This window comes from Phaseolus vulgaris, chromosome 9 (assembly GCF_000499845.2).
Source record: "Phaseolus vulgaris cultivar G19833 chromosome 9, P. vulgaris v2.0, whole genome shotgun sequence".
Taxonomy (NCBI): Eukaryota; Viridiplantae; Streptophyta; class Magnoliopsida; order Fabales; family Fabaceae; genus Phaseolus; species Phaseolus vulgaris.
This window is the reverse complement of record NC_023751.2, coordinates 9,501,763-9,573,123: the sequence shown is the minus strand read 5'-3', so window position 1 is coordinate 9,573,123 and position 71,361 is coordinate 9,501,763. Positions and strand designations below refer to the sequence as shown.

Here is a 71,361-nt window from a genome sequence, read left to right as displayed (position 1 = left end):
ATATCTTGATCTTGTTCTTCTCATTCTTTTAACTGTCGTTTTGTTGTGATTGGTTCCTGCAAATGAATTTCTAATTATGTCTGTCTTTTCTCAGTGAATGACTAGTGTACGGTTGGGTTGGGGAAGAGGAGAATGGATGATGTGTTTGTATTGGATCGTATTACCTAGGTTGTCTTATGCATAACTGTGAGTGTTTCTGCATTTGCCTGCATGTTACCCTTTGGCCTTTACGTTGCATCTTGACTTTTTTAGGTTGGGCTTCAGACGATTTTTGATGAGTGGAGTAATGTTATATTGAATAGCCATGCTCCAATTTTGAGCTTAAATATTAGCTCTGCTACTGCTATTGTATTGGTAGAGGGATGAAACTTGGTTGTTGATGATGTACATCATGAACTAATGTCCTGATATTATCATTTTACTTCTATAATGGATTTCTCGCTCTAGGAAATTGTATTCCTGAAAGAGATTTTTCAATGACTTAAGGATTATTCTATTATGATTTCCTAATTTTGACCAATTTATTTGTTTGATTAAGAAATTAGTTTAAACACTGAAATTTATCCAAATAATCGTAAAAATGAAGGACTACATCCATTACATGTCCTCTATGGATATATGGTTTTACTTCATGTTGGCAGTGAAAACCTTTTGACCGCAATTAACTATTATCTTTTATTTAAATTTTTAATTTCAGCCCTTTATTCTTTACAGGATGTTATAGCCTGCGATGTTATAAATCCTGACCACATTGATGTGGAGTTCAACTCTATTGGGGGACTGGAAACAATCAAGCAAGCTTTATTTGAGCTTGTTATTCTGCCTCTAAAAAGACCGGATTTGTTTTCACATGGTAAGCTTCTTGGACCACAAAAGGGGGTTCTGTTGTATGGACCACCTGGCACTGGAAAAACCATGCTTGCCAAAGCTATTGCTAAGGAGTCGGGAGCAGTTTTTATTAACGTGAGGATATCAAACCTTATGAGCAAGTGGTTTGGGGATGCCCAAAAGCTTGGTAAGTGCAATATATCTCTATGGCTAATTTTACAATATATTGCAAAGGTTTACTCTTCTCTCTACCTTAGACTTTAGTATCTTTAGTTTTGAATTTTTTTGAACATATATGGATTATATTATGTTGGTTCAATAAATTAAAATAACTTACTCTTATATTCTTACTTTTTCTTAAGGTCCATATGTATGCCCAAAGATCCAATGATTTGTCAATAATTTCTTAGCATCTACGTAAAAGCTTGACATAGTGTTGTTGAAAGGTGGCCGTGGTGGATTTTTTGCTTGCCACCAAATGGCAGTGGCAAATCTGGTTTTGCATGGTGCTCATAATAGCCTTAATAGGTCTCACAAAATGGTGGTTTGAGGCAGCCATGGAGGAAATCAAGATCCATGGGACACATGACGTCAATAGGAAGAAGTAGCCTCGAGTTAGCGTGACCCCCAAGGAGTGTAAAAACCCTAATTTCTCTTCTCTTTTTGTTTTCTATTTCCAGGTTATACACCTTACCTAGTCCAGTAGTTAGTCCACTAGTGTTTTTTTAAAGGGTTGGGTGATACTACCTGACCCAAACCCAAACAAAATATTACAAACATAACCTACATGGAACCCCACCGATCTATTAAACTGTGATTCTTGTGAACCTCCTCTCTCATCATATTTGTGAAGTACTCAATCTTTTGTTTCAATGTATAAGTATCTAGAAATTACTCTCTTTTATACAGCAAACCTTGTATTGAATAAAATTATCAGTCCTTATAAATTAAGTTTGAGTACTCACTTGTAAATGTGAGGACTTGTAGGATCTTGTTCTTTTTCTCATTAAGCTATATGCAATTTATCACGTACCAAGTATCTCATGTTTTAGGGGGTTTGTTCACCCAGAGGAAATTTTTGTTGTTCTCATTTCTTATTTTCACTTTGAATTACCAAAATGTCACCTTATTTTCATATTGTTTGTTTGTTTCCAAAGATTTGTATAGAAAATACTGAAAATAGCTCGTTATTTTTTCATGGTTTCTTATAGACATATTTTGAAAAAGTAAATAAGTGACATTTTTCTAATTAAAAATAAAAAGAAAATTTTCTTGAACCAAACTTTTCATCTTTTATTTCTTAAACAAAATTGGAGAATGTTTCACACGGAAGAAAAAAATAAGCATAGAGGCTACTTGTGTCAATTGAATCAAAATACCCTTTCTACAATTTCCCTCTCAATTTTGAAAGTCTCGTCTCTTAGTTTATTCCATATAATAAATTAGATTCCTCAACAATGAAGACATTTCATGCTATACTTATTTTCTTTTAGTACATGTGCTCTTATCGAAAATCAAATGTCTTTGAGTCAAGCTATGTATAAGGCAATGCCCTGACCTCAAGTCTGCTTCAGATAATATCATTAGGTTTAATCACCATATCAAATGTATTTTATATTTTGGTGCTAGATGGTTTCGTCACGATTTTGTTCTTAAAAGACATCTCAGTATGCTAAAAGAGGAGGGAGTTGTATCTTAAGTTTGCTTAAGATAATATCGTTAAGTTTTAAGTGCCATATCAAATGTATTGTCTACTTTGGTTCTAAACAGTTCCGTCATAGTTTTTTTCTTAGAAGACACTTCAGTGGGCTAAATGAGGAGGGAGTTGTTTATAAACTACCCTTAACCTCAATTCCTAAGCAATGTTGGACTTTTGAGTGTATAGGAAAAAGACCCCCAATTGAGGTCTAATGGGTAAGAGTAGTTTAAAACTGTCCTTTTTGTCCCTACAAACTATGTCAATGTTTTCATCTCAAGTCCTTTAAGATGGCATTGTTAGAGTCAATCACCTCATTCGAGGTATTTTTTGCTTTGGACTCAATGCTTTTATCATAGTTTTGCCCTTCAAAAAAGGCACTTCAGTGGGTTAAAAGAGGAGGGTGTTTATAAACTACTTGTTGTCTTGATTCTTAATTGATGTGAGACTTTTGAGCTATTGGAACAAACATGTTTTTCTGACATTTTAATTCTTATTTTATTTACAGTTCAAAATTTCACATGTACTCGTGCAATGTATGGAAAAATCTTTAATGTGATAGATTTTTATTGTCAAATTCAACATAGTGAGTCTTATTGACTTATTGATTTTATGCATGAAGCTTTATGAATATCTTGTAAGGTGATATTTTTTATGCAATCTGTTTTGTTTGAATTCGAATGCATGTGCATTGTTAATGTTTGCATATTATCCCTAAAATCATATACATTTTTATAATGTTCGTAACCAACATTAGTTGTTTTCCTTTCTAATTGAATGCTATTATTTGAATCTGATACTATTTCTCGAGACTTGTAAATTCTAATTTTAATTCTTTGACCATTATGTGTTGTATCTTTTCTTGTAACTATCAAAATTTGTTTTAATGTTGTATCTTGTGAATGAAATAATTACATTGTTCATCCATGCCATGAAAAGTCAACGAAGTTTTACATTGGCTATTGACTCCTAACATAACTGTGATAGTTTATGGGCTTGGGTTGGGACTAGCTAATTTAACACAAGCACATGGGCTTAATAATATACTTGTTATAGAAGGATTTAAGAGAGAGAGGCATTGGATGGCTTATAAAGTTGTCTCATGAAATGATGAGGTCCAAAATGAAGCTGGAGCTGGATTCAGACTAAATAAATGTTATGCTGAATGATATTGAGTGGAGAGCTACTTTTACCCCTATCTATTAGAGCAAGATGGAAAAGCTGCAAAAATAGGTGCTATGAAGAAGGGTATTTGGGTTCAGATTAAGTCAAGAGATTCAATTTACAGAAGACTAGCATCTTTTCTGTTATCTTCCTCAATCAATACCACACTAATATCTCCTCGTATACAATCCTTTTGTATCTTGTCCTTTCTTGTATGGCTAAATTAATTCACTAAACCATATGTGCCACAATACCTTAAGGTAAAATTTTATCACATAGTTTAGGACTTGTGCTGGGGTATTAGAATAAATGTCGGGATCTACAGTGCCAACAAAAAACAATTGAGCTAATAGTTAGAGCTAGAAGAAAGCATATGAAAATCTACAGGTCATTCGGAAAACCATTAAGATTTAGATTTAACTGATTTTTCAGTATACATGATTTAGAATAGGACCCTATGTTATCGTTTTGGTTTTCTGGTTTATGTGACTGATTAGGAATGTAACTTTCTTCTGAAAGAAGTTAATAAAGTAACTGATTTTTTAAATATAAAGGTTAAATCTTACAATCACTTCAAGTTTTGGAATGGGTGAAATGATTATATGATATAAATTTGCATTTAATTTGAATGTGCTTAATTATGCTTTATTTCTTCTTTTTCTTTATTTAAAGCTTGTCTCTTTTTTTTTCTCTACTGTTAATATTGTGCTGCTCTGCAGTGGCTGCGGTATTTAGCCTGGCTTATAAGCTTCAGCCTGCCATCATTTTCATTGATGAAGTAGACAGTTTTTTGGGTCAGCGCCGTACAACAGATCATGAGGCTTTGTTAAACATGAAAACTGAGTTCATGGCTCTATGGGATGGGTTTACTACGGATCGTAAGTTTAAACGATTATCATGTTATTTATTTTTGTTGCATAAATATTCACAATTTTCTTAGATTTAGTTTGTAAAAAATAGTGTTCTCAATTTATCTTTATTTGAGTAGTTTTGTTGATCAACTTGATTTTTTTGTGTAGAGAATGCTCGAGTTATGGTCCTTGCAGCAACAAACCGTCCTTCAGAACTTGATGAAGCAATACTACGGCGTCTTCCTCAAGCCTTTGAAATCGGAATTCCTGACCAAAGGGAGAGGACTGAAATATTGAAGGTTATCTTAAAGGGTGAGAGGGTTGAAGACAACATAGACTTTGGTCATATAGCTGGCTTGTGTGAGGGTTACACTGGTTCGGATCTATTTGATCTTTGCAAGAAAGCTGCCTATTTTCCTATTAGAGAACTACTGGATGAAGAGAAAAAAGGAAAACGAACTCCTGTTAGTATATTTAATTCATCTCTTTCACTTTCTTCTCTGTCTCAATTTTTTCATTTTTCACCTATCAACTTCGAGTATACCGATTTTATTCAAGCTTATGATGTTTTGTCCCACTATTTTGAATGTTAATATTTTATTTCACTCTTTTTTTTCAAAAAAGAGTTAATATAGTCTCTTCTATTAAATTGATGGTAACGATGTTACCACAATACAACATGGTGCTATGTTGGTGATGATCTGGCGCACCCTACTCTCTCCCAGACCCTTCTTCTGCATCTTCTGCAGTTACACATTCAAGAGTCACCACCGCCACTCTTCTTCAACTTCATTTTCCTAAACTTTGTGTTATGGTTTTCGTGTTGTAGCATTAAAATCTTAACACTCCCTCTTCCTTCATTCAGAGCCCTTTCCATGTCTTCAACACCCAAATTGTTGCCCACATCATTTCCAATGACAACCACGACGACGATTCTGCCTGCAAAATGATGTTTTTGAACTTGGAACCATAGTTGTGGTGACCACACCATGGGAAAGGGGAAACTTAGAAAGGTGTTGGTTGACAATGACAGAATAGAAGAAATTAAAAGACTTGGAGGAGGGTGGGTATAGTAATGGTCAAAAGAGACTAGGTGGTAGTGCCTTGTTGTCATTGTGGTAATGTCGTTACTATCAATTTGTCAAAAGAGACTACATTGACTTGTTTCTTAATATTATGAAACCAAATTGAAAATGTTCAAAATAGTAAATGAAATTGAAAAAAATATCATAATAATAAGAGAAAATAATATATCAAGCCTTTTATTTAAATCTATTGTATTCACGCAAGGTTATATTTGCATGCCTGAAAGTGACGTCTCTGGTCAATGAAAGCAATTGCTTAATGTGCAAGATCAATTTGTGGCTTTGTTGGACGTTATTTCATATTTTCTCTAAAGAAACTGATTAGTTCTCTTGGTGGCTTTGTCATACAGTAAGTGCTTCTTAACTGTATTGTTTATCTTTCTCATTTCAGGCACCTAGACCTTTGTCCCAGTTAGATTTGGAGAAGGCCCTTGCCACTTCACAGAAGACAAAGGTTGCTGCAAGTGAATACGCTGGATTCAGCCTTCAGTCACCTTCAAGATGGTCGGTGCCTGGTGAGTCAGGTGATTCTCAGATTCAAGCTGCAATCAATGAATTCTCTAAGCTTGTGGTTTCTCATATGATTAACCTCCAACCAGAATCCCAGGATCCTTAAAATATTCACTTTCGTTAGAGCATTCTTCTACTGTCATTTAGCCTAGTCAGATTGTACCAGTGATTACTTCCTTAGTTATACTAATCATAGGAACATATATTTGTTATACATTGATTATAAAAGTGCCATGGTTGGTATTGCATTTTCTTCTGTATTTGATGCGTCAATCCTTTTTGTGGCACTTCCTGATATTCCATTTATGCCAAATCTGATCTCTGATTACTATTTGGGTACACGCAGAGATAATTTTGCAATTTTGTTGTTCCGCTGTATTGTATAATATAACATGATGCGGTAAAATGACATAAAACGGTAGCTAATGTCTATTTCAGATGTCAGATCCGTCCACATCCTATGGCATTGTATAATAAACCAAACATACAAAATACCAAATCCGATCCGAGCAGTTAGGTGGACTCAAGGTTGAATTTTACGCTTTCTATTCTGTTTAGCATGTGGATAGGGAAATCACTCTTATTTCCAGTCCTATTTACACTACTAGCATAAGCAAAAGTTCACATCTACTGTTCTGTTATGTGATTAATCTATGATTAGTACAATTGGATCTAGCACTGACATGCCCAACAATTTGAACAGACTAAGCTTAAGACTGATGAAGACGGTGCAGTGTGTATCAAGTTGCCAACAGCCATCAATTATTGAGACCTCGGAGAAATAACTGGCATTGGAGTGGGTTCAGCAGGGTTATAATTTTAAGCAGTGGGTCAGTCATCATCGTTGTGTTTTTGTTGTCTTTCTGGTCCACCCGCATATGCTGATGATTAATTCAAACCCTTGAAAGTTGCGAGTTCTTGCCATCACATTCATTTATTGTGTAGTTAGGACCACAAATTTGTACTTTTTCCCTCTCAAACATGATTTGTACAGTGGGGACAGGACCACTGCGTGGGGGGCGTATCTTCCTCACTTTGTTCCGGCTGATGCCTGCCTCGTGCTTCCATCATTACCCAACCACTTTTTATGTTAGAGGGCAAAAACTAAAGTTAAACATCCAATAAATGTAAGGTAACAGAGTAATAAAATATAGTACACGATTGATCACAATCCCAGAAGGAACAACATCTCTTTCTTTTGGAGTTGTATGTGACTATTCTGTTCGAAATATCCCCGTCCTTGTCAAAGACCTGGGACTCTTGTGTAGAAAAACACCCTTGCGGATTATAGGACACAGACTTAAAGTGGCATGACAGCTCTCTATTTCTTCACTGTATGACAGTTTAATTTATGGGAATTTTCGATTTTTAATGGCCACATTCATTTTATAGCTTTTAATTTTTCAATTAATTTAGCTTGTGACGCATTGAGTCGTTACTGGTCTAAACAAGGAACTGTCCCTATTGTTGACGCCATATCCTCGTCTTACAATATAACAATAGTAAGCGTCTACCACAAAAATTAAGTAAATGGTTTTCAAGGGTTCATATCGTTGCTTCGACAGTCATTTGTCAAAACTTTTGGCCGATTCGCCTAGGTTGCATCGAACTTATGTATTTACCATTTTTTTTCGTATTGATTTTCGTTTTAAAGGACGTGGAACCATTATAACCACATCGTAATTAAATATTTTAGTATTTTTTATTTTTATTAGAATTTCTGTAGCATTCTACATTTATTCAGTGAAGAACCGAGCTTATCGGTATTGCAACATAGTAGGAGTGACTGTGAGGATGGTGGTTGGAGGATTACCAAGGGTTGTGGTTAACTGCAAATATTTTAAAGCTGAAGTTGTTTAAAGTATAGCAGTTTCAGTACTAGTACTAGAATGAGAGAATATATCTGAAGGGTTATTTAAAAATATAGTGTAAGTGAGAGGATTATGAGACTTGACAGCACATAGGTTGCAACTATGCAACTTCCTCAGCAGAGTAGTTGTCTATGCTTTTGCAATGTAACAAAAGTACTTTAGAGGCAGTGTAATTTGATTTAGTTAATGATGCATGCATGAGGTTATTTATTTATCATAGTAATTTAATAAAGATGGTGCTTGAATTAACAGTGTCGGTTAATGAGAAAGGAAAGTGGGGTATTAATAAGTTAAGGATGAATTAGTTATATGCCATCCGTATAAGTGTAGAATCGAGGAGAATAGTTGAAGAATAAGATTGCATTCAAAGGTACGTTTAATTGTCTCCTTTGATCTTGAAGGTTGGCAGGAAAACATTTGTTTCAACATTCAACCGCCAACAACTGTAATTGATTATGTTCCAGTTGAGACACTGATCAGCACTAAACCAAATTGAACAATTATATTTATATAGTCATAGCCGTAAAATTAGTTAACATAAACAAATGTACGTTCTAATTTGAATTTTCCATACCATACTAAAGTTACGTTAAATCTTGTGTTTCTATGTCATTTATAAACACTGCATTAATTATTCGTGACGTGTACGCAAATGTTGAATCGCACACACTTATGAAAACATTACTGCAAATGTGACTTCTTAACAGTAAAATTTCAGCTTCCGGTAATATGGATAATTAACCAAGTTATTCACAAACTTTATATGAATTATATACATTTATGAAAATTAAACCACTAAACATTTATTGAGTTTAATTAGCATGTATAGTTAGTGTAGAAATGTTTATACTGTCAACTAGTCAGTAAATATTATTGATAGAAGTTTTCAAAATGATTTTGTAAAAGTCAATTTACCCATCATACATTTGGTTTCTAATTCAATGATTGTGTAAAATGTAAGTTGTCAATGCACAAATATTTTTGGTGATAATTTTATCACTTGAATATAATTGGATCAAAATATAAAAGCTATATACACAATTATTTATAGATTTAAAAATATTTACCCAGTTCATAGTTTTAAACGTTTGTTCTGTAATCATTGAGTGTTAAATTTGTGGAAGGGATTAATATTTTATAATGCAATTAACTGAGATGAAAATTTGTATTAATAAAAATGTTGATATTTGGTATTCAATCTTGTTTCCAATAGAATTATACGTTGGAAAATAAATTAAGATATATAATTTGTAGTAAATTAGAAATTGTGCTGAAATAATGCACTGGTGACTAATTTCTCGAGATGATTATATACTAGCGAGAGAAAAGTTGGATCGTTTAAAATTTCAAATAATTATTTCATATAATAATTTAACATTATTTAATCACAAACACTATGTAGTTGGTTGATTTAGATAAAAGAAATTACGACCTTTATAAAAATTTCACTGATAGTATAAAAAATAAACTGTAAAATTATTGATTTTTGAAATAATTAATTTAAAATCATAATTAATTTTTATTAAAAGAACAAATCACATTCATATTATATAAAAATTAAACTATTTTTATCGAGATGAGGTCATGTCAAAATCTGAGGTGGTTCGTGTAGTTTTCTTTCAAGTTTTCATGAATTGACTCCAAAGAAATGAGGGCGTTTCACCTGCAGAAAATACATTGATGTTGAAGTCAGTAAGAACATTAAATTCTGTATATATTGCCAAAATTCGAGTTGAGATTACTCCTGCGAGTGGTCATCTATTTATAAGCTTTTATTGACTTGGATCTTTGATACTGATTTTTCCATATAGCATATCATAGTCTTTTTTAATAAATCTGAATATCAGGTATATAAATCGTAGTATCCGTAATACAATCAGAACATTTAATAAGTATCAATATTGTGCAAGAAAATCAGAGCACTCAAATAAATCAGAATATTGTACATTAAAATCACATTAATTGTACATTAATAAGATTGATTTTGATAATATATTTACCTAAATTAATATAATTCCACTAATATAATTTTTTTTCTCAGCATATACTAAGATAATAATTATATGAGGGTTTATAATAATAGTCAAAAAAAAAATATTGGTGAACTTCAGCATGGACCACAGCAAGTATATGACGAACCAAATTAGAGATTGTACATGAACCATAAAATATTTTTCATGTGTTGAAATAGAAACCTGTTAATAATAAATTTAAAACTGAATTCAAAGTTTGATTCTTAAGAAAATTAAAGCACTTGACTTCTAACCCAAAATTACACCCTTTTGAAATTAAATGACTTTTACGTTAAGTAACAGATGTTAAGATTAATTTGGAGACTAGTTTTTCTTCTTCCAAACAAATGGTTGACATAATCCACCAAACAAATAGTTGCTACAACGACATATATTTAGATAAATAGTAGCAGCAAGTGTGTCATTTTCTGTAAAATGCCACTTTATGAATCATGTGAGCAACCTATCATTAGAAGAAATCCGCATCATTGGCCAATATGCATTACCATATGCCAAGAAAATTTAAAAACCATTAAGATAGTTATAGTAAAAAATAATTAAGTTATAAAAATGTTTATGAGAGGATAATTGAGAAGTGTGTGCGCAGTGTTTGGCAGCAAGAGTCAAAAACCTTGAAAATCAAACACACCAAAGAAGAACACATGCTATTACTTATATGAATTGAAAATAATAAAATTGCCGGCAACTGACCTTTTCAAAGTTCCTTCTCATACAAAGTTCCATCGCTGTAGCCTTCACCACATTCGCATCCATTCATTCCTTTTTCTCTCAAAGTCCAAGACGCATGCATGATCTGCCAAATTAACATGCTTTCCATTTTCTTCTTTCTCTTTTCCTCTTTTCTCATCGTTTTCTTCTTCCGCAAAACCTCTGCACTTCACATCCTCAACCAATGGTTCCTCTCCTTCGAAAATCGCCTTCACATTCACCAATCCTTCAAAATTCCTCGCTACAACCTTCATGCCCAGGAGAATCAACTCTACCGCCAAATCCTCACCTACCTCGATTCTCTCCCCTCCGTTCAAGACTCCGATTACACCAACCTCTTCTCCGGTACCAATCCCTCCGACATCTTCCTCCACCTCGACCCTAACCACACCGTCCACGATACCTTCCTCGGCGCAAAGCTCTCCTGGACAAAGGACGCCGCAGTCTCCGGCGGCGACGCGTTCGTTCTCCGAATCAAGAAGAAAGACAAGCGCCGGGTCTTCCGGCAGTACTTCCAGCACATTCTCTCCGTGGCGGACGAGATCGAGCAGCACCGTAAAAAGGACATAAAGCTATACGTGAACTCCGGCGCCCGCGAGTGGCGCTCGGCGCCGTTCACGCATCCGGCTAGCTTCGACACGGTGGCGATGGAAGCGGAGCTGAAGAACAAGGTGAAGTCTGATCTAGACCAGTTTCTGAAGTCGAAGCAGTACTACCACCGGCTAGGCCGTGTTTGGAAGCGGAGCTACCTCCTCTACGGCTCGCCTGGCACCGGAAAATCCAGCTTCGTTGCCGCCATGGCGAAGTTCCTCTGCTACGACGTCTACGATGTGGACGTGTCGAAGTTCAGCGACGGCGGCGATTGGAAGTTGATGCTGATGCAAACGACGGCGAAGTCTCTGATCGTGATCGAGGACCTCGATCGCTTGCTCGCACAACAGTCAAACACAAGCACAGCGAGTTTATCGAGCGTGTTGAACTTCATGGACGGAATCGTATCGTGCTGCGGAGAAGAGCGCGTGATGGTGTTCACGATGAACGAAACTAAAGAGGATGTTGATCAAGCGGTTCTGAGGCCAGGGAGGGTTGACGTTCACATACACTTCCCCTTATGTGATTTTTCCACCTTTAAGATTCTCGCCAGTAGTTACTTAGGGTTGAAGGAGCACAAGCTTTTTCCTCAGGTAGAAGAGGTTTTCCAGACCGGGGCCCGGCTCAGCCCGGCCGAGGTTGGCGAGATTATGATATCCAACCGGAATTCCCCCTCCCGGGCCTTGAAAACCGTTATTTCGGCCCTGCAGGCCCACTCCAACGCCCCCAGAGAGGGACAGAGGTTGAGTCACAGCGGGTCGGGTCGGAACGGAGATGATAACGAACCGGGTGCGGTTATATGTAAGGAGAACCTTCACACCGTGAAGGAGTTCCGCAAACTGTATGGGCTTTTGCGCTTGGGAAGTAGGAGGAAGGAGGAGTCCTATTCGGGGCCCATGGACAAAGAGCCTCCACGTATCGATGGTCGGGTCGGATAAAATGGGTCCGTTTTTTAGTGTAAATTTCTTTCCCCATTTCCCACTGATTTTTTTATTATATTTTTTTCAGCTAGCAATTACATTGTATCTACACACACAATTAATAGTAGGACGGTAAGGCCAAAGAAACTGCAATTCGCATTCTTGTTTAGTCCGTTCATAAGAATACAAATACATGTTTCACTTAATTCTTTAAATTCCTTTCTACGGTCAACGTTTTTTTTTTCTACTTTCACGTTGGGTCAACATCTTTATATGTGCTTGATTTTTCTACCCTGTAAACAAATATCATTTTTTTATACAATTACGAATTTTGAGTGATTGAATAATATCGGCGACTGTTCCATTGAAGACCATGGAATTTGAAATGCGCGTTCCACTTTCTTAATTTGTGGTCTACGGTGATGACCAAGTTCATGCAGAGTCTTTGGATTGAGGGTTGTGTAGGTTTTGGGAATGAAAGGTGCTTGACCTGATTCCAACAAGGTCCAATGATGATACTAGAGGTAGATACAGGTCCTACTCAGAGATTGTATTGTATTAACTGTAACCATAGAGAAGAATTGTGGGAACTGCTATCTTCATTCCATTAGCTGGCTTTAGGTTGGAGCATCCAAAACATTAAAACAAATAATTAATCCAAACCGCTGAATGAAACTCATACCTCGTATTATTGGTATTAGTGTATTTCAAATACTTAACTAAATCTTTAACTCCTCATCTAGGTCTCAGCGCAAGTGGTCAAACCAAGTATATTTGTCAAACCTTTCATCATCGTTTTAGAAAAACACAGATCAAATATATAATCTTTTTGTGCCAGTAAAGTGAAATTCAGACTTGAGTGAGGGAATGCTAAAAACTAATATTCCTCTAGTCATACATAAAAACGCAAAGTCTTCATTATTTATATGATTGGACTTTGATTACTTTGAACAAGTATCGTGGCAGTGTTTACTTTAATTACTTCGATAAATTGCGTTTGACTCCAATTTTTTTATAATGATTTCGTGCATTGAAAATTATTAAATGCAATAAATCTCTCATAATAGTACCTAACTTAACACAAATAAGATGGATGCGCCCAGTAATGTCATCATGTATTTTTTCATCTTTTTTTCAAACATTTTGACCTCATTTAGTTAATAGGAATTCACTATGTAACGCGGAATAATTTCAATTAACATGATTCAACAAATCTTTATGAAATCAAAAATATTCATATAAAATTGATATTAATGGAATATTCATTTATGAATTTAGGATATTTACATTATATATATATATATAAAATAGATTCTAAATTTACATTATATAATAGAATCTAATATAATTCTTTAAAAATATTTTATTTAATGTTTAAACAAATAATGTATTTGAATGGATTATTTGAATCTCAAACTCCAATTTAGTTATTATACATCTCGCTATGGTGAAATTGATATACATGTTGTTCTTAGGAAGCATGCTAGAGCTTTTCAGTTCGAGTTCGAGTAGCGACATTACATCTTATCTTCTAAAAAATAGGTCTTATAGTGAATTCTTATTTCTATTCCTAGTATTTCTATTTTTTCATTCAATATGATTTTGATATTTTTCACTTTATAGCATATAACATGGAGTACTCACTTCATTCTCATACGGACTAATATAATTATAATTTCCTTTACCCTTTTTGACTTGAGAGTTAGAGAATCTTCTACATATGGATCTTCCTTCATCATCTTCAATAACCTTGACGATCATACCTTGGAGTCATAACTCGATTTGCAAAACAAACTACATTCCTCCACCTCGGAAGATAAATGCTCTTTTCATGTAAAACTCTTCATAGGGTCTGGGTAAAACTCTTCATATGTATTTACTAGAAGAAAAATTGTTGTCTCATCATCAATGATCTCCGAGATGACCAAGGTTCTTCAAAAAATATGAAGAAAATCTATAGAATGCAATAGCTAGGATAGAGAACAAGTTTGATAAAGGCTTGGAGTTTTTAAAGGAGCAACATCAGGCTAAACTGAGTCAACCTCAAAAGGAGTTACAAGTTATTTCATATGACCTACCAAACCATATTATTTATCAAACTGCATACAAAGTCATATGAACCTCTTCCGAATCTCACCACCTAAATATCTTTATCTATATGATTAATATACTTGTAGAGTTAATATATCTCCTTCTAAACAAATTCTTAATCAATGCACATCCTAGCAATCTCCACACGGTATTTTTTTTCTTGAAAATACTAACTATGTCTCGATCACATTCCACATGATTCATATTTAAACTCATTCATCAACATACATTTCAATCACATATAACTTTATACTTTAAAATAGTTCGAAAATATCAACAATAATCACCTAACAATAAAAAATTTATAATTCAATTGAATAAATTGTTTTAAACACTTATATTGCATAAGTTTAATCAAATATAGCCTTTGAAAGTTGTAATCACTTACAATTTACAAAATGATAAAATTTTAAAGGATTTAATTCAATTTCATAATCTATAGAAAAGAAAAAAGTAGATAAGCAAATATGAAAATTTTGCCTAGCACAGGGATTTGGGATCGATTGCACCCTACAGTACAAGAAAATTATTAAATATAACCAAATTCAGAGGTAAAAAATAATTAGTCACTATATTGACTAAATTAGGTACTAATTTAGAAACTAGAAAATTATTGATATCTAATGTAATTTCTATTATTAATAAAATATTATAAAATGGTTTCTAAATTGATATCTAAATTAGCTATCAATAATTTTTTAGTTTATAAAATGGTCTCTAATTTAGTTAATATAGTAACTAATTATTTTGGTATCTAAAATTAGTTTCTATTTAATGATTTTCTTATAGTGTTAAATCACTACAAGAAAATCATGAAATAGAAACCAATTTTTAGAGACCAAAATAATTAGTTACAATAGAAACTAAAATAGAGACCATTTTAGAAACTAAAAAAAAAATTGGTTTCTAAATTAGTTTCTATTATTTTCTATTATTGTTAAATAATTTCTAAATTAATTAGATACCAATTTAGAAATTATTTAACAATAATAGAAAATAATAGAAACTAATTTAGAAACCAATTTTTTTTTTTAGTTTCTAAAATGGTATCTAATTTAGTTACTATTGCAACTAATTATTTTGGTCTCTAAAAATTGGTTTCTATTTCATGATTTTTTTTGTAGTGAGCTCAGTATTGCTTAGGCCAGGAAGATTCTGCTGAGCAAAATTGAGATCAAGAGAATATATACCTCATTTCAAAATTTAATTTGTCAAGTTAAACACATGTTTAAAATTCATAATACATATCACAAACAATTTAAATCATCAACCAATCATTAAATGGTTTAAAACTTTCAATTATTTTCATTAATTAACATTTATTTCAACAAAAAAAACACACTCTATAATAAACTTTTGAAACTTCTGACCCCTTCACGTCCAGATCTTCTAACTTAAAGTTCTATTGAAAGATAATACTAATCTCCCTTAATCGAAGAACTTATCTCCAAAACAATATTTCAAAATTTAAGTCATGAATGTTATACAAAAACCTAACAACATGGAACAAATTATCCAAAAATCACAAAATTTTAATATAAATTAATCAAGTTATTGACCCACCAAATTGATGATAAAATCGTGGGGAATAATGGATATTTAAAGTAAAAAAATAACTCACTGAGGTGAAATTAAATTATGAAATAAAGGAAAAGTTAGAATGTGAAAAAAATAGAGGGGAAGAGGGAGAATGAAAAATTAAGAGGTGTAGTATGAAGTTATAGTTAATATCTAATATGTAAAGGATACATTGTTTTACTTTAAAATTAAAGAAGTTGATTGAATTCTTTTATCAATAAAGAAATCAAATTGAACAAAATAAATAAATAATAAGAAAAGAAATTTAAGTCTTTAATCTTTTAATTTGTTGTTTACATTTAATCATTACAGTTTTATAGTTATTACAATTATTTTCTTACATCAAATTTCTTGTAACAATTATTTTAATTAAATATTTTTTGTATATATCTAATTATCAATTTATATAAATATAGGTTGTGTGAATGATCTTGAGACAGCATTTCCTTCACACCGATACTTGAGGCAGAGAAACAGTAGAGACAGTTCCAAAAATGGTTAAACTCAGTGTGTCGGGTTTAGTGTGGGACAAGACCTTCGCATTCCCCAAACCACGTTTCGTAATAGCGTCGTGCTTCTCAACGCGCGTCGGCACACACAACGGAACCTTCCACTGCGATGAAGCACTCGCGTGCTTCATGCTTCGCCTCTCCAAACGCTTCTCCGGCGCTCAAATTGTTCGAACCAGAGACCCCAACCTTCTGGAAACACTCGACGCAGTCGTCGACGTGGGAGGCGTTTATGAACCGCGACGACACCGTTTCGATCATCACCAAAAGGGCTTCCACCAAGTATTCGGTCACGGTTTCCATACTAAACTCAGTAGCGCAGGCCTTGTCTACAAGGTGTTTGTATTTTGTTCATCACTCTTTTTTCCTTTCACTGTTTTTGTCGTAAGTCAACCTAACTCATTACTCATTCCTATTCCTTTAGCATATTGGCTTGGAGATAATTTCAAATGTGCTGAAGCTTCATGAAGACCATCCTCATGTGCACCAGATATATCCTACTATATACAGAAACTTTGTGGAGGCAATTGATGCTATCGATAACGGAGTGAATCAATATGACCTAAATGAGTCTCCGAAATATGAAACTAATACCTGTCTGTCCTCTAGAATTAAACGCTTGAATTTGAACTGGATGGATCCTGACCAGTCTTCTGATAGAGAAAATGAGGTCTTTCATCAAGCAATGGCACTGGCTGGTGCTGAATTTTTGGACAATGTCAATTATTATGCAAAATCATGGTTACCGGCGCGGTCGATTGTGATGGAGAGTCTTGCGGCGAGGGAAAGTGTTGATTCGAGTGGAGAAATCATTAAGCTTAGCCGATCTTGTCCCGTAAGACACAACCCACAGTGCATTAAATTAATCTTACGAGATTTTAGTGGCTATTGTTAGAGTTTGCTCTTCATGGCAGTAGGAAGGGTAAATTACAATCTTTGCACGTTTTGGATATCGTTGTGACTATTATCTAACTGAAACCTTTTCTCACATGCTACACAGTGGAAACTTCACATACATGAGCTTGAGGAGGAAATGAAAATCAATCCTTCTATCAAATATGTTCTCTACCCGGTATGTATGTTTAAGCGAATTAGTCAAATGAATCTTCAAGATTTAGTGTAAGCATAAGTCATTGTTGCCCCCAAAATTATATACAGTTTTTTTTTTCTGATCATCATCATATCCTGGTTACGTGTAAATTTTAGGTTTCATTCTTTGTTTTCCCATTTGATCGACAATTTGTCTAATAAATGATTATTTTTTGTAGGATGATAGAAGTGAGAAGTGGCGACTGCAGGCAGTGGCAATTTCACCTGCCAGATTTGAGAGCAGAAAACCGTTACCGTGTTTATGGAGGGGTTTGGAAAATGACAAGTTGTCTGAGGTTGCTGGAATCCCAGGTTGTACTTTTGTACACATGAGTGGTTTTATTGGAGGAAATCAAAGTTACGATGGAGCTCTAGCCATGACAAGAGCTTCTTTAAAAGCTTAGGCAATGGTAGGTTTAACCCAATACCTTTTTCCCAAACGTTATTTTTTGGCCTCGGGCAATAGTTGAACATCTTAAGGAATCGAAAGCAACTGAACCAGAAATGCTTTAATGCGAAATTTGGTTTATTCATTGAAGCACTATGCATCAGTTGTTCAGAAACATGGTTACGCATGGCGCTAAATCACTCACTGCTGATAAATTATTGAACCCTTAACAGTTTATGCTAGGGATGCAATCTTTACAGAATGTAACCTGATATTTTTGTTATTAATTCTTGCATACTAGTTTTCCACACTAATAATGATATTACAATTCGTTGGTTCTATTCTTTATACGCATTTATCATCATGATCAAAACTAGGTCTAGGCTCCACTAATACACATTCTTGGCACTACATTTACTCCTCTGAAACACTTGGTAGATCCTCTTTAAACCACGAGTAAAGACCACCTTCGAGATGGAAGACATTGGTAAACCCATTAAGGACCAGCAAGTAAGCTGCTATTAGAGACCTGTGAAAGTATCAAGACGTGACAATCAGAGCAACATATCAATCATTTTAAGAGTCAATATCATTTCTTTTCATAATCACACAAGAAAATATGCAATTACAGAGTATAGCTGTGAGAGGATTACATATTGCATTGCAGACAACCGTATAACTTTCCTGATCATTCATCCATGCAATCCAAGTTATTAGCTGTACTTTTTTTTGTTTTAGACGATGAATAACTTATTTAGCGAGAGGTAATTGGTAATTGTGGTTGGATTTGACTTAATTCTTGTCAACCGTTCGTCCTGTTATTATTCCTTTAATTAATAGCTTGGTAGGATGGTTTACGATAATATATAGATCTATTCACCTGTCTACTTTTAATGTAGCCGAATCCGTGATTCGATGCAAAGTCCAGACACATCTAAATGATCGCTTCAGAATTGTATTACAAAAAGGATGCATTTCACAAAATGTCTACAACCAGTTTGGACTATTTTTTATTCTTAAATAGCATGTATGAATTTCTACTTGCAGAATTAAAAATCCAGAAGTAGAAGAAAATAGACAATTGGCCACAAGAAATTGGACATAGTTAATACCTTGATTGTTGACCTTCGGGCAGATTTTGTGATGGTTTCATTGTACCTCCAGCTGAGCAAGCTACTATTATCTTTGCATTTTTATCCAATTTGGCTTCAACAGCTGTCAGCATAACATAAACCAAATGTTTTATTTCAGAAAACAAGAAATGCAGGAATTCAAGCAGTGAGATGTTGAGGTAAATTAATCGTACACTGGATGAACTCGGGGTTCTCTTCAGTCCCGGCAAAAATACCAAAAAAAGCAAATGCAGCACGTCTTGCAATGTCCCATGCTGTCCACTCCTTTATAAGCCTATATATTTGCACATTGATAGCATCTGGAGGATGGGCCTGCACCAATTGTCAAACTCGTCAGTTTATCCTTTGTACCACCATACACACACACACTTATTATAACATTAATGTTGTAATGATTTATGGAAATCAGAAGGACCACAGAGACCAAAAATGCAACATGAATGGGCAGGCACGTTGGATTTTAATACAAAGCTTCTAAAATTTGTCCACTAACCTCTTTGAACTCTGCTTCTGGCCTTACGTCGAGAATCACAAAATTATTTTCTTTTTGAAGGCGCAGAGCTTCCTTTGCATCCACACTTCTTACCTGCAATGACAAACATATCTTACACCTTTAAATGTCTACTCTGCATATAATACAAACAATATATCTCATTTCCTTAATGCAACATTTGAAGTACGATTTATGATTAGTTATTCTATGATCTTTGGTCATTTCCTATACCCTCATGAGATTCTTCTTGTTTGTGTACTCGAGATATATATTGTGATACAAAAGCATTACAATCTTACATTTACCTTGATGTTCTTCACAATATGCATTTATTTCCATTTTGTCTGTACTCACTTTATCATGAAATGCTATGGATGCAAATGACAATATACTTGTTTGTGACACAGAGGTGGAGCTTTACCCTTTTTTGCTGCAGAACTTCTCGCTTAATCTTCCAGTCCTCTTCAGCTAATAACTCCAAGAAAAAATATAAAAAAGAAAAAAGAGCTATTATGGTTCTGTGATATCTTCCAAGTGCCATGTGAATTTAACTCAGTAAGAGTGTAAGAGTAATTTAGAACAAGTACCTGGCGACTTTGCTGGTTTTGTTGCTGTACTCTGGATTGTCAAACCTCTTTTGATATTCTGGTGAAGTGATCTTTTTCCTGTGGATTTGTATGATCTCACTTTCCCCCACCGTGAATTATGATCACGTGTAGCTTCTAAAGAAGGTACCAAAGAATGTAAAGATGATGTAAATGAGTACTGTAGAGCAATTGGTGCAAAAACTGGCATGCTTGGTAGCTCAGTTTCACTTGAAGATTAAGATCTGAGACTTCAAATGTTGTAGTTAAAAATGGTTAATATTCAATGATTGAACTAGAGTGAAAGGATCGGGGCTCGTGCTTGTGTTATACAGAGTACTGCGGGTAGTTTGTATGAGAAGAATATCTGCTTACTCAGGATATTTAGGGTCAGAATCTGAGATTGTGGTTGAGGTTTTACGAGCCCTTTACCATTTGGATATCTTGCCATCTCATCATTATCTCTCTCTTGTCTCATGCAAAGCTTGATTTTTACCAAATTTTATAACCTGTTTAATATTGTGAGAAAAAAATACATTTGGTTTTATATAACGTTCATTCTCTTAGAAGAATAATGCATTATGGTTAGTTTAGAGGCCTGTAACACAAGAACTTTGTTCATCCTTAAATACATAATCCTTAGTTAAATGTTATTATTTTTTTAGCAAATTAAAAAACTTACATAGAGTACAAATTATTGGAATAAATTAATAGATACAAATGTCTTAAATATTTACTATAAATGTACACAAAAACAAGCGAGTTCGCAAAAAAATAGTATTAAAGGACATTTTTAGGTAGTTTGCCTAGCACACACTTTTTTGCTATTTTCTATAATTCATACTTGATAGATACTAGATGAAAACACTTTGAAGTACTTCAATTTAATCTGAATGTAGTCACAATAAATGTGAAATAAATTATCTATGTATCATACTGAAAATTCAAATTGTAGAAACATTTATTTATTATCCAATTCTTTTTTTAAGTATTAAATATGTATAAAACATCGAGGTCGAGTGAATCACGTCATCAGTATCGGAAGTCGATCAACTGGATAGAGTTAATACATTTAGATAAGATAAAAAGATACGCGATAAATCTGATAATGTTGTTTTAACAAAGATATGTACTAAGTACGACCCATAAATGAAATAGTCCACTATAAGCACTATATATAAATATGATTATACAATAATAAGGTATGCTTTTATCAATATATTATTCACTCTAATACATAATATTTATTTGATCACAACCTTGAGCCTCAGTGACTAGGAGAGATTACTAAGAACATCTCGATCATTCATATTACAATCAAAGAAAGAGGAAAAAATTCTTTCAAAAAAAGCATAGACTCTCAAGGCCAAGCCTATCGAGTTTGGGGACTAGTGAATTACACATGGTCGAGTTTGGGGGACTAGTGAACTACACATGGTCGGGAAGGTCATGTATAAACTAAGACCACTTCAAGAACCTAAAACAATAAACAACTCAATAATGACTAAAAACTAATTAATAAACTCTAATCAATACATATTGTAGACTAAAAAACGAAATTAACCTAAAATATTGTGATAATCTAAGTTAAACATGAACAATGTTCTCACTCATCTCTATAATTAGGTGAATACCCCCACATAGTAAAATATACATCTTTATAACATTTAATATTTTAGTTACCGAATACTGACTTGAATGCAAAGAATATTTTACATGTATTCACAATTCTGATTAAGACTAAAGAATAGCTTTTATATAAAGTTTCATTTCAACGAGATAGAAAAAAAAATACATCTTTTTTGTTCCATATAAACACAGTTATCCATTTTTTATTTATTTTTAAAACGATATTATATGATTATTTAACATATGAGAATACGAATTAAAATAATAAACAATAATGAGTAGGTTTAGTATTTAACTAATATATGGGCCGAAGGTAACTATGATCCATCATTGGCTTCTTCTTCATGCACCCCACGTTTTTCTTCCTACACCCCCAATATTTTAAATATTCCAAAAGTAACTTTCACCTATAATTTGAAAAGGGACTCTCTGCTGGACTTTCATTGTAGCAGTTCATCTCATCATTGAAATATCAACTACTGTGGAGAGTCTTTGCAATTATTCGGAGCAAGGTGGAGCAATACGCAACACTGTCGAAGTATTGTTTGGGTTGTAGAGGCAAGAGTTAAGTTTTTTTTTAAAGGCATGACGGTTATGGAGATTTAGGGGTTACCGGATATCGGAATCCGGTAATATATTCCAGAGTCAAGAATCCAGAATTAATTACATTGTGTTTTCCGGATGAGGGGGTGTTCCAGAAGTTAAATTATCATAAATTGTTGTTTTCTGGATTGTTGAATCTGGAAGCCTGAATTGTATTACGGATTGGTGGATCGGGAAGCCTAAATTGCATTATGGATTTCTGAATCCGGAATTGTTTTTTTGTGTTATGGATTCCTGAATCCGGAATAGTTTTTTTAAATTATGGATTGTTGAATCTGGAATGATTTTTTTGACTTATGGATTCATGGATCCGGAATGCAATGATTTAGTAATCAAGAAATTGAACAAGAATTATATGATGGGGTTGATGTGTGGGATGATGATGAATGTATAAATGCGTTTATCACTTTTCTTCTGCTGGAATTTCCCTGTCGTAGTTCTATCTAAAAGAGTTATATGCCCAAACCAAATTGATGGATTACCAACCGAATGATAATATATGTTTTTCATTTTTTTATTGCTGATAAAAAAAAATATTCTAGCTATCAAGTAAAGATGTAACTTTGCTTACTTGAGCCAATAATATGTGAAAATTCAAAGGAGGAAACATCTTCAGTTGGTCTTATAATTCATATAGTAAAGATCTCCCATGTTGGATTCCAAGTCCACACTTTGCATGCTATATACTTAACTTTTGGTTTAATCATCTATTTAATCACTTTAGTTCACCTATTTAATCATCATGATAATTGTTGTAAAGGCTCAAACATCATAGTTATTGTGTTGTGTTGTTAATTTGGTTTTTGTCAGAGACTAGTGAAGTTGTTGTAGAGATTGTCACTAATCAAAACATGGGAAGAAAGTGAAAAGTCAAAAACAGAGAACAAGTAAGTGGCAAAGAAGTTTTGCATAAAATATTGTTACATTCCCTTTTCAGCTTAAAAAGAAACTGATTTGATCTTTGGTTGTTTTTGGTACTGTACTTAGTATTGGAAAACATTATGATAATTGTGAAGTTTGAAAAATATTTATAAATAAGGAGTTCTAATCATTTGTTTTGCTAGTTAACATCAAATGTTCATATTATTTCAACTAATTTATATGGATTTGATGAACAGGGAATTCAAAAATTCAGAACTTTCCCAGATCCATAAATTCAAAACCTTTCCGTATTCACAAATTCGGAACTTTCCTGAAACTACAAATCTGAAATTTTACCACAAACATAAACTCAGGATTCTACCAGATTCTATAATCTAAAATGAAGAAAACACTTACGAAAAAAAAAATTCATAAAAAAAAAAATGTGCCTCCATCATTTCCCGCTGAACTTCACTGGAAGGCCACGCTTTCATTTGTCGCAAATTATAATTTAGTTTAGTAATACAACTTAGAATCCATCTGTTTCTCTTCTTTCTAATCATATGGTATAATTAAATTACTACGCTTTAAAAAGAATTGTGTTATCCTTTTTCCACAAAAATAAAATTAAAAATTAAAAAAACATAAATATTTCATGTAAAATATATTTCTAAAGTTTAAACAAACAAAAGAATTTTTTTTAATACCAGACTGTTTTGCAATCAGGTTTTCTTTCATCATCTTCGTACTTTCTTCCTGCCTCTCCATAAATATAAAGAAAATTCTAAATTATTCTTAAGTTGAAACATTTTAAATACATAATTCAAAAATCTATTATAAATTATACAAACTAAAACTCAAAAATATATTATAAATTGTACTGTATAGAATACATCTTTTTATTTAATTATATAATTAAAATTTAAAAGAATATTTTAAATTGTGTGATCTAAAATATATTTCCAAATTTTATGATTAAAAAATAAGTATTTTAGATATGTCCAACATCCATAAAGGTGTAAAAAGAAATAATGGAAGTGCAAAAAAGTAATTGTTGTTGTAAACACAGGAATATAGTATAACTTTGCCCCCTTGCATTATGGGTGTTTATTCTTATACTCGAACAAATTTCTTCCTTCATTCCATTATTTTTGAAAGACTGTTTTAGTCCTTTTAAAAATGTCTTATAGATTATTCTTTTCGAAATGTTTTCAAACATACTTTTTAAACACATTTTATGAATTCTAGATTTAATATTTTGGAAGTCAAAAAATAGGTTATGGAGAGAATATTCTTTTTTGTCTTCCAGATTTCCTATTCAGGAAATATATTTTATTTACGAAAGATCTCTTACTCTGGAATCACCCAAAAATGTCAAAAATAATTTGAGTATTATGAAAAATATAGAAGTGCAAGAAGAAAAAATGTAAAGTTGCAGGAAGAAGCACCCTTGCATTATATAGATCACACTAAGCCCAAATACTTTTTAAAACTAGAAGGGGCCCAAATTTTAGTATGAAAAGTTTTACTATACTCAAAGAGACTACACATTTAGATTTTATTTGAGAGAACTTAAAAGTACCTTTTATTATTCAAGGCAAATTCTTCCTCCACTTCCATATTTTTCCTATGCATCTCCATGTTAATTATGAAATTTTGATTTTAACATTTTTAGAAATTTTAAATAACTCTAAATGAAGCATAATTTCATATTTTTTAATAATCTTAATTACACTCTTATACCTCTATACTCTCTTCAACATTTTTATTCTTCTCAAACCACAACATTTGAAAGAACAGTTCTATTATTTGACATATTTTAATTTACTTCATAGAGAAATCTATACTTACGAGAAGATTTGGATATCTTATAGTTAGAAGTTTTTCTTTAGACAACATCATAGAAATTCTATCAAGAAAATAATTATTGTTACACTTGTAATGATTTCATGAAGTGAACTATTATTGTAATGTAACCTGATGCAAATTGCAAACCCTCAAAACTAAAAATTTATTCTACATTGCGAAGATAATTTTTTCTTTTGAGTTTTATACTCCATTTTTGTACATCGCTGATTTTTTTTTAAGTTTTGTGATTTTTGGGTTGTACACCACCAGTAAAAACACCATAAAATTTACCTCAATCATCAACGTTCACCACCATCCACTACGAACAACTACCATGACTTGAAAATAAATAAGTATTACACTCTCCGCATTATTGAAATTTTAGAAAAATATATAAACACATAAGAAGGTACGGAGGGAGGGGTAGGGAGAAATTGCCTTCTTCAAATACTCATTTCTTCTTTCTTTATTTTTTTTTATATTAAAACTTGAAAATTGGACATTGAAATTAAAAATAAAAACGCTTTCTCAACTTTGATTGGGACATAGTTATAATTATTTTCGCCATGGTTTCCCAGGTCTAAAAAAGTAGCTGTGCTAAGACTGATAGTTTTAGGAAAAGCAAGCATCTGCGATGTGTAAAGCAGTGATGACATTTTTTACAAGTGACCAATTTTAGAGAAGAAAGAGAAATAGGTGTAATATGAAAAGAAAGTTGGAACATGAAGTTGATTTTTGGAATAACATAAATTAAGAAAAAAGTGTAGCATTAGTCAACGTAACGTCGTGCATAAACGTTTGTATTGAGATAAAATTGCTGCATTACCGACATTCCATATTCTAATAATTTTATTAATTTTTGTATGAATATCTCTACCTTCCACCAACCCCCACCCACATGCTTAAGACTAGGATCATTAATGAGGACAACTTTGCTCCTATAAACACCACTCTAAATGCATACAAATATATTAATTAATGCTATTCAAACATCCATTATCAACTCCATTCTCCTTCATAAATATATCCTTCAATAAATACTAATTCTGCAATCTACATTTAAGCAATGAAGATTGCACTGATTTCTACAAAATTATAATCCTTTTAATACTCACCAAACCTTTTTTTATTGTATTTTGTTCACATTTTGGGAGTTGGAATTAAAGCTATAAATGATTAACATCAAAACGCTAGTTGGTTGGTTTTCCTGCAACTTACCAAAAATCTTGTTTCACTTCCACTGGTTGCACCTTATTCAACCAATGAAAAAGATTTCATCCGATCTCAAAAGCTAGAGTTGAAGATTGTGGTTTCGTTAAGCGAGCATATGTGATTGACTTATTTATTTGTTTGTGGATGGAATATTTGCTAATAGTAGGCAGTTTTCCATTATTGTAGGAATAAACACTATTTAAATTAAGGTAACCATGCATTATAAATAGGTTTGTACATTTTAACTATTTACAAGTTCTATATATTTTTATATAAAGATTAAAGTTTTTTAAAAATATATTTGTATTTATAAGGATATCTAGAACAAAAATGAACTTATTTTATTTAAAAATTCGATCGGATAGAGATATTCCTTAACTCCTCAGCTACAAATTGGTATAATCAAATTATAAAATAGATAAAGATTGTGAGAGAAAATTAAGAGATAAAAGAATACGGAGAAAAAAAAAAAACATGGTAACATTTTATTTTTTAATTACGCTAGTACATGGTTAAAATATATTTAATCCTTATACTTATGTATCAAAATTTGATACTGTTATTATTTGTATTTATTTAAATATTTTATAAATAAATTTAAAGAAAAAAAGTAATTTATATATTTAAAGTTTTTTTTTTTTTGTTCCGATTCAAAGTTGGAGTAACTTAAAACTAGAACTAGAGTATTTGATCAATTGCTTTCTCATTTATAAGGAGATTTCTCTTGAAATGTGAAACCCTATACATAAAGGGCTTGTTTGCTTCCAGGGGTGGTACTGTTGTCGACGACGGAAGTCACAACACCACCCCATTTGGATCCATGTATTGTTGCGGGTGAGGGTGGAAGGAAAGAGAAATGGGAGTGAATTTCGGTTCTCCCCAAAGATGAAGAGAAAGTTGAGCTGAGGAGAGCGAGTGCCACGTCATTCATAGTAAGTTACTTTGGTGCCCTGCTTTTGTGCTGAACAGTGCCCCTGCATGCATGTCACGTGAAAGCATCAGATTCCTGACTTGGCTCAGGAATCGTTTGACCGTGTGAAAGTGTGAAAGGTGAGTGAATGCAGTGGGTGAGGTAGGTGGGTGTGGAATGAAGCTGGCTATATAAAACGAAGCATGAAGGTGGTTCCTCCATTCACAGAAAAGCAAAGAAAGCGAAGCCATTAGTGTGTGTAGTGTAGTGTGGTTGGAGAGATTCGTAAGCCATCATAGTTTGTGGTAGGGGCTTGAGTTACGTATAGCTTGTTCATCTCACGTCCTGGGTTCATCTCTGTGGTTCATCTGGGTTCATCGGTGGGTTCCTCTGAGGTGAGACCATGTCTTTGAATGGTGCTTAATCGATTATGGTTGAATTAGAACTGGTCACATAATCGATTATGGTAAAGATAATCGATTAAGTAAAGTTAGTAATCGATTATCTGTAAAAATTTCAACCCATAATTGATTATCTGAAGTGTGAAAAAAGGGTCATAATCGATTATGCTTGTTTTTTGCCTACTAACATAATCGATTATCCATGGATAATCGATTATCCTATGTATATAACTGAAGGGATAATCGATTATGTTCTAAATTTTGTGAAATTCAGTGTTTCTTAATTTGTTTTATGTGGTTTTCAGGCACTCGTGGTGGTGTGTTCTTCATCCTATCAATGATCCTATTGTGTTGTTCTTGCTTATCTTCATGTTTTTAAATTTTTTATGTAAAGTTATTTTTTTTATTTCTGTTTTATATTTATGTTTGGATGATTATGGTTTTGTAATATAATTTGTTTAGAATTTAGTTTAGTTAATTATGTTAAGGAGTTAGAAAATTAATGTTGGTTGTAATATAATTTGTTTAGACTTTAGTTTAGTTAATTATGTTAAGGAGTTAGTAAATTAATTCCTTTATTTGATTTATTGTTTTAATTTTTGTAGATAGTTATAATTTTTATAAGATTTAAGAAAAATATTTATTTGTATGAAATGAATGATTTACAGATTGGAACAAAAAATTGTAAAGTTTAGGTTTTTTTATTATAGTAAACATAAATTATTAATGTTATAATTAAATCAAAATAAAAAAATGTTGTAGTGATTAAAGAAAACTGAAAAAGTTTAGATAAATATTGTTTATAAGAGAATAGATTTATTTATTTTAAATGATTGGACAAAAAATTATTAATGTTCTCATTAAAAACATTAAAAAAATGTTTTAGTTATTTTTGTTATAAGATTTAATTGTTTATAAGAAAAAAATTAATGTTTTAAAAATGAATATTTTTACAATTGGAAATAGAAATTTGTAATTTGTTGGTTTTTTAAAAAGTAATTGATATTTTAGAAGTGGTATTTTTAATTGATATTTTAATAATAAATGTAGAAAGTAATTATTTATTTAAAAATGAATTGTTTATAAAAAAGATTTAAAAAATTTAATTTAGACAGAATGGAATTCAAGATTTAATAAATATTTTTATAGGGTTTTCTTTTTGTAGATTTAACCTAATTTATTAATGTTATAATTAAAAACATTATAAAAATGTTGTAGTAATTAAAAAAAACAGTAAAAGTTTTGAGTAAAAATATGTATTTCACCTTAATTATTGGTGTTAGAATTAAATGTTATAAAAAAAAGTTATAGTAATTTAAAAAGTCAGAAAAAATTTACATAAGAAATATGAATTTGTAATAATAATTGTAGATAGTTATTAGTGTTTAAAAATTAAATTGTTTATAAGAAATAATATTTTATTTGTAAATAATATTTTTACAGAATACAAATAAAATTTGTTAATCTTTAGTTAATATTTTTTGAGATTGTAAATAAATTATTTGGTTTGTTTATATTTATTTGTTGTTTGATTAAATTATGTTATTGAATGATATAGTACTTTTTATTAATTTTTTTATTAAATTTAATTAAAAGTACGTTTTAGGGTAACTGTATTGGTATACTTTTACCCCCATACGGTAATCACGTTCGGTATGATGAGGCAGAGATGATACACTTTGAGGAAATAGTTGCAATTTATGACGATCTTGTTGCGGCGAACATGAATTTAATTTCACAAATCGAAGAACAAATAAAAAAAATAATCAAGGTGCATCAGTCATGATTCTTTGTATGATTGTTTTTGGATTGAAATTGTTACGCACGGTGCCTACTACAAGCAACTGTATCCGTGAGTCCCAACCACAAAAAGAGCGCCGCAGACAAGAAATGAGGGGTACTTATGTTATTGTCATTGTTGTTTTTATTTCTAATTTTTCATGTTGAACATTAATGAATTGTTATTGTTATTTTTGACGTTGACATTGTTATTGTTATTGTTAAGGTTTTATGTTATTTTTCATGCTATTTATTTACATAATCATATTGTTTTTAATGCAACTTTTTTACCATCTTATTACTTCGACAACATTGATTAAGTGTCATTCAATGTCTGCGTATCACAACACGTCGTCATCTAGTTGTACTGGTTGTAGTGTGCAAAAACGTGGTATTTTTACTCATGCTACTGGGAGCACAAGTGCCTTCGTTGCTCCTATTTGTGAATGTGGACAATTTGCTGTTTTGAGAATAGCAACAACACACACAAAAAAATGCTGGAAAAAAATTTTGGGGTTGTCCCAACTACAAGGTAAAATTTATTCAATTAGGTTTGAAACAAACTTAAGAATGTTATTTTAAACTTATTCATTGTTCAATTTTATTATTTTCTTCAAAACAGATTAGAAGTGGCATGGTTTTAGGCTGTAATTTTTTCAAATGGTGCATTGAAGACGTTGCCGATGAAAAAGATGAAATTATTATCATACAACGGAATAAGATATGTCTTCTAGAAAACCGTTTGAAGGTCTCCACAAGAAAGATTCAAATGTTATTACTGAAAATGTCTTTTCTTTTTCTAATTAACATTATTATGTTCTTCATGTAATGACTTTATATTATATATTTTGACACCTACTTAATATTCATGTTATATTCTAAATTTCTATTTTCTTTTAAAATATATTCATTTTGCTATTCATAATAATGAAAATTATTATTAAAATTAATTATATATATATATTTGTATATATATAACATAACATAATTTAAAAAATCATTTATAATATTAAAATTATGTAAATAAATTAACTTAAATAAAAAATAATTTTTAATTAATAAAATGTTAAATAATAAAATTATACTTTAATTTTAAATTATAATTAACTAAAATATGAAATAGGATTAATCATTATTTATTCTTTTTTTATATACAAGGGTAAAATTGTAATCTTACAAACTTTACTATTCAAAATAATTTATAATATTCTTACAACTATCCCATCACTCACAAATTTCAATAAATTTTTCTCACATGTCCACACTAACATACTCCAATCCAAACAACCTCAACTTTCTTCACACTTCTACTCCCACTCACCCTCAACTTTTCACTCCCTCACACCCTCTAATCCAAACACACCTAAGAGAATTTATAAAATATAACTTCTTTACGTGAAGCAAAGAACTCAAAGTAGTGGAAAATTGATATTTTTTTTTCTCTATAAATTTTATTATCAAAATGAACAACTGGTCTTTAAGTGGTAACTTTATATTTATTTAGAAATGAAATCATGACACATAAAACGACTTCAACTGTTTCTGAAGTTTCATCCTTTGTGAAGACTGCAACATTTTTAATATTTGCATTTTATGAATTTTTATATATTAAAAAAGTCAAAGTTTTTAATTAAAATTTCTGAATTAATTATTATAATTATAATAATATTACTTTTATAATTTTAAAAATAATATTTAGGTGTTTATTTTTTAGAGGTAGTTAATTTTTTAATCATAAATTTTGAATAATTTCTTTTAATTTAGGATTGATAAATTGAATTTTATTCATATAACTTAAAAGGTTGAAATAAATTATAGAGAATATTTAAAAATATTTTCTATTTTTTTAAATAAAAGTAAAGTGTAGATTTAAAGAATAATTTAATTGAAAAATGTATAAATCATTTATTAATACATGGATTAATTTTTTTATTTCACTAATTAAATTTATTGACATAATTTAGTAGAATTTTTTTATTGTAATAATTAAAATGTCTATATATTTATTATTTTGTCGTGTAAATTAGAAGTAGAAAACAAAATTGAAATAATTTATGGTACCATCTAAACTAATTTTACATTAAAAAATAAAATGTTACTATTTCCACTACCAATAAAGTTTGTTTTAAAATTAATAAATTTTTTATTTACATCTATTACTATCATTTTGATATTTTAATATATTTTTTTGGTGCTATTAAAGGATAAGTAAAGCTATGTATGCCATTAATCTTTAAAATTACACATTTGATCATTTGTAACTAGAAGAAGTTATTAGTTAATCATAATATAATTACCAGTTTGTTAACTTCAATGTATTATTATGATGAAATTACCAAATTTTAGTATATTGATATTTTTGTGGACTCTTCCACTAAGATGCTAACAAATGTGTGGATGTTTTTCTATGATGTTTTACCTCTTATAGTGTAAAGATTTTTCCATTTCAGATACTCATGCATAAAGAATCATATTGGTCACAATATTATCATGCATAAAGAAACATATAGATATTGGTTATAATATTATCAAAAGTAGATGATAACGTAAAATATCATCTAATAATTATTTATTTATGAAAATAAATTTTAAGAAATATTTACAAAAAATATAAAGTGAATGTAGTGATATATTTAATTAACTCAATCTTCATAATAGTCAACATATAATCACCATATTCAACATATAATCCAATATCATGGATTCTTATCAACCCACTATATATACATATGCAAATATGTCTAATCATGTAATTGGTAAAGATAAAAATAACAATAGTATAGTAATAATGTTGATAATTATGGACATAGTTATAACATGGAAATGAAAGTTTAACCATCTTTCATATTAAGGACCTAACTTAGGACCCATCTTACAATAAACACAAAGAAGATGCATATGACAAAACATAAGAACAATTTATGCGACAATTTTTTATAAATAATTTGATTGTAAAATTCCTTTTAAAATATTAGCTTATGTGCATTTAATAAAAAAATATACTTCATTTTAAATATTTACCATTATTTGTTTGAACTTTTAATTTACATAAACAAAACTCAATTGAATATTTCTAACTTGTTTTTTTTTTCAAAATTCATCATTAAAAAAAAAATAAACACCTGAATATTATTTTTAAAAATATAAAAATAAAACTATTATAATTACAATATTTCAGTTAGAAAATTGAACTTCTAAATAAATATAGAAATTCATAAAATACAAAACTAAAAACAAGACCGTTACTTAAGTGGTGCTTCTTAACAACAACAAAAAAGAGTTAGTTATGAATTGGGTAAATAAAAGATTTACTCATTTTCATAAAACTTTTAGAAGTTATCTAAATCTGTAATTTGATATGAGAATTGCAGCATTATAGTGAAGAAAAACCATAGAATATATAAACATGTCAGGGGTTTATTATTAGTTTGAATTTATTTTATTTATGATTTGTTGTTTTTATTTCGAAACTTAAGTGTTTAAGGTTACAGGGATAACATTTGTATCCATTTGTTTAGGCTTTGGGGAACCACAAATAAAGTGCACAAACCTTACCAATCTATGGTATAGGGTGTTAAACAATTCCAACCAATTCATAAAAGACATGTCTCTGCACTTTGACTCAATGTTTCTTGTTCTTGCTAGCAATGAGGCCAGAGGTGGACAATACCCTACATGCTGAAAAAGGTTTTCTGGAATCTAATTATTTGTTTATTACTCTTCAATAAAACCATTCATTCCACTCATAGTTTTGGGTGGAGCCCCATGTGGCTACTACTTCCTTACCATTTATTGCATGATGAGATGAGTTGACAACCTAACTAATAATATTTAATATACTTTCCAATAACTCTCCATTTACACATATTTTTTTTTTATCAGCAAATAACAATGAAATTAAATGAGACCACTTCATGGGTGGTCAAACCCTTATACAACAAAATAGATTAAGAGTCTTTTCATCTACATATCAACCAAAAAACCTCCTACTCTCTATCTCATCTCAATCAATAATAAAAGAAACCAAAGAAACAACCTTTTACATAAAAACTAAACAGAATGCATACATACCAAGGATTCAAGACACCAATCAGAAAATGAGAAATTAGCTGACGGTATCTTTGATGAGAACATTTACACTAATCTAATCTAATCTAGGTGACTCATTATTTTATAACATAAAACAGATTTTCTACTCTTTTTTTTTTCATCACATTGTATCTTTTAATAATATGATTTAAATTATTAATAAAGTTTGTATATCCCATCAACACATTTCACATTTCATAACTCAATACGTATATTATGCTTGTACAAATAGTACCTTAGTGAGAATCACCATCTCACACATCAATCATATCATTAATTACATATAATTTAGATGTTAAATATTTTTCATCACCTTCCATTAAATATATTAACAAATATAATCAAATTTTATGAAATAAAGCATTCAAAAGTATAAAATTATATAACTAATTATAATTATACAATATTTACACTGAAATGAGATACTCTTCACTTGAATGTTATATATGCAGAATTAGAAACCTTGACAATTCCTAAAAAAAAAAACAAATGAAGTTAAAGATTTCCTTAACTCAATTTACATCCTACATTATGAACCAATTCAATATTATATAATGTATTACATAATGTCAAGATAATGTGCACTATGTATCACCAAATTCAAAGGCTCTTCTACTAATAAAGTAGATGTTTAAAACAACCTTCAATTCACATTTCCTAAATTCACTAGATTGAAATATTGAATCAAAATAATAATTTAAAATAGATTTGAAATTACCAATCATTTTAAAGTTTATAATCTCAATCTAACATATCCTTAGATTAAATATATAGGCATGTAACAAAATTTCCCAACTTTTTTATAACTTTACATACTCAAGACTCATACATTATATAAATCATCCCAAAAAATATACATCATCCAATAGTTATTCATTTTACAACAAAAATGGTTATACTCAACTAAATTGAACTAGAAAACTACTTAATTCTTCGCTTTTTCACATGCAAACTAAATTATACAACTAAAATCACTTAACTTAAAAAAAATTAAAAAATAGTTTTTCTTACTTTAATTTTCATTTTACCTTACATATAAGTTTTGAAAGGAGAATGATTCAAGAACACTAAGAAACTTCTAGATTACTCAAAGAAGTCAAACCTAGTCATATATCAAACACCCTAGGTCAAGTCAAAAACCTAATTTTTCACTATAACCCATTAACTCTAATTCATTCCTTCATTAAAGAAATTAAAGAAAGACTATAGAAATTAAAGAAAGTAGAGAAAGATATTAAAGAAAGTAGAGAAGATGATATTGAGAAAGTCAAGGTGATTGTAAAGTTAATGGGAGGAAGAACATTAAGGGATTGTAAAGTTAAAGATAAAAAGAAAAATGAAAATGAGAGATGAAAGAATGAAAAATAGAAGTGGTTTGTTTCCTGAGAAAGGAAAAAACTAAAAAACTTTTCAAATAGATATGATACCCTCTTCTTTACTATTCCAACCTCCCTACCTCTCCTATTGTCTTTAAATTTATTGATCTTTTATCCCAACAACTAAAAGTCCATGTTATTTATATTTTCTACACTACAATTTACTATTTTCATTCCTTCAATTAAACTCACTTATCCTACTACACTTAAATCTAAAACAAATTCTAATATACATATCCCTCGTAACTAAATAAGTTTTAAACATGAAATAAATTTACTTTTATTGTTTAAAAAATATTTCTCACTCATATAATCACATAAAAGCAAGTTTTCTATAAATTGGATTACTAATTTCGTTTCTAAAACTATAACACTAAGTGAAATTAATTATTAAAATTAGGAAAACTAGCAAAACAATCCATAAAATTACAAACCATCAATTAATTTAGTCTATATCTTGTTGGTTAGTGACATTTATTGATAATAAAAACAAATCAACTGACACATCAAATGTATGTTCTAATGATAGTAGTTCACATAAGAAAAAAATAGAGTTGAGGATAATAGAGATAATCTTTTATTAAGAAAGGTTGATATAACATAATGAAGGGTATGACATATATTGATGGTGGTTACCACCAAATATTCTAATGTTTAAGTACATAAATAAAAGTGAGAGTGGAGAATGAGTGTATTGAAACTTAGTGTTTAAATTGTCCTTAATTATATAATTTTGATTTAGACTTAAATAGTCATTATGTGGTCAAAATGCATGTGGGTGATATCACAAAGTCAATTAGGTTTTTCATGTTTGATGTGTGAACTTGCAAGAGGATACACATAAACCCTAAACATGTGTCATGTGTGTTGTTTAAGTGCATAAGTGATCTAAGATTACAAACTTAATTCATTATTCATCAAGTGATGCGGATGTAATGTCAAAGAACACGTAAAATAATGGTTCTCATGTCAAAAATCTCTACCTCTAGATTAAAAAAAAATTAAATATCTTTTTCGTTCATGTACTATAATAAAAAAATGATTTTCGTCATTGATCTAAACTTTAGACTATCCCAATGTATTTGTAGTATGAAAATTATTAGGATGAGTTCTCATGTATGTGAAATTGGTTCAATTTAAGGTTCCACTTCATCAACCATTGAAAGTAGTTATAGTAGATATTAGTTTGCAATCAAAATAACAACGAATTTTAAAAAGAAACAAAAAATCTTTGAAAAAAACTAATAATCATTTCACACAGAAAAATGATTGATTCCAATAATTTTCATACTACAAATACTTGGATGATCTAAAGTTCAGACAAAAAACGAAGACAAAATTCATATTATAACACAAAAGAGAAAAAAAAATATATTTTACCCTTAAAAGAACTGGACACATATTTAAATCGTTATCATAGCATATAAAAAAATATTGACACATTATGTTTATTATTTTTTTCCCTAGTAATTTTACCTTAGTCTTCTAGTCTGTGTTGAAAAAAAAATATGCAAACATAGTATCCTTAAACCAATTTGTTAGGTTTACAATACAGACTCGACCTTTTTAATAACTTGATTAAAGATACATGTTCCATATAACTTGGTTTAAGAGGTTACAATGATTATTTCCTCAATTGTAAATTAGAAAGTACTGAAAAGAGAAAAAGATTATTCTTTTAAACAATATTTTGATAAGTTTCATCAGTGTGATGTGACAACTATATTACTCATATTTATATTTTTATTAAATAATATATAATAAATTTTGTGAAAACTTACTTAAACATTTATTAAGTATATTTTCTTAAATATTTTTTATTTATTTCATAATTAATACTTAAAGCACTAAATAGTTTTTTTATTTATTTAACATTTTAAAATTATCCTGATAAAATTAGGATTTTCTCCATGTGTATCATTCTAATTAAGGATGTACGTAAAAGACTAAAACCTAAATTAATTGAGGTTAAAAATGGGTTGTATTAGTTCATATAGCATATAATATGAGTTAAAAAAATTGATTTTAAATTAATTTTAGTTGTTGGATTTGTATTAAGAAGTTGACTTTAAGTCTAACTCAACTTTATAAAATCGACTTGTAAATTGAGATTTATACTCATTTAGATATTATTGAATGTTATTTTCTCTAGTTCATGTGAGATCTCTAATACACAGATCTCACGTTGAGACCCCTAACTCATGCATAAGACTATATATTTATGGGTGATTTTATAGTAGGTGACACAATAGGACAAACAAACTCTCGCCATGACAAACTCTAAAATATCATATTAAGAAGTGAATTTTAAACTTAACTCAATCTTATAAAATCATCTTATAATATGAGGTTTGTACTCACTTATATACTATTAAATGTCTTTATTTCTAGTTAATATGGAATCTCTATTAATATTATTAATATTAAGATACTTAAAAAAAATCAAATGTTAGGTGTCATTATATATTCTTCAATATCAAATGCTTAAAAAAGGATTGTGTTAATTGTGAACTTCCCTTTTATATTTTTATCATTTTTCTAAAAAAAATCGAGCTATATTTTATGTTTTGGGTATCTAACCTCCATGTTATAAGCACGACAACCAAAATATTTATGGTTTTCTTTTTGTCTAATATCAATATGTGATGTCTTTGGTTATTATTTGTCAAAATGTCAAATCATATAAATTCACATGAGTAAATTATTACATACTCAACCTTCTCACAATTAGAATTAGTGATTTGGGTTTGAGTTGGTAGGCCATTCATTTAATAGTTCGTAGTCTTTAAATATGTAAATAATTTGTAATGTAGACTTTTGGTTTGACTCCTTTAAACATTGATCTTATGCTATTTATATTTCATTTTTTTTCAAAGCATCAAAGAAAAATAGTTTTTACTGTTTTCTCTAATTTTTTTTTTATGATTTTGCACTCATCTTTTTCAACAAAGTCAATTTGAATTAAAATTTAAATTATTTTTCTTCATATGTTTTCTATGTTTAGGAAGTATATTGTTGGATCCATTCAACTTAGTTACTAGGTATTGTTTGTTTTAAAAAAAATTTATCACTTTGTCTTTAAAAATGTTTCAAAATATTAAAACAAAAAAAATGTATATAAATTATCATTAACATCCATTTCTTTAAAATTATTGGAACAAATAATTTGAAATAAATAATTTATATACATTTGTGAGTAGAAATTTTAAGATACTAATTTATCCTTCTATCAACACTATTCACAAAGCAATATGTAAAAATGAGATAAAACATAAATAGTTGAATTTGTTTTGCATTGAGATTTTAGATTTGAATTGGACAGAATTATCCAAAAAAATTCATTAATATTTTTGTTTACATTTATACTCTAAAAAATTAATTTGTTTGCTTTATTTCTCTTTTTACAATATACCAATAAAAGGATAAGAGTAATTAATATTTTTGTTGAAATATTTTGTGAAATTAAATTAGGGAAGGAAGGTGGGGTCCAGCGCACACTATCCATTTATGCTTTTGCAGGGAATACTAGATCCGAGACCTCGCCGCTTGGAGCGTCTTTATGCTGCGGAAAAACCATAAACCACCGACACCGTCTTCCATTCATCAACCGTCTCGTTCTTGCCACGTGTAATCCTTTTATCAGTAAACGATGGTGATCAGAATATCACCACCATACCGCGTTTTCTCCTCTTCATCATCCCATACAACGTCACCCATTCTGCATCACACTCCCACAATTGATCAAACATAGATAAATATTTTAAAGTTCACAAGAAAATGTCTTAAAAGGAACTTTGGATAGAATTTTAAAAAGATTTCATCTTTACTTATGTTATAAAACGCCAAATATTATTGCTTTATGTCACTCTAAACATATATCTAATTGTTATAATATTAACGCTTATCATAATTATTATTTAATCATAATTGACTTATAAAATTTCAAATAATATTTTGATAAATTAAAAAAGTGAAACACACCATATATTAACTATATAAAAGAAACTATATCGTCATCCAATTACAATTTAACGTGTACTGATTATTTTTATGATAACTATTTAAAAATAATATTAATTAATGATGTGTTTTACACCAATGACGTATAACCGTTAAACTGAGCCATGACTGTGTAATAATATTGTTAAAAGAAATTTGTAAGCTTAACTTGGATAGTAATAGAAATTTGCTTTGCAATTTCTTAATATATAGGATTTACTTAGATAATTTTCTGTAGAATTACTTATAAAAAGATATTTTTGCATAAAATTAAAAATAAATTTTGTATAATTTAAATATTATATATTTAAGACGAAGCGGGTCCAATAACTAAAAAAGAATTGCACATGACAGTGTTTTGTTACTTTTGTTTGGTCCATGTGGAAAGAAAATTGATTACCGGGGAGTGTCAGTATCATAAAGGCAAAACCGGTTTAACCAGTTACCTGAGGGTGGAGTGACCGCAGCAGATAAAAGCAGCATTTATTAGAGGCATATATATAACCGTCCCTGGCTTGGTTCCTCTCTCACTCAACTCGCACAGAAAGAGAAAGAAGAGGAAGAGTTGGCGGAGTGAAAATGGAGTTGTTCTTCTACACGGTGTTCGGTGGTTTGGCCGCGGTTGTGGCAGCTCTGGAACTGAGCAAGAGCAACAAGGACCGAATCAACACCTCTTCTGCATTCAATTCCTTCAAGAACAACTACCTCCTTGTCTATTCCCTCATGATGGGTACAGATCTCTCTCCATCTCTTTAGATCTCGCTCGATCTCTTCCCTCTCTTCTCTCATTCCGCTCGATCTGCCTCTTCCGTCTCTCATTTCTCTATTCCAATCCCTCCAATGCTCGCTCTATTCTTTTTTTATCGCCATAATTTTCTTTTATTTTTTCCTCGCGGAGTTTTAATTATCACCGAAATTAAAATTGAATCGAGGAAGCTATTGCTTGTTTGTTGTTACCTTACGTTCTTGTTTGTTTGTGAAAATGAATGTAGCGAGAAATCGAAAGCGTTCCATGCGGATCCTGAGCGACTGGTTTCTCTCATTGTAGTGACGTGTCGGTTCTGGAATTAATGATTTCTTTTTCTTTCTTTCTTTCTTTCTTTTTTTTCTTTTTGGTTAATAGTGCATTTGTACACTGTGCATTGCGTTATACTTTGTGTTTTACTCTACTCCTTGTTTTATTTTAAACTTCGTTTTCTGATTGTAACGATGTTCGATGAGATGGTATTTAAAAGGACATTTTAATTTAGTTAAGTTATGTATCTCTTAAAGGTGTTCGTTTATTGAATTTATTTTATTTTATTTGTTTGTTTGATTTTAATCATGTTTTTCGTCATTGAGTTATGATTCTGAGGATAATGTTGTTGGTGATTGGGAAAATTAAATTCACTGAATGAAATCTGGAAATTATTGTGTGGTCGTGCTATTGTTGAAAATGTCAAGTTGGGATTGGAGTTGCTGTTTCGGTTTTTTGGAAATCTAATTGGTTGCCCTTTCTATGTTTAAAGCTGGAGATTGGCTACAAGGTCCATACGTGTACTACCTTTATAGTACATATGGATATGGGAAAGGGGAGATCGGACAACTCTTCATTGCTGGTTTTGGGTCTTCCATGCTCTTTGGAACAATTGTTGGATCTCTAGCTGACAAACAGTGAGATGATTTTTCGTTTTATTATTTTATCATGCTGCATATCTGTCTTCAGTGTCTCATGCTTCTTATCCTGAAATCAGAGGCCGGAAGAGGGCTTGTGTGACTTACTGCATAGCCTACATTTTGAGCTGCATCACCAAGCATTCTCCTCAATACAAAGTTCTGATGTTGGGTCGTATTTTGGGAGGAATTGCCACTTCACTTCTGTTTTCAGCATTTGAATCGTGGCTTGTTGCTGAGCACTTCAAGGTGAGGAATAATTGTTTGTTTTAAAGTTTATATGCTCTTTATTAAGAATATTTCCTCGGGAGATATTGATATAAGACATTCAGAAAATGCACTTCACTGACTGACTTGTAATATGGTATAAGATTTATGTCTGTATTTGCAGGGTGTATCTTACTTGAACTATATAGTGTAATTGAACTGCCACAGGGTCAAGTGTGGCGCTTATGTCCTCGTAATGATAATTTAGCTTGATTGTTTTGGACTGTAATTCCAAATTCGGCTAGTCTTGTATGTAGTACATTATATTGCATGACTTCGTTAGATGTCACTCTAAAGAGTCTAAACACTACTCAAAATATTGCAACTAAAAATTTCAAATATAGTTTGAAGTGTATCGTTGTTTCTATGCGAGTAAGTGTCTTGGTTTAGTAAATCATGTAAATATATCAATTGAGAAAATTGCATTTGGTATTTGGATTCATTAAATAGATATTAAATAAGTTTGCGGTGTTTACTCGAGACAGTTTTCAGCATATGCTACTTGTTAATAATACTTTTAATTTTGTCTTGACATCCATTTTGTTACGTTGTGTATTTATGATTCTGAATGGTCTCTGTTTTTTTTTTAATTTTAATTTGTCAGAGGGGATTTGACCAACAATGGCTATCATTAACATTCTCAAAGGCTATATTTCTTGGAAATGGCCTTGTTGCTATTTTGTCTGGTCTTTTTGGAAACGTCCTTGTTGATACATTGGCTCTTGGACCTGTGGCCCCCTTTGATGCTGCTTCATGTTTTCTTGCTATTGGTATGGCCATTATACTATCTTCATGGACAGAAAATTATGGGGATCCTTCCGAGAACAAGGACTTGCTTACCCAATTCAGGGGTGCTGCTGTTGCTATTGCTTCAGGTAGATTACGTACCTTAATTTATTTTCTCATTGTTTTTATACAATGGTTTGATGCAGTAAATTTGAACTTCGAAACTATATGCCAGTTTACATGTTATAAATGTGTACTTTATTGTAACCAATAGTAGTTGTTACTTTTTCACATAAAATATATAATAGTTGTTATTTAGCTACCTTAAGTAGAATTGATCCAGCAAAGTTATGCTTTCGCATTCCTTATTCTGTTGTCATTTATTTTATTCAACTCATCTTGTATTCTTTGTGCTCAGATGAAAAAATCGCCTTGCTTGGTGCCATACAGTCTCTCTTTGAAGGTTCAATGTACACCTTTGTGTTTCTATGGACTCCTGCATTGAGCCCAAACGATGAAGAGATTCCCCATGGTTTTATTTTTGCAACTTTCATGTTGGCTTCAATGTTGGGAAGCTCACTTGCATCCAGGTTGATGGCCCGTTCGGCACTCCGAGTAGAGAGCTATATGCAAATTGTTTTTGCAGTTTCTTCTGCTGCTCTGCTGCTCCCGATTTTGACCACTGTATGCTATTCTTCCAATATACTCTTCTCATCCCCCTAGTATTCTGATTAGCATCTCACCATTTTTGCGACATGTCTTGGTTGTTGTGTAACAGTTCTTGATAGTTCCTACTGGGGTGAAAGGTGGAAGCATCTCATTCGCTGGCTGCATGCAACTTCTTGGCTTCTGTGCTTTTGAGAGTTGCGTTGGCATATTCTGGCCATCCATTATGAAGATGAGATCTCAATACATTCCCGAGGAGGCCAGGAGCACCATCATGAACTTTTTCCGCATTCCTCTGAACATTTTTGTGTGTGTCGTGCTGTACAATGTATGTTACACTATCTTACTACTTTAATACAATGCTTGATCTTAACATTATCATATTTTTTTGTGTTTTTTTACCAAATATGTATTTTCTCTGTGCAGGTTGATGCATTCCCTATCACTGTTATGTTTGGCATGTGCTCAATTTTCCTTTTGGTGGCTTGCATCTTACAAAGGCGACTGATGGTGATTTCGGACAAGCCAAGTAAGACCCTTACACAAATTATCTGCTGCTTAAGTTGGTTCAATAAGATACCAAAGTGGATGATTGACTCATTCCATAATAGAAAGAATCGCAGGAAATCTTTTGAGAACTCAGATTCCTATTTCTCAATGATATCTCATGTTATTTCATATGTGGCTTATGTTCTTCATGTAGGATTCAGATTGAATGACTCTATGAAAATTTAGAAATAGGATTGGGATGGACAGAACCTTATTTAGACTAATTCAGACTAATTCGTTGTGTTTTAAATTTATCCCATCTGGGAACTACTGGTATACCTTTGGTTTCATTGCTCCTTCCTGAGGTTGTTCTTGCAGTTCTCTGACAGTTCAGCAGAGCCAAACATTCTTGTCTGCAAGATATGATATTGACATATTTTTGGTTAACTTGGGGAGCTTGTTTTATCTTGAAAAGGATTAATTCACGTGCTCCCTGCTTTTCTTTTATAGGATACCAATACTAGAGATGTGTGTCATTTGGCATGGCCCTATAAAAACGTTCTTACTCTGAGCTGGGATTTTTTTTTTTTTGAAACAGAAGCAACAGATTGGCAAATGAAGGATAGGGACGGCGAGTCTGAACCATTGAACATTTAACGGGTTTTTGCGTAAGTTTTGCGGAGTCACTGAACTTAAGCTACTTCAGTCTTACTAATGCAGTTTCTATCTAGGACTTTGTACGATGCGATTTGAGTGAAGGTAAACCTGATGCTCACAAAGAGAAGAAATTGAATCAACAAGTAGAAAGGACAAGAGGAGCAATTTTTTAAGTGTTTTTAGTATAAATATGGTAGTGCATTAGATTTCTATTGGGTATTACTTGAGGAGAAATCTCCGTTTTGATAGTTATGATGGTATTCTTTTGGGGGGCAGTATCTAAGTTTGTCCCGTTGGGAATAGTATATATGCCATACTATTTCTTTCTTTATCTTTTTATTTTGTAATCAAAAATCGCACTACATTTAATTAATGCATCCTTCTTTTTATCTTCCATTATTTACCAGTTTAAAGATTCTACAATTTATCCACTTTCAATTCACGAATTAAACCGGTTGCAATTAATTTACTCAAAAGGTTTTAAAATGTTTTGCCCAATCTATACGATTTTTGTCCTTCATCTTAGGATATCCTCTCACCATCGTGGACCAATGATCAGAGATTGTTCTTTTTTATAAACTATTAAATCGGATTTTGTCTGTGTCTTAATAAAATATTTTTTTCTTCAAGCCACGATACCATAAACCATCTTTTTACCAATAAATCGGTCAGAATAAGGCGTTAGGTTCTAAAAAGCTTCCATGCGTCCTGTTCTGCACAATTAATTGATTGATGGGGTCCTGAATTGTGAGGGGAAGAATTTGTTATGGGAAAGGGATTTGCGTAGCGTTTGCGTGTGTTTCGTCATGCTTCTACACTCACAATATTACTCTATGCCATTCTAAATAAACTCTTTATGAAGTCTACTTCTAAATAAATTGATTATATTTAGATGTTTTCATATTTAAGCAAGTTTATTATAAAATTTAGTCACCGAACTGTTTTGAATCAATACAAAATGTTACTTTTTGTTACTTCTTGGATCAAAATTAATTTTATAAAATTAACTCGTGCTATAATCAATTTAATTTTCATTATTCCCATCATGAAACTAAACAACACTCTAATTCTTTAATAACATTTATTATTTTCCATATCATGGTAGAACTAATGAAGGTCCTCATAATAACAGATCAAGTGATCAGATTATACAGCATATTTGCACTTGTGACTTGAGTGATTCTCATGACTTATCTGAAAAGGCTACAACCCCCAAATTATGGAAATTACTGAATACATGGATAAGTATATACATGAAATTATGGTTAGATACAAAGAAGTTTTACCGTGAACTTCACTAGTGGATTGAATACCAGAGACTATCATGTAAAACGGGTACGTTTTGCTTCTGCAGAAGCAACTTCCAAATCTCCGATGAAAAAAAGGATTTTGTCCAAAATTCCACGAGATGATCTCTCTTCAGAAAGAGAACTTTCTCCAATGAAGTCAATTTCTGAATGGCAGCTGTGACCAGTTTCTTTTTCCTGATTTTTTCTTGAACCCAGATGTCGCTGTATCTCTCCTTGGTGAACAAGATAGTAGTCAGTGCCTTCTCTAATAATCTTCAACCCCCTATTTTGTCAAACATGAAATTAAGTAATTCCCCTCATATCATACTCCTATCATTGTTGCAATAGATGAGATTATTTATTGCATAGTGCCAACTCAATTTCGGACTTGTTTGCTAATTCCAAAACAATTTTGAGACAAAAAAATGGTTTTTGTTCAATGATAAATGATTCATGTTAGAGCCTAAACTAGTTCTAGGTAGGAGGAAGCCAACATCAATGTTTTAGTTGCAAATATAAGCAAGAATTTTAAAATCAAACCAGTGAAAGTACTGGTTTGATGTTTACTGGTCAAACACAAATTATTAATAAAATAATTATAACAATTAAAGGGCACATAAGTTATCTTAAAGAAACATAATATTGTCACTTTATAACATTAAAAACTAAACTAAAAAAAACAAATTGAGTTCTTTCTTTAATTAAAATTAATTTATAGTTAATATATAAAAGTTCTTTCATATTAGCATATTTAAAAGACGAATTTAAACTCACAAATATGTCCATTTTAATTTATAGAAAAAAATTACTTTTTTTCTGTCATAAGTATTTATGTAAAACTTTATCCAAACATGCCCTATATCATAATACTTAGGTCTAAGTTTAAAAAATACACATCCATGACCGCTAACGATGACAAGTTTACATCTAAAAGAAATCACCAGTGCTTTCTTTACGCTGATTTTTTCTCATTTTAATTAAAAAAAAATTGAAATGGCGTGGTATTAAGCTCTTCTATTAAGTCTACTTTTCTGATTCTATGACCAATTTTTCTGAAAGTAAACTTGTGGTTTATAACCATTCATCGAGAACGATTTACCCGTTTTCCAATCAAATGGATTAGTCTAGTCTACTTTTCAAAACACTTTATTAGCAGTTCAGTTAATGTTGAAGAGATGAATAATGCATGTGAGTGATTATGCAAGGAGAAAGCAAAAGCTCCTCTGGCCATCATGGTCATGGCATTGAAAAGATTGAAAATTAAAACTTACACTCCAATTCGATCACAACGATCTTGCACCTCATATACATCTTTCCATGATTTTGAACCAATAGGAGCATAAAAAGCAGAATCATCTTCTCCCCATCTCTCTTTAAAAAGGTTAGACCATAGACCATTGTCTGAGCCCACGAGCTTCCACTTTCTACATACTGCACAAGTGCAAAACCTTGTTTAGTTCGTGCCTTATCCAAACAAGCTAATATAATTCTGAATCTAAGAACTTTAAGAAGTTTCAAACTACCACCAACTTATTGAAAGTTGTATTATATGGAAATTTAAACAACATTAGGAACCTCACACATCTTCCCTACCCCAAATGTCTTTCTCATGTACCAATCCCAAACACTTTTCATTGGATTCATTTCTATTTGTGTGATAAATTGGTAGACATCAAATGTTTGATGAAACTTAAAATCAAATTATCTTTTCATCACCTATCAAAACAACGATTTCGAGTGCAAAATTTGGCCAACCTCCGGATCTTATCGAAGGGAGCTGTGTAAATGTTTTGTATCTCTTGAAAAGCATGGTCACTGTTAGAACACGGCCAAAGGAACAAAATACTATATATCTCACTGCTTCAAAGTTGATTGATTAAGAGAAGAGTGGTTGAAACTGTATGGTTGCAGTACATATGACCTAGGCCAAAGAAATGAAGTCTTTTTCTTAAACTCTTCATGAATTAGGAGCTTCCAGTCTGGGCCAGGTTGAGATGACAAACCAAACGCAAAAGAAACCGAACATATCTCGACCATAATACATGATAAAGGCATCATTGACACTAGCCATTGAAACAATATAAATATATTAAGAATCTAAAATATGTAGTATTTATTATTTCACTTATACACTAGGTAACTTCAGCTTTTGAATATCTTTTACAAGACAGATACTAGTCAAATACTTGTGTATACTAAGGAGACATCTTGATTTAGGAGCACTAAGACATTTGGGTGTTAAAGTATTGATTCTTTGGAGGGAGATGCAGTAGAGAGCTTTAGTCATGAGCTAATCCATGTAAAAGATTACAACATAACCTTCGACCCAAAACATAAGACAATGAGTTTGTGAGTCAACTTTCACTCACTCTCTAAGCCAATCACCAATGCCTAGGATTCCTCACTACCAATGAGCTGAGCTGAGCCAACCCATATAAGAGTTTATCACACTACCATCAACTCAAAACTTTAAGACAATAGATTTGTGGATCTTTTTCCTTATATATTGTTCAACTTTCTATTTTTACTCGACTCATTCGTGTATTCCTAATAATATGAATGAATATACTTGGCTCTTGTAAGGACAAAAACCTTTACAAGGTAACTAAGATAGGAATATTGGATACAGGGTGAGCAACAAGTGAGAAAGGTTGCAGCCTTTATTCGTTATTTCCCCTAAAGGAAACTACACAAAACTAAATTCTTTTCCTGATTTTAATTTGATATTATCTACGCTAGTCACTGTTTTGCCTTCCACCATAAGACATTAAACGAAAGGAAGAGCCAGTGATTGACATGATTCAGGGAAAACTGAACAAACAAAACATCAGAGGATCATATTCATCTCATGATCACTTATCCAATTCAGTGGAGAACATAACAGATTATTCAAGACAATCAATATGAAGAATCGGACGAGTTGAAGAAAGTCAATTCAGATCTAATACTGATTTAAAACTTAGAAATGAATTGCAACGCCAATTGGATTGGGAAAAAAAAAACTTTTGGAAAGAGAAAAGAACGTAAAAATGAAGGAAGTGCGAGTGGGTGAGGCTGACCTTGTTGAGCAACAGCAAGATGGTAGTAATCCAAGAGACCGAATATCTTCATACATATTTCCACAGGCAACATCTCCATTTTCGACAACTTTGACAATAATCATCAATTCACAATTCATCCAACAATAACACTCACAAGTTTCGTTTCCTCGGATTCTGTCCTTGCACCGATAACATAACAGCTCTGTTTATTGTATAATATAAATATAATATTATCATTACTTTATTTTCGCGCGTAGGTATATCTTGCCATATTGGTGCTTGCTAGCTACTCGCTTTCTCAACCATCCATTCATGAGATCGCATCCTACCGCTTTAATTAATAAAAATTAGTAATATATTTTTTATACCCAAAACTAATTTAATTATTTACAAATTGACTTTGTTAGTTATTATATCATGAAGAGTAATTATCTTGTGTTAGTGTTGAACTGCGTAGAAGTTCTTCAAGTGTAATTTAAATAAGGAATATTTTTGTTAACCAATGCATCGAGCTATTAAAATAATACACGATTTGGCTTAGAGCAAAAGAATCTCTATATAGTATGCCATGCCATAAATGTTTAAGAAAAACTTGTATCACGTGTTGAATTTATCAGTGAATAATGCTAGATAAGGGGGAATGGAATATTTTTCTTCAATGCACATTATTTATTGGGTACCGATTCTTCCATTCTCCTCATTCATTTGGCACTTTAATATTATGTGCATGAAAGTAAATAAACTGATTTTTCTCCTTCTATTAGTTTAGTACACAAACAGATGCAAATGTCTCAAAGCTTGGAAGACATTTAATTATTAATACACAAGTCTCCTATTCTCTGTTGAGTAGACAAGTACACAAGTCTCAGCCACCTCCGAATACACATATACATGTATGAATTTTTAAATCTCTAACTAGCATTCCTTTGACCAAGTAATTCATCAATCAAATCGAAATATATATGTAAATAGTAGGTCAACAAAAACCCCTGGATCTTAATTGATACAAATGCTACCCCTAAAACAAACAATCTGCCGAAATGTGCGAAAGGGGTGGTGGGGTAATTAAAACGATTGTCAGCTAACCCTAGCAGAAAGCAATGGCAAAATGGATTGAATGAAACTACTAAGTTTCCCTCTCAAACGGCCAACGGTATTCTTCAATGTTTTACATGTCTTCTCAACAGGGAACTCGCTGATCTGTAGCATTTGCAGCTGCATCTCCAGATACCTATTAAGACTGGCCTCGGCAATGTTAATGAGACTGAGGGATTCATTACTGTGCATAAATTTTGTAACAAGAAATCCAGCTAGAATATGTTGATCAGCCCTCACAAGTTCTGAAATGAAATTAGGGAAAAGGATCCTTGTGAAAAGAAGCAACTGATTCTCATGATCTTCATTGTTGTGAATTCCTCTACCTGACACCAGAGCTTGTTGATATTGATTGGATAAGTTTCCAACCAAATAGCAGATATAAGAGAAAATAGTACCATAGGTAGAGTCAGTGATGATAGAAGAAAGAATTCCAGAAGATAAAATAAGAATTAATAACTCATAGTCCTTGCTCCTTGATTGAGGGATGCCTTGCCTTGTGCTATCCTCAACTGCACCCAGGCACTGCAACTGTAATTTTTTGTAAGGCAGCAATAGTGCCATCTTCAAAGCCAGAAAGCAATCAATGCTAAATGCCATCTGGATTAAGCTGCAGGCATCATCTTCATCAAGTAACATGGCATTAGGTTTTAAAGATGATTGATCAATAAGTCTCAGCACATCAGTAAACCTTGAAAGGCTTATGAATTTTCTGAAAATCTCCGCCCAACACACATGCAAAGGGTGAACAAAAACAGAGTCTTCTATCTTCTCTTTCTCAGGATTGTCTACTCCCTCAAGGCTTTCCCATCCCTCGTCCCAATCATCATTGTTCCAGTCATTTCCTCCATCAGTAGCTTCAGCAACGGGTTCTCCATCTTTCCCTGCAGTGAAAAGTCCATCCCACTCTTCCAAAATAGCCAGAAGAGCATCAAAGTGGATATCTTCACTAGCTTCTCCACACAACCCCATAAAGCAAGACACCGCCGTGTCTGCATTCAATAGATCATCAGGGGTAATTTCTATGCTAGGAGAGATTGGGGCCGCAAGCTGAGATGATTTAAGAGCAATCAAAGTATTTGTAACCCTACTAGAAGAGTCTTTGTGAGCTGGCAACGACTTGTCAACATCAGTCTCGCTCTTTCTACCAGCATAAATCAATTCATTCCATTCTTCCCATGGTTGAACATTGGCAAGTATTTCTGTAGAGAAACCCCTAATATTTTTACCTGAGATAAATTGCATTAGCTCTAGCACAAAAACTCTAACCGAACTTGGCAACTGCAAATTGTCTGAGAATTGGACCATTCTTTCCCAAATTACATGTCTAACACATTGCATGACTTTTAAGTCACCTTCTAACTTGCTTAAAGAAGACAATATATTATACAGGTTCTGGCTCTCATGGGATCCACTTATCAATTCCGATAAAACAGCTTCAAGAATATCTAAATAAAAATGAGGAAGATCCTTAGAACCTGTGCCACAATCAGAAGCTGAACCAGAATCTGATGATGCAACAGTAAAAACCTCTGCAACAGCACCAAACCCACAACCAGAAAAAATCATGGCTCTGCATAAATTATAAATTTCTGCAGAAGAATCGCCATTTAGGCCACAATTGACATAGCCACACATGCTGCCCCAGCCCTGACTAGGGGAGATGATATCTTCCATTACCAATTTCATAAAAACCTTCAGACAATTCATTAAACATTGTGGATCGAAACAACTAGTTTCTCCTGAATTTTTCTCCAAGGCAATTTCCTTCATATCATCTGTCAACCTCATCCAAAAATTCAGAAGAACAATAAGGCACTCTTGCCATGTTGAATTGTCAGGTAGGAGTCCATATGAACTGCAGAAAGGCATGATTATGGTGAAATACTGCTTCATGATTCCCAAAGCATCAGGCTGGCTCAAAAGTCTAATATACACCAGGCACAAATCATAACTCTGTTCAAGCTTGTTTATAAAGCCTTGCACATATTCAGGAGTTCTATTGCTAGAATCAGTAGTAACTTTAGTCTCCAAATCTTTCAGCAAACTTACAACGTAATACCTGTAGACATCCTGCCATGACATGAAACCATCAGGCAATGAGTCATCATACATATTGACAAGAGCTTGTACCATTTTTGACAAAGCTGACAAGCTACTTTCCTCAATACATGCATAAACTTCATCACTAAAGCACTCGAAGTTCAAACCATGTAGCCCAGCAATATTTTTGAAGTTCAGGTTAGTGATAAAAGATACATTTTTGCATTCTTGCTCGATGACCTTGTAATATCGTGCTAAGCTTATATTGCCATTTACATGATCAACCTGCACCATTGGTGATAAATCTTTGGTAGTTTCCTGTTGCAAGTAGCACTCTGATAACAAGCCATACACGTAAGCAAGACGAACTTTGTTGCACCCATCAATTGCAGGGTATACAACTGTTGAGATGGTTTCAATGGTTTTCTCACTATTACCAATTATTTCCCTTTTATAACCTGCAACTTCAGCTGTAATATCATCATTGCTCCAAGTATCAGAAACAAGGACAGCACTTAGGTAACGCAGTAGCACCTACAAAAAAAAAAGTAAACAGGTTTCATCAGTGGATTATATTACATTTTGTTCAAAGAACTAGTTGACTTAAACGCTCAAGCAGTTAAGGATTGGATGAAAACAATTTTCATAATTGAACACCCCTTCAATTGAAACACAACAAAACTACAAGTTCATACCTACTTTATACTGATACTAATACTACTTGACACTGAATTTACTAAGAGATTACCACAGCCAAGAATAAAACTTTTACAGCATCATATATAGGCCAAGGAACAAGAAGACAAATAATTTCATTGTAAGCAACACCGTTTTCTTCATGGTTTACGTTTTAATGCATTCCTGCAAATCCTCATACCTCGGTACAGTTCAAGTCATAAGTGTCAACCAACTTTAAAATGTCCTTCAAAATGTGTTTTCTTTCTAACTTTACTGACTCAATGAGAGAGATAACAACGTTCTCAATATAGATGGAATCCCTGGACAAAAAGCGCTCTGTCTCAACCCCAGGAATTATTTGTTCTAGTGCTCTGGAATGCTCAGTGAGACGTTTTTGCTCTTCTAACTTCAGTTTCCACTCTCTCCAAAATGAGGACTGTACTTTGCCCAGTTTATCCATATCGTCTGAATAAAAATAACCAAAACATTGTCTTAGTCAGTTATGTAGCAAAAAAGTAAGAAAAAAAAGTGGAAGAAAGAAATCCACAATCAATATAAGCATGATCATCAAACAACATTTTAAAATTGAAACAGCGTACAGAAAGTAAAAAAAAATGCAATTTAAGAGTTAACTACTGAATAAATATACAATTAACAGAAAATAACAGAAAAGCCAATCACCAGAACTTGGTGATGCATGCTTTTCCTTAAACCTCCTCTTCAATAGCTCCCCCCGTTGAGAAGGATCAGTCTTTAGTCCAGAGTTGTGTAGTAAGCTGTACGCCATCCCAACACTCATGATACTACAAATTTCTTGATAGTCTTTTCTTATTTTGAGTTGTTCTTCTATAATTTCTACCCCATTGAAGGCATCCACAAGATTCAAAAGATAGGAGCATCCCATTATATCTTCCTCTTCGGTGACTGGTGGCTCCATAATTGATTTTGCTAGAGAGGCAATCAGATTGTCTCTCGGGGCAAATCCATTTCTCGCCAACCAGCACAAAATGGTTACCACAGCTTGTGTTCTGATATTTAGATATTGCTTTCCAGTACTGAGTTTCTTATGATGTTCTCCTTTCTTACTTAATTCAATCAACCAAGGGAGCTGTGAAGCAGCAAAAGACAGAACTTTCCCATTTTCAGTCAAGATTGATGCCCAATCAGTTCGATCTCCAATAGCCAAGGTTTTTGCAACTATGGAAAGCACGTCTCTGGTTTTCTCAAGATGAACATCCTGATTGCCAGCACCAATACCATCAAACTCCTGAAAACAACCATTTCCATCTAGGATATTTTGAAAACTTTGATTTGGAAGGGAGTTTAAAGACGAGCCTTGTACTGAAAATTTGGAAGGATTTGTCCCTGTTGATATCATCAATATTTCACATTGGCCTTGCATATCTAGATCTTTCCATGCATGGAGAAGCTCACCAATAGATTCGTCATCACAGTGGCTTAAAGCAAATCCTAATAGCTGCTTTCGAGAGTCCACATCCATATTATCAAGGGCAGGGCCTCTTGCAATTGCGGCACATAAATCCCATATGGTACCATGTCCTTTTCTGGCCAAACCAAGACAAAGATCAAATGCCAATTGTAAATCACCAGAAACTGCAGCTTCTCTAGCAATAGCTTCCTCAACGGCTGATATGTCATCAGCAGACCTCAAGCCAAGAAGTCTGGCAACCTCAATAAGTTTATCAACATGAAAATATGCTCCACTTTGATTTGTGATTGCCATTTTTATAATTTCCATAGAATCTTTTATTTGCCTGAATTGCATGGGCAGAATGTTCACTCCAAGGTTTGGAAGTTGAACAGTAAGTGCATCAATAATATCTGCCTCTGCCTTTACATTTCCACTACTTGGATATAGATTAAGACATTCTCTGGCCTTCCAGATCTGGAATAAATTAAAGCAACATAATTAATCAATTCATGTAGTTGAGGATAGGTTAGCATAAACATAGCTGCTTATAGAAGACTATCGAGAAGAAAAAATGGTCTTTTGAAGTGACTTAGAAGACAGTTAACAAGAGCATAATATATATTAAACTCTCTGGTTTCAATCACTATTGTAAAGTAGGTAAAAAAAGAAAAATCTACAAAAAAGAATATTTTGCACAATATTTCTTACATCTGAATGCATGGTTGTGATAACAAGATGGATTATTGTGAGAAAGGCTAACAAAGATTTCAAACATTAGATGTTACAGAGAATAAGCTGTTAAAGGCAATCTTACTTCAGAGCAAGAAAGACTTGAAGCTGAGAAAAAGTATTCCCTAGCTGCTTGAATGACAAGGTTTTCAGCCTTCTCAGAAGCCAAAGCAACTGAACTTGTACCCTTCAAGTAATTTCTTGCAAGAGAAAACTTCCCAGCTTTGAGCAGTCCTCTGCAAAATTCAGTCAAAATATACTCCAGGTCCAGAAAAGGAAATGCCTTTTCCCTCAAGTACTGCATATCACGCCACATACTGGCCCATTCACTATCTGATCGGCTTGGCTGTCGACGAATAAACTTAGAAAGAATAAGACGTATAATTTGTTTTACACCCTTTTCATCCAACTGAGCACCTAGGAAAAAGTTTAATGGCTTTGGGACCTGTATAGATCCATAAAATAACATGGTAAACACAACATAGCAACAAAACAATAGTGACACAGACATTGGTTATACAAATTTGGTTGGGCATAGAGGTCCAAATACCAACCTGGTAAAATGCCAAAAGCCTCCCAGCTTCAATGTGACCTTCAGCAATTTTAAGTCTTCTCTCAAGGTCCTCAACTTGAATTGCACCATCTGTTCAATAATGTACTCATAAATAGATTGGAACTAATGCAACTGAATTAGCCACATGAAATACACACCAATTTGCTCAACACATGCAGGCACACAGATTTGCAGAATGTGTCATTGGTAAGTTTTGGGATTAAAATGATATGCACACCTCACCTTAACAACACGAGTATATGTCAATCAAATATACAATACAGGCAGCAAAACAACATTGAATAACAGAATTGCAAGCATAATTCTTATCCACACAACACTGAATGACTACAACAAGAAAAGCTATTTTCAGAACTGGAGACACTACAGTGAAAGAAAATGCTTAGGCAAGAAACACTTCACATAATTTTGTGTTCCAGGATCTAACACAAGGAAACTGACACAAATTTGTAACCACACAGGACCAACAAAACAGGATGTAAATTTCCAAAAGTTTATTGGAAGATTAGCATGGAAAGCTACAACCATTTGAAGATGTTTGGGTTATTTTTCTTTTAAGATTATTAATCCACATATCTGAAAAATATACCATGCACATTTCAAGCTTTGAAGGAGGATAGGCACAGAAAACTATATTCATTACAAGACATTTTTTTCTAGTTTTAATATTCAGGAGGGTGGACGGCAGAAAAAAAAAATCTTTTCAAGAGTGAGGAGGCAAGTATGACCTTGAATCCCCCAAATGTCATTAGTGCACTAACATTTTTTATCAAGGATGAGATGTAAGAGTGACAAGAAAACCTATGGTGAATCTGAAATGGTGCTAAATGTTGGTAAGCAGGTAGGTGCACTAGATGTAGTGGTTAAGAAACAACAACGGCAGGGCAGCATATAAGACGCCCTGAACTTTCATTTTGACCTTGTTGATCCTTAAACTATGTGTATTAGATTTAGATTTAGGTAATTAAGGGTAAAATTATCTTAGACCATTTATGACTTGATTTAGATTGAATCTACTATTATTTTTATTTTTAAGCCAGATTTCTTAGTTAATTATTTTCCAAATTAAAAAAAAAAGTGATAAAAACAAAAATGGATGCTCAAACTTTTATTGTTTTCTTCATGCTCATTGCTTGCAAAGCTTCAACCTTCGCCATCTACCAGATTGCATAGTGGATCAATGCCCTAATCATAATTCCAAAAAATGTTTGTCGCTTAATTTCAAGATCCCATCTTTAATATGTTAATGGTTGTTGGGATTTCTTTACAAAATGTTAGCAATGCCACTTCAACTAGAGATATGGTCAAATTATAGTATGGACATTCCTTGCAAAGCTCCAACCTTCACCACCTACTAGATTCCACACGAACAAGTCCCAAATCATAACTCCAGAAAATGTTTGCCACTTAATTTCACGAGCCCAACTTTAATGTACTAATAGACATTGGGATTCTTTACAAACTATTAGAAATTCCACACAACTAGAGATATGATCAAATTATAATATATAAGTGGGTGCAAACCTCATCTTATAAGACAGTTTTGTGAAGTTGAGTTAAGTTTAAAATTTACTTTCTAGGATGGTATCAAAGTTTATTTTAGTAAAGTTTATTGGATCTATCGTGCCATTCGCTATTGGATAATTGGACACTATCAAACCACCCACAAATATTTATTCATGCTTGAGATTTTCAATCTTCAACATGAGAATTTGTGTTAGAGATCTCATATCGACAAAAGTGATTAAATTATAGTATAGAAGTGAGTGCAAACCTCACCCTACAAGCCGATTGTGAGGTTAGACTTAAAGTCCACTTTTTAAGACAAACAATCCCCTAGTAAGATTCCCAAATTCACCAGCCAATTGCAGTCTCATGACCTACACCTTGATGATCTCATCCCCCACGTATTCATGAGTAGAAACAAATGACAAATTGTGCATTAATATGCACTGAGCTAAGGACTTGGTTGTGAATTTCAGTTTCCATTTCTTCTTTGATTTGCTAGAGAAGAGCCAAGGTGAAAAGCATGTAAGAGGAATCCCAAAGGAGAATTAGACATTGTCCTAGAAAACAAATTTGATCTCTAGAATTCCCTCTTTGTTTTACTGACAATTTCAAAACTCAGAAGCAACCAGAATTCAAGTGGATCTGGTAGGAAGATCTTGTGGCTATGCTAAGAATTGGGTTAAAACTAGAAATGTGAAACTTGAAAAATGTAAATTGTTGTGTTTTCTTCTTGCCTATACTATTAGATGCTTGGACCTGATTACTATCAGTTCCCCCTTCTTGGAGCTGAACCTTGTAACCAAGGTGGTGGGGCATGTGATGTGGTGGCATTGGCAAGATGGATTGGATAGGGATTGCTCAGACTAGGAAATCCAGTCCAAATGATCTGGATCATCAAATTGGTTGAGTTGGAGTTTGGTGGATGAATGGTAGGAGGGGTAAGGTGGAATGGGGGTTTTGTAAAGGGACCAAAAGGTGATGGTCCTGGGCAGGTGTGGGTGGCACCGGGAGGGGGAAGCTAGGGGTGGGGGGATATGTGCATGTTTGATGTGGTTAAATAAGGGATGAAAGTGGTGTGGAAACCAAACCTATGGTGGCAGTAGTCTAGGAAGTAGATGTGGTGGTAGTTTGTTGTAGAGTTGAGTTGGTCAAGGATCTCAGTGAAGCAGGTTTGGAAAGTTTCATGGTGGGAGTCAATGGACTATTGTGTTGTTGGATGTTGTCTAGCTGTGTTTGGGAGCAGGGAAAGCCTATCACTGAAGGTTTGGAAGACTTCTACCATGTCCCTCTTGCAGTGTTTTTTGGAAAGCATATAGATGCAATGAAAGCACCAAATTAATAGGAAGAACTGCCAGCTATGCTAAGAATTAGGTTGAAACTAGAAATGTGAAACTGGAAAAAAGGTAAGAACGTTGTATTTTCCTCATGCCTATACTCCTCAAGCAGCGAGGCTAAATTAATACAAATGGTTCCATGGATTTGGACTACTGGAGCCCTCTAGGGAAAGGCAAATACAAGAATTAAGACCCAAAGGCCATTAAAATAGCCTAATATTTGAGACAATCTTGCAGTCATCCTGGTGGGTTGTAAATACACTAGGGCCTATCAGATGTTTGGGTTGATTACTACTATCAGGCTCTGATTTTGTTTGGGAAAAATAATGTGAAAAGATAATACAGGGATTTGTTTTTTTATTTCATTTTTAGTTTAATAAACATAAAAAATACGGGAAAATGGTTAAAAATAAACATGGACAAATTAACCTAACCCAATGTCAGGATCATTCCAATGTTAGCCATTTAACTCCTAGTTAACAAAAAAAAGAAACTATTGTAATAAAGCATATAGTTTAAGGATCAATAAAAAGTTAAAGGTGTCTACTTGCTAAAAGGTACAATTTAAGGAGCCTTTATACTCTTTTCCCTTTTTTTCTTTCAGCTGTTGTAATGAAACCCGAGGAAAAATTGATGTGCAATAAACAAGCCACGAAGAAATTATTAAAATTACATCTCATTGTTATTAAGAAATTAGATACGCCCTAAAGCCAAACTCACCATGTAGTTGAGGAACTTTAGATAGTATAGCAGCCATAATACTCCACTTTTCTGTAACTGTGGACAAGTATATGCATTGCAAAGCACAATCAACAGCTTCAACCTCAGTTTTGAAATAGTTATTACTTTGGAAGTTTCTGCACCCTTCTTCAATTACCACCAAGCATATGTCCAATTTATTCTCTCCAGATGTTTCCTTCAACCATCTGACTAAAAATGATTCCTCTATATTTCGATTTGTACAATCAGAAACAGGAACATCTCCGAGTAGCGATACCTTGTGAAACTTTTCACACATAAAAGGAATGGCTCTATTGTGTAACCTTTCAGTTACATTTTCCTCTTTCACCCCCTTTAGCATAAATTTAAATTTTTCATAGTCTGACAATTCTACCCACTTGGCAAGATTCATGTTGAAGCACAACTCACTATCATCATCATTGGAATAAATAATTTCATTCAAGTATAACACATCCTGATGGAACGGTTGTAATTCAGATATGCCTTTGCGAATGGCAAACTCAAGCAGGCTGAGGCAATTATCCAGCTGTCCACTAAAATCATCCATCGCTCTAGCCCTATTTGTATACCAGTTTGAGAGCTCATCAATTGATGGCCAAGGAAATCCATGGAAATGCTTAACAAAAGGTTCAGTTTTGACTTGTATTAGAATGTCATGGTTTTTAACTGATGCATTGATGAATTGAACCATCTTCTCACATTCAACCCAATCATCTTGCCTCACAGCAAAACCAGACGGAGGAGACCTCCCAGGAAGAAGCTGCCCATACATTTGTACGGGAACTGTTTCTGGGATGGCAGCAAAAACTTCCAACATAAATAGAGACAAAGAATATGGATGACGTTTGAAGAGCAAGTTTAGTGCTCCAATTTTTCCACTCTCAGCAAGTGATATGGCAGCCTCATTAATAGGCATAATGCGGAATTTGCTATATTCCTGCACAGAAAACCTGCAGAAAACTGTGTCAATGAACTTTGAGTCAGTGGAAACCATCAGAATTATTGAGCAATCATGAATGATCAAATATCCTATCAGTCATTCATTCTAAATCAATAATATGGTCATATTTTGGAATTATGTTTTATATACACCTCTTAAAGTTTTGTTAATGTGCAATCATTTAAGTATATTGGTATTTGTAACATTGTCAACAAAAAGAAATAAATAGACCAAAGCACGTTAAAGTTTTTAAATGTTGCAATCACATCCTGAAGTTGAACTTAAAGAACTTAACATTAAGATTTAAGAAAACATTAACATAATCCAAAATTTCAGCTTAAAGACTGTGATTTTCTTTTGTATGTGTGTATGTGTTCACCAGTGAACTAGAAACAAACTGAGAAAATAGATGGTAATGAATTTAACCTAATTAACATTTATTTTGACAAAGTACACATCTGTAACTTGCCTGCCCATGTTTATTCCAAGATATGTTTCCAGCCTGTCTCTAAATTGTAAGATTTGAAGTCTGGCAAATCGAACATTCCATACTTTACTAGAATTATCATCATCTACTACAGAGAATTTATGATGGTCAGTAATGCGTAGACCATAATCTAGCAAAGCCTTCACAGCATCTTCTGTCACTCCAATTCTATCAACACATTCGGAAAGTACAAAATCTTTATCCTTAATATTTGATAAAAAGCTTTTTATTTCCTTTACTCCATGGCTAGAATTCAACCACTGTGACTTCAGAACTTTGTCTTTATCCAATCCATGACTATCAGCAAAATCCAGAGCAGCCTGATATTTTTTCTTGCCAATCAGTAAACTATACATTTCAGGGACAGACTTCTCAGTAAATGAAACAAGGTGCCAAAGCAATCTAGAAAGGTGAAACTGATTAAGCCTATCTTCAATTATCCATTCTGTCTGATGCAACTCTTCTGTTGATCCAAAATGCGAAAGATCACCTCCTTCTTTTGATGATTGACTCGCTAAAAAAAAAACAAAACCCTTATATTTCAGTGCTCTATCTAGAACAGGTAAAAAATATGCATGATCCTCTCCTGGAACTGTAGAACAATTAAGGATGTCAATCAACGTAACCACACCATTCCTGTTTACAATGGCAAGGATATGGTCACACCACCAAGTAAAATCCATAACACCCACACAAAATTTGTTCACTCCACTTGATAAATTATCAGACATTGGTGAATCATCTCCTTCTCCCAAGACAAACCGGGAGAGTGTGAGGCCTTCTTTGTCCAGCCTAAAAATATGCAAGCACCCCGTCAAATCTAGAGTAGCAACGAATGAAGCCTGTGGTGAGATTAGCACCTTTGGATATGTCAGTAGACCTCTGTAATCTTTTGGCTTTAAATATAACCCCTCAAATTGCAAAGAGAACAACTGCTCCAGTTCTGTACTTGAATTCCTCCGCAACAGAGAAAGATGGCTAGATCCTGAAGATATATACATAAGTAATCAGTGAAGAACTTGGACAAATAATGTTTAGCAGATATTAATGACTTGTAGAAACTCTACACTCCATTCTCCATGTTCCAAAAACACTTAAATACTAAAAGAGGAAATATTGTCAGAGGATATAATGGAAGTACAGGTGTAGATGATAAAATATGTTTTGAAATTTAAAACAAGCACATAATATAAGTTCATTAATGAAATTACTCCATGTCCATTAACCAAATAAAAAATATAATCTTCCATGTGTATTCTAAGGCATGAAATCAGTGAAATAATCTCTTCCAAAATTAAACAACAGTTATAAAATCCTATTAGGTGGATCGACTGCATGGATCAAACAATGCCAGAATGTTTTACTGTGAATCATGTTGATAGAGACCACTGACCTCTAACTCTAAATCCTTCTTAATAGTTTTGATGTAGTTTTTTTTAGTCTCCCTCTGGCTCTACTGATAACCTCCACATAGCCTACTCTCCTTACATGGGCTTCTATTAGTCTTCTCGACATATTCTTAAGCCAACTAAGGCAAAATTTTAGTTTATAATACAATCATTTCTAATCCTATCTTTCCTAGTAGGTCTACTCTTCAAACCCAACAGCCAACTTCTCAAATTATATTTATTAATGACAAAAAAAAACTTTCTTTTGCTACTGAAAATATTTATTAAGATATTCCCTTTGTTGCTTTGTTTTCCCCTAGTAAAATTGCTGAAATGGATCAGTTGAAAGGTTAGCACGTGACATTAACAGAAACAAATATTCAAAATCCATCCACATTTCCTGCATCATCTTTCACCATGTAGAAAGGGAACCTTCTTCCAGTATCAGACCAGCAGTCAGAAGTAAAAGAGAGCTTACATTAATTTGTGTATTACATAATAATGCCCGGCTTAAATTCAGAACCCACACTTACAAAACATAGAGAATAATTGAGAAAATAACCAACCAAAAACATACATACCAGAGTTCTTGTGAACAGCCACAAAAAGGTTAAGTTCACTATGGTGGTGAAAGCAGAAAATATTGTTGCAAATAGGAATCGTGTGATTAGAAATGTAATTGGGAAAGGAAGAGCCACTCTGGCCATGACTGATCTCAATTTGCTGAAGCAAACCATCTGACGTAACAACGGAGAACCTACACCTCAAACAGTGCAACATTTCAAACTGACATTACATCTCCTACGCCAAGTAGTTCTCAACAATCAACAATGTTTTGAAACAATTACAGAAGGGCCATATTTTCGAGATCAGCAACAAAATAATCACATTCCCCATTCCTTGAGTAGTATATAAAAACATAGAAAAAGAAAAGAAACTTACAAGTAAGACTCGCGTGTATCCCTATCGATATCAGAAAAAAGGGAAACAAGAGGAGAAGAGACTTTCAGATGTTTCTTCGAGATTTCAGCGACAACTTCGCCGCTGAATTTGATAAAATAGAGTGTATCAGAGTCGTCCGCAACTCCCAGAACTTCTTCATCTTCAGACCAAGTTCCTAAACTAAAAGTACCAAGGCTAGAACCTAACGAACCAATTGCTTATCAGAATCTAATTGCGTTTCCAGTATTCAGTAGAAAACAAACATCAGAGAGAAATTAAATAAACAAATAAATAAATCTCACTGGTGAAAATGGCGCATGGATTTTGATAGTCGTCCTCTTTACTAAGAATCGTTATCCGATTTCCCGCGGCAACTGCGACGTGTTTGGCTGTGGCGGAAACGAACAGCGACACCAATCTTCTGAGTCTCTTCGGTTGATTGTATTCAGTCCATTTCTCCTTGAGTTGGCTCACACCTTCAGGAAGGAACATTAGTTGGATCGAAACAACAAGCGTTGATCAGGATTGAACGAAGTCAAACAGAAGCCTAGAGTTACCTCGAGAAGAAAGCAGGGAGAAGAAGGTACCCTTGGCGCTTTCGTTTGCCTGAAATGGAACAATGGTGAACGAAAGCAACGAAATTAGAGCGCAAATATGGAGAGAAGAAAGAAGAGAGAGATGAGAGTGTTACCTGTTGTTGGAGATGGTGTTGGTGTTGGTGTTGGTGTTGAGGAGGGCAATTGGAAGCGTGATGCCGCGTCTCGTAGAGCGCCACCTCCATTTGGAAATCGTTACTGTATCTTCTCCAAAACCCCACACCTCAAAAGCTACACCGCATTCGAGTAACAAAGCTCAGAGATAGATTACTTCCGTCTTCCGTTCCGGTTCATTCCCATTTCTCGATCATCGTCACTTTTTTTGTTCGGAATATGCAAATTGGGCCCTCGCTGTGCAGATCCCATCTAGACTGATTCTTCCTGCACCTCCTATGTTCTACCACCATATGTTTTTGTTCCACCCCCATAATTTTTTTATTCCAAAAATGTCCTTCTGTTAAAAGTTAAGTAATTTACATTCTGAATTTAATAATCTGAAAGTCTTTTTTTCAAATTCGTAATTAGATTATGTAATTCGGAAACTTTTTTTCAAATTCATGATTAGCTTCCGAATTATACAATCCAAAAATATTTTCTAATACAAGATTAACTTTTGAATTATGTAATCTTTTTTCAGATTCATAATTAGTTTTCAGATTACACAATCTAAAAGTCTTTTACGAGATTAGTTATGGATTATGTAATTCAAAATATAACTAAATTACATATAAAATATATTCTAAATTACACCATCCAAAAATTATTTTCGAATCTAAGATTAACTTTTAGATTATGTAATCTTTACCTACTTTAACATACTTTAAACAAAATTATCAAGTTCGTTCATAGAATCAATCAGTTTATCAATTAAAAAAATTCATTAAATAATATGTTTTTTTAATCTACTTTGAATATCATACGTTGTACCTCTTCGCTCCTAATTCTATTCAACACTTTATTAATTATAACAATACTTTGAAATAGATTTCTTGTAGTTTAAGACTACATTTTGTAATAACTATAGTACGCATAACATCTATTTAACAAATTTTATTAGAAAAAGTTGTTTAAAAGACTAAAAAGTCTATTATTTTAGAACTAGAACATAAACTATTACTTCGAAATGGAGAGTAATAATTAACATAAAATAATGGTAACCGTGTTTTGAATCATTATTACATTAAATAAAATTGGATATAGTTTGTTATAAATAGAATAAAACTTGAGAATTCAACATGAGAGGTGAAAAATATTGATTACTTAACTTTACACAGTGATTTTGAAATCAATTTATTTTATGCATAAAGGAAGCGTTGTTATAATTATTAAATTTCAGAAGAATGTGATGCTGAGTAATAGAAGCCTTTGAATGATGTGTCAAGTCGTGGCTACAAAAAGAAATTAACCATACTATTTACAGAAAAATAAATAAAAGATAACTTATAATACCGGGCCAGAATAAACACGAATATATTCTTTATTTTAAAAAATTAAAGAGATTAAATACGAATATGCGTGTATTTTAGTTTAATTTAAGTAAAATGTACGGATAATAAATTTTTTTTTACAATAATATCTAATCATAAAATAAGTTTGTGAAAACTTTTAGAATAATTATTTTAATATTTAAGATAGTTTCTAATATTTTTCAAATACAAGCTTCTTCTTTTTATAGCCAAATTTTATACAATAACGTTACAATTTCAAAAATCAATAAAAGATAAACTAATTTCTACAATAAAATTAGTTTAATTAAACATAAATATGAAATATAATAATACAATATACACATTTGGAAAATCAAACTAATTATGTAAGAATTGTTTAAATAATATCAGGATTTCACCTTTTAACTTCATATTATGCATGTTTTTATTTCAAATTTATAATATATATAATTTACCAAGAATAATAGTTTTAAAAATTTGATATCAAATACTATTTATCTATAGATTCGTTATTATTTTATTTTAACAACTAGAAACGAGGAAAGACGAGAGAAATAAAAAAAAAAATCATTCAATTTGAAAATTGGTAAGAGAAATAAAAAAAAATCATTCAATTTGAAAATTGGTAAGACTTTAATTTTTATTTACTGTCTGTGTAAACAATTTTATACTATAAATTAATTCGGAATGTTTTTTTTTTATAAAAAATTTTATGTTAGGTATTATTATGCAAATTGACATTTAAGTTAGGTTGACACCTCAAGTAACAATAATCATTTGTAAAAAAAATATTATTAAAAAAAATAATACAAAAATATGAAAGATTAAACCAAAACCCATATATTAACAAAAACGATATATAGACAGATTATAAATCTTAAATTAGTGAACTTTTCAGCACAATCAATTAATTCGGAATGTTTATGAATGTGTTATATTTTCTTTATAAAATGTTTTCGGTTTGATTATATATTAAAATTTATTATTGAATGATGGCCTAGAAAATTGAATAAATCTTATTTAATCCAAATTTAAGACGAGTTTTGCTGATGGATGAAAAAAAATGTAACAAAGATTTACAAAATAAATGAGCTGTAAGTATATTGAATTTTTAGATAACAATAATATTGAACAATTATAATTTATATTTTTTCAAATTTTAAATTTTAACAAATTGGATTACAAAAATAGTAGACATAAAAAAGGCGTCCAGAGTAATTAAAATAGTTTTTTTTAACTTTAATCTATTCTGATCCTGGTTATCCAATAATATAGAATTAAATACAAATAATAAATAAATTTCTTCCTATGTTTTATTTTTCATAAGATACACAGTACAATTATTATTTGATAATTATTTTTATCACCCCAAAATTACATCTAAGTATTACAATACAAGTTCTACATATTTATATACAAGCTTATAGTTTTTCAAAACATTCTTAATACATAATTATAGCTTATAGAAATACAAATATTTACAATATAAGTTTCAAAACAACACCCTCTTCAACCCTTCAATACTTGTATGATTATCTGCTTGTGTATGTAGTACAATTATTGTAGTTTAAACACAACAAAAAAAAGCAAAGGTAAGTTAATGAAAATAAATTTCATAACATATCTAATTCATGCAAAAAGAATCAATCAAACTAATTATTTATAAACATTCATTTAAATGTTGTCATACAAAATTTCAATACCAATTTCACCATTTATAAAGACCACACATGGATCTATTTTCAATCACAGTCATTAGATTTCATTTCAATCTCACTGACTACACATAAATTCATGTCTTCCAGAAGACTCATTAAGTATGCCCCTACTAGAGACTAACATCTAATCCAAAGATTACCAGCGAATCCAAAAGAAAAGATCAGGGTAAGTTCAAACATCCAATACCGAGTCTACAACGGACCCGATGTGTATGAACTCCCTCTCAACTACTCACTACCTGATATCTTAGTCTATATGACTTAGATCATCTGTGAAATTAGAGGATCTCTTTTAAACATAGATTTTTCATACTTAATGCCATCAAACAAAAACTCATACATTATCCCAAATGTATGGCATCAACTTCATACAATTTTCATCATTCATATCTAATACATATCCTTTAATCACATAACATTTAAAAATTCATACCATTCAATAACTTTTCCAACATCAAAAACAATATTTTACTTTCAAACTATTAAAATATATATATATATATATATATATATATATATTATTTATACATGTTCACACAACATAAAATCAAACAATTTTATCAACTAACATCCCTGCAAGAGAAATTGAATAATGGGACAATGTTTCATCTATATCCAGATCTTTTAGTCAAGGGTACTATTAAAAATTAAAGTTAGTTTTCTCTTACCTTATTTGTTTTCTTTACGGCTCTGTTCGTTTCTAGGCAGAGAATGGCGAAGAAAATTAAAGTGCAGGGAAAGTTAGAAAAACGAAAAAATAGATGTATAAAAACACGAAAAACGAGGCAGTTTTTTCCTTTGAAACTTTCTCTTCCTTTGTGAAGAGATTTGCGGGGAAAGTTGAATTTATATTAATTTTGTTTTAAAAAATTAATAAACTACATATTGATTATATATATATATATAAATTATATTTTAATATATATATTACATTTATAATTTTTATATTAATTATTAAAATTAATTTGTATATTATAATAAAATAAATAATAAATAAAAGATTAATTTTAATTATTAATACGTATTTTTTTTAATTTATTTTAATTCTAATATATATTTCTAAATTCTTTTATATTAAATTATTTTATAATTTTTTAAAAATTTATTATTTATCAAATTTGTAAACTTATATTTTATACATTTAAAAATCTTTTACAATATCACATCAATTACAAACTTCAATAAACTTTCTTCACAAATCTACTCTAACATACTCCAATCCAAACAACTTTACTTTCCTCTCAAATCATTTCAAATCCACTCCCTCAAATCTCCTCCCCAATCCAAACACACCCTACAAGCAACCTCTACAATTTTATCCCTCACTCTCGATAAGCTTCAAGATATAAGGACCTAATGCAAGTTATCCAAACGTAACAGAAATTTAGTTTATAGTATAATAAGTTGGGAGGATTACTCTTCTCAACTGATCCTACCAAGATTGATGACTAAATCATAAGGAAAAACAGAGAACAGAGGATCTTTAGAGCAAAAATGAACTTACTCTGTTTAAAAATTTGATCGGATAGAAATGTTCCGTAATTTCTCAGTTAGAACATGATAGGTTCTAAAATAAATGAAAATTAAAAGAGAAAATTAAGAGAAAAGAAAAAAATCGGAGAGATGATGAGAGAAAAAGAAAAGATTGAGGGGATCGGTTGGGTTTTCTTATTAACACTGTTACATTTTTCAAATGATATATATTTTTTATATTAAATCTCACTAAAAAAGTATATCTATATATAGATTAAAACAATTATACTGAATGAGAGTTCTTTTAACCATCATTATTTGATGAAAGCTATTTTCTTGAAACTTTTATTCAATGAGAGAGTACTTTTAGGTCTCACCACCCTATTAATTATTTGCAGCATGTATAGAAATAAACACTTGAAATTAATGAGGGAAGTTTTTTATGAGGTTCTCTCAGAATATTCTTATTACTTGATTAATGAATTTCAGGTGCTTAATTGTAGTACAACATTATTTTCATTTTAAATAATCTACACCACCCTTTGATAGGTAGATAAGTATGTTTTTTGTTTAGTTTCTTTAGACCAGTTTCATAACAAACAAACAAAAAATTAACTTCTTTATAAACTAAAATTAATATATATATATATATATATATATATATATATATATATATTGAAAGATACTATTTTTAAAATAGAAATGTTTTATAAGAAATTAGATGAAGTCGCATATTCTTCGCTTATTTATATTATAATAAGTAGAAAAATATAAACATTGGGTATTTGTATTTTTTAATTTTATCATAAAATGTGTATTCTTATATTTTTAATATTATTATAAATTTAGATTGTAATATTCTAATTTGTATATAAAAATATAATGTATAAAAAGAGACTAACAATAAATAAATACTTTAAATATCAATAATTTGTTTTAATCTCTAAAGTATCTAATTTAGTTAATATAGTGACTAATTACTGTTTATTTTTAAAATTAGTTTTTATTTATTATTTTTTTTTTAAGACGGTATGTTTCTATATATAAGAGAGAGAATAAATGGATAAAAGGAAGCACAGACTTAGAATAAATTGTTTAAAAGATGTTGTAATGGATAATCTTAAGAGAAACAGAAGTTATTAAACGAATAAGATAAGCTATTAAATTAATAAAAAAAGTTATTAATTTGATAATATTAAGGATAAAATTGAAAAAAAGAGAGTTATAAACTGATATAATAAAGTAATTGTTATTTCTTTTAAGGATAAAATTAGAAAAAAATTGTGTGTATTGAAGATCGATCATGAGGATAATGTGATTATATATTCTTATAGATATAATAATGAACATTTTATTTAAATGGGTCTAAATTATCTCTGAATTTATCTTAATTTTAGATTAATATTTTATTAAGATGCGTGATACAAATAAGAAAACTCTTCTCCATAGAAGATGTCTTCAAATAAAGTTTTATGATACAGACCTAACATTGTTGCGAGATGGAATTTTGCCAAAATTGCAAAATCTCTTCTTCAACTTTTCGTCGTTTCTGTGGTTGATTTTTCAAGAGTATCTTCTATGGTCACATTCAGTGGATGTGATCTTAACCCATCAAGATTATTTATTTTATTTTATTAAAAGTACTATAAGGTAATCTTTAAAATTTATACATGGATGAAATGCCTCTAATCAACATTATCATCTCAATTTTTAATGGAATGAATCTAATCATGACAAGTTTAATTATAATTCACTACTTAACTTTGCACCATTTGTTTCGGGACACATTGTGTATTTTGTTTACAATTTTATTAATATTGAACTTCAATGGTTGTTTTTCTCTTCCACAAACTAAAACAATTACTGATAAAGTTAATAGTTAAAAAATATACATAATATTCTTCACGATTATTAATTATTATATTTTGTAAAACTCCACGTGTGAATGTGGGCATTTGATAACGTAATGAAATTAATTTAGTTAATGTCTAAAGAAGAATACATTTAGATATTAAAGTAAAATTATAATAATTAATTGTAAAACTAATAGATATAATATATTGATGATTTTTAACTTATCATACATATTCTTTTATGCGTTAATTTTCAATCATTGATTGTAATTTTATTTAACGTTTCAAACTGTACCTACATTAGTTGAATTCCAATTGAAACAATGATCAAAAAATGTGTGAATCAATACAGGACTATTTTAATTGAATCAATAAAATTGAATTAAAATTTTGAATATGTAATTAAGGTTTTTTTATAGACAATAAAAAATGAAATAAATATGAACAATTTGAGGGGTGATCCGACCCTTATACATAAATACAACATTTAACCTCCTCCATAGACATACTCTCTGTACCTGCTAGGGAGATGAAACCTAGAGAACTATTGAAGTCTTCTTCTCCTTCCTTCGGTCGGTCAGGTGACTGGGTGGTGAGTTGAGATTCTTCTCGTCCTCCTGCTTCTCCTTCGGCACTCGGCCTCGACTGAGCACCGGATGGTGGGGGTACCTGCGAAGGCACTCCGACGCTCAAGTCAGTAAAGCGGGTGGTCAACTCTCAGGTAGGTGAACAGTAATAAATGACATATCTTACTCATTGGGATGCGTGCTATTTATATTATTCTAATGGGTCTACCTTGTTGGGCCCGTTTATCGAGGTGGATGCCGCTTAGGGTTGCATTACCTAATTCTTAATGATAGATTAACTTCATTGATCTTGGTGTGAGCGTTAACTGTAATAGGGGTCGGCCGTCGACCAAATCACCATGGCATGGGTCGGCCATCGGCCATATTCCAGTGGTCTCGGTTGTCTCGGTCAAGTCTTCTAAGGTCTCGGCCTCTCGGTCGCATTGGCCAAGCCTTCTAAGGTCTCGGCCTCTCGGCCAAGTCTTCTAAGGTCTCAGCCAGGTTCCCCTGGTCTCGGTCAAGTGGACTCGTCCTCGGGCAGCCAGGTGGGCCTCGGCCTCGCCCATACCGGTACACTTGCCCCCCAGGCTCAAGGGCAAATGTGTTAGATATGTCCGATGAGTCTTTAATGATGGGTGTCGGTCGGTCTCCCTTGGTCGTGCGACTATTTCATTTCTCGAGGTGTGACCTAGGCGGCGTGACATGACCCTAGGTGACGTGACATGATAGGCATTAATGAGGGGTTTTTCGGGCGGGAAGTGTTGTGAACCGTTGGATCTAAGAGATCTAACAGTTGAGATCGATTCGACGCTTCGAATTCCGAGGTCCATGGGCCCTATAAATAGGGGTCTCCACAGTGTCGTGACGCTGTGTTTTCTACTCTGAGTCTGTTTGATAGCCGAGCGTTCTTCCGCCCCTAGCTCTGAGATCCGAGCGACTCATCGCCCACTTTTACTAGGTTCGGCCTCGTCCATTATTTGCAAGGTTAGTGATGTCGACCGTGTCTCGGCCTACTTCCTCTTTGTCTGGCCATTCTTCCCCTTCTCTCGGTCGCCCTTCTCCCACCCTTGGGTCGTCTTCCTCTTCTTTCTCTTCCTCTTCGTCATTTTCTTCTTCATCTACCACCGGCTCTTTATCGGTTGGTGTGGCTGAGGCGCCACCCATGGTAGAGGTGGTCAGGGGGGACGACCCGGTTAACGCTGTTGACCGGTCGGACTCTCCCCCAACTAACGTCATCGACCGGCCAGACTCTCCTCCGACCGACGTCATTGACCGACCGGATTCTCTCCCGATGGCCATTCCACTAGTGGATCTTAGTTGGGTGGATCCTAAGGTTGTTGAGTTCTCGTCCGCTTATGATACCGAGAAGTCTGTGGCAAAGTTTTTGGCTAAGTACCCGTTGTTGAAAGCGGGCGAGGACTCTAACGATTCTAGGGATCCAGACTACTTTAGGATCTTGCCTTGTGAGTCGATCGAGCGGGTGTGTATGGATCGGGCTGGTGTCGGTCCTCCTTTCTTTTACATGTATACTTGTTTCTTTTCCGATCTTCATGTGTCCCTCCCCTTCGATAAGTTCACAATGGGCGTCCTTCGGGCGCTCAACGTGGCACCCACCCAAGTGCATCCAAACACGTGGGCATCCCTTCAAGCGTTTCGCTTGCTGTGTGACGCCATGCGACTTTGTCCTATCCCTTCTTCCTTTCTTTGTTATTATAGTTCCCACACCGGTCGTCTCTCCTCTTGGCTTTCCTTGGCCGGCCGGCCGGGACACATATTGTTTGACCCTTTTGCGGTCTCGTACAAGCGGTTTAAGGAAAGGTTCATCAAGGTCATCATTCGACCCGAGGCGACGACCTTTTTCTTTGATCGAGCCGGTCGGTCTCGGTTCCCCCTATATTGGACCTCCAAGCCCAAAGATTTTAAGAGTTGGCCGAGGCCGACGGGGAGTGAGGAGAAGGTAGAGATTCTCTCCTTCTTCGACGCACTCCCAAGGAAGCTTCCTTGTCGATCGCTGATCGGTGCATATACCGAGACGACGCGTTGGGTGACCATTAAGGGTATGGGCTCGTCTTTTGTTGTGTCGGTCGGTATTTTTAGTTTCATTTTTCTAACTTGTGTTTTTTGGTTTGCAACTACGATGGTTCAAGAGAAACCGGTCGGCGTTAGCGTCCTCGACGAGTACTGAAAGAGGGCGGCCG

The 71,361-nt window shown here is 32.3% G+C and overlaps 7 protein-coding genes across 11 annotated transcripts in view; 4 read left to right on the top strand and 3 right to left on the bottom strand.

Annotated features, from left to right (window-relative positions):
* LOC137820547 (uncharacterized) overlaps nt 1-7,512 on the top strand; it is an 8,264-nt gene extending 752 nt beyond the window's left edge. The window contains exons 2-7 of one of the 3 annotated variants that reach the window (XM_068624687.1): nt 715-1,015; nt 4,408-4,566; nt 4,708-5,003; nt 6,016-6,148; nt 6,573-6,662; nt 6,838-7,512. In XM_068624687.1, coding sequence (XP_068480788.1) covers nt 715-1,015; nt 4,408-4,566; nt 4,708-5,003; nt 6,016-6,148; nt 6,573-6,662; nt 6,838-6,842 — 984 coding nt within the window. In that variant the 3' untranslated portion in view covers nt 6,843-7,512. Of the gene's footprint in view, nt 1-714; nt 1,016-4,407; nt 4,567-4,707; nt 5,004-6,015; nt 6,395-6,572; nt 6,663-6,837 lie in introns of those variants that run through there. The other 2 variants (XM_068624689.1, XM_068624688.1) reach the window with 2 other exon arrangements.
* A 3,201-nt stretch (nt 7,513-10,713) lies between these two features.
* LOC137821823 (AAA-ATPase At2g46620-like) lies at nt 10,714-12,472 on the top strand. The gene has a single exon (XM_068626589.1). The coding sequence runs from the start codon at nt 10,827-10,829 to the stop codon at nt 12,273-12,275; it is 1,449 nt and encodes a 482-aa protein (XP_068482690.1). The 5' UTR covers nt 10,714-10,826; the 3' UTR covers nt 12,276-12,472.
* A 3,887-nt stretch (nt 12,473-16,359) lies between these two features.
* LOC137820419 (uncharacterized) lies at nt 16,360-20,380 on the top strand. Of its 2 annotated transcripts, XM_068624503.1 has the most exons (5): nt 16,360-16,771; nt 16,860-17,270; nt 17,436-17,507; nt 17,704-17,934; nt 19,164-20,380. In XM_068624503.1, exons 1-4 carry the CDS (start codon nt 16,421-16,423, stop codon nt 17,926-17,928), a joined length of 1,059 nt encoding a protein of 352 aa, XP_068480604.1. In that variant the 5' UTR covers nt 16,360-16,420; the 3' UTR covers nt 17,929-17,934; nt 19,164-20,380. The 2 variants fall into 2 exon arrangements, 1 of the variants encoding a protein (XP_068480604.1); XR_011082624.1 differs by lacking the exon at nt 19,164-20,380 and having other exon boundaries at nt 16,371-16,771; nt 16,860-17,357; nt 17,704-17,769.
* LOC137820420 (rhodanese-like domain-containing protein 14, chloroplastic) lies at nt 18,166-20,378 on the bottom strand. The gene is made up of 6 exons (XM_068624504.1): nt 20,126-20,378; nt 19,960-20,006; nt 19,539-19,631; nt 19,219-19,357; nt 19,025-19,127; nt 18,166-18,441 (listed from the first exon to the last, which is right to left on the bottom strand). The coding sequence occupies exons 1-6, from the start codon at nt 20,331-20,333 to the stop codon at nt 18,327-18,329; spliced, it is 705 nt and encodes a 234-aa protein (XP_068480605.1). The 5' UTR covers nt 20,334-20,378; the 3' UTR covers nt 18,166-18,326.
* An 18,950-nt stretch (nt 20,381-39,330) lies between the features above and the next one.
* On the top strand, nt 39,331-43,686 carry LOC137823110 (uncharacterized). Its single transcript, XM_068628234.1, has 8 exons — nt 39,331-39,559; nt 40,338-40,482; nt 40,563-40,731; nt 41,354-41,624; nt 41,894-42,159; nt 42,254-42,469; nt 42,568-42,670; nt 43,229-43,686. The coding sequence occupies exons 1-8, from the start codon at nt 39,409-39,411 to the stop codon at nt 43,285-43,287; spliced, it is 1,380 nt and encodes a 459-aa protein (XP_068484335.1). The 5' UTR covers nt 39,331-39,408; the 3' UTR covers nt 43,288-43,686.
* Nucleotides 43,687-44,351: 665 nt separating this feature from the next.
* LOC137823109 (uncharacterized) lies at nt 44,352-47,947 on the bottom strand. The gene is made up of 3 exons (XM_068628233.1): nt 47,636-47,947; nt 45,848-46,007; nt 44,352-44,859 (listed from the first exon to the last, which is right to left on the bottom strand). The coding sequence occupies exons 1-3, from the start codon at nt 47,712-47,714 to the stop codon at nt 44,610-44,612; spliced, it is 489 nt and encodes a 162-aa protein (XP_068484334.1). The 5' UTR covers nt 47,715-47,947; the 3' UTR covers nt 44,352-44,609.
* Nucleotides 47,948-48,404: 457 nt separating this feature from the next.
* Nucleotides 48,405-62,493, bottom strand: LOC137820157 (MAG2-interacting protein 2). Of its 2 annotated transcripts, XM_068624019.1 has the most exons (12): nt 62,201-62,493; nt 62,067-62,115; nt 61,812-61,985; nt 61,510-61,711; nt 61,149-61,324; nt 59,162-60,164; nt 57,732-58,702; nt 54,149-54,237; nt 53,680-54,039; nt 52,115-53,339; nt 51,633-51,898; nt 48,405-51,289 (listed from the first exon to the last, which is right to left on the bottom strand). In XM_068624019.1, exons 1-12 carry the CDS (start codon nt 62,288-62,290, stop codon nt 48,695-48,697), a joined length of 7,200 nt encoding a protein of 2,399 aa, XP_068480120.1. In that variant the 5' UTR covers nt 62,291-62,493; the 3' UTR covers nt 48,405-48,694. The 2 variants fall into 2 exon arrangements, with proteins under 2 accessions (XP_068480120.1, XP_068480121.1); XM_068624020.1 differs by lacking the exons at nt 61,149-61,324; nt 61,510-61,711; nt 61,812-61,985; nt 62,067-62,115; nt 62,201-62,493 and having other exon boundaries at nt 59,162-59,971; nt 60,040-60,163.
* Nucleotides 62,494-71,361: the final 8,868 nt, after the last annotated feature.

Excerpts from the sequence above, each read along its gene's own strand:
- LOC137823109 (XM_068628233.1), bottom strand. The coding sequence starts at position 47,714 with ATGGAGATGTTGCCTGTGGAAATATGTATGAAGATATTCGGTCTCTTG. Across the intron at positions 46,008-47,635 it reads TCTTGCTGTTGCTCAACAAG|TATGTAGAAAGTGGAAGCTC; the intron begins GTCAGCCTCACC and ends GCACTTGTGCAG. Across the intron at positions 44,860-45,847 it reads CGTTGTGATCGAATTGGAGT|GGGGTTGAAGATTATTAGAG; the intron begins GTAAGTTTTAAT and ends TTGACAAAATAG.
- LOC137820157 (XM_068624019.1), bottom strand. The coding sequence starts at position 62,290 with ATGGAGGTGGCGCTCTACGAGACGCGGCATCACGCTTCCAATTGCCCT. Across the intron at positions 61,712-61,811 it reads TCCATGCGCCATTTTCACCA|GTTCTAGCCTTGGTACTTTT; the intron begins GTGAGATTTATT and ends TTGGTTCGTTAG. Across the intron at positions 53,340-53,679 it reads CAAGTCTTTCTTGCTCTGAA|ATCTGGAAGGCCAGAGAATG; the intron begins GTAAGATTGCCT and ends AATTTATTCCAG.
- LOC137820419 (XM_068624503.1), top strand. The coding sequence starts at position 16,421 with ATGGTTAAACTCAGTGTGTCGGGTTTAGTGTGGGACAAGACCTTCGCA. Across the intron at positions 16,772-16,859 it reads GCGCAGGCCTTGTCTACAAG|CATATTGGCTTGGAGATAAT; the intron begins GTGTTTGTATTT and ends CTATTCCTTTAG. Across the intron at positions 17,508-17,703 it reads TCAAATATGTTCTCTACCCG|GATGATAGAAGTGAGAAGTG; the intron begins GTATGTATGTTT and ends TATTTTTTGTAG.
- LOC137821823 (XM_068626589.1), top strand. The coding sequence starts at position 10,827 with ATGATCTGCCAAATTAACATGCTTTCCATTTTCTTCTTTCTCTTTTCC.
- LOC137820420 (XM_068624504.1), bottom strand. The coding sequence starts at position 20,333 with ATGCCAGTTTTTGCACCAATTGCTCTACAGTACTCATTTACATCATCT. Across the intron at positions 20,007-20,125 it reads AAAACCAGCAAAGTCGCCAG|CTGAAGAGGACTGGAAGATT; the intron begins GTACTTGTTCTA and ends TGGAGTTATTAG. Across the intron at positions 19,128-19,218 it reads GAACCCCGAGTTCATCCAGT|CTGTTGAAGCCAAATTGGAT; the intron begins GTACGATTAATT and ends TTATGCTGACAG.
- LOC137823110 (XM_068628234.1), top strand. The coding sequence starts at position 39,409 with ATGGAGTTGTTCTTCTACACGGTGTTCGGTGGTTTGGCCGCGGTTGTG. Across the intron at positions 40,732-41,353 it reads TTGTTGCTGAGCACTTCAAG|AGGGGATTTGACCAACAATG; the intron begins GTGAGGAATAAT and ends TTAATTTGTCAG. Across the intron at positions 42,671-43,228 it reads GGTGATTTCGGACAAGCCAA|AAGCAACAGATTGGCAAATG; the intron begins GTAAGACCCTTA and ends TTTTTGAAACAG.